The 61,042-nt window shown below is 37.2% G+C and overlaps 4 protein-coding genes and 1 long non-coding RNA gene across 5 annotated transcripts; 4 read left to right on the plus strand and 1 right to left on the minus strand.

Moving 5' to 3' along the window:
- Window positions 1-2,395: 2,395 nt before the first annotated feature.
- LOC137716910 (small ribosomal subunit protein uS17) lies at window positions 2,396-4,076 on the minus strand. Its single transcript, XM_068456262.2, has 6 exons — window positions 3,929-4,076; window positions 3,815-3,855; window positions 3,546-3,646; window positions 2,941-3,085; window positions 2,770-2,859; window positions 2,396-2,635 (listed from the first exon to the last, which is right to left on the minus strand). Exons 1-6 carry the CDS (start codon window positions 3,938-3,940, stop codon window positions 2,545-2,547), a joined length of 480 nt encoding a protein of 159 aa, XP_068312363.1. The 5' UTR covers window positions 3,941-4,076; the 3' UTR covers window positions 2,396-2,544.
- A 25,423-nt stretch (window positions 4,077-29,499) lies between these two features.
- Window positions 29,500-31,517, plus strand: LOC148695103 (uncharacterized). Its single transcript, XR_015965182.1, has 3 exons — window positions 29,500-29,675; window positions 30,989-31,043; window positions 31,212-31,517. It is a non-coding gene; the product is annotated as an uncharacterized LOC148695103 (long non-coding RNA).
- Window positions 31,518-35,836: 4,319 nt separating this feature from the next.
- LOC137717959 (uncharacterized) lies at window positions 35,837-36,937 on the plus strand. The gene has a single exon (XM_068457479.2). The coding sequence runs from the start codon at window positions 35,935-35,937 to the stop codon at window positions 36,613-36,615; it is 681 nt and encodes a 226-aa protein (XP_068313580.2). The 5' UTR covers window positions 35,837-35,934; the 3' UTR covers window positions 36,616-36,937.
- A 10,642-nt stretch (window positions 36,938-47,579) lies between these two features.
- On the plus strand, window positions 47,580-51,344 carry LOC137717972 (calcium uptake protein, mitochondrial). The gene is made up of 7 exons (XM_068457496.2): window positions 47,580-48,036; window positions 48,476-48,543; window positions 49,068-49,291; window positions 49,369-49,452; window positions 49,552-49,765; window positions 50,322-50,618; window positions 50,722-51,344. The coding sequence occupies exons 1-7, from the start codon at window positions 47,667-47,669 to the stop codon at window positions 50,887-50,889; spliced, it is 1,425 nt and encodes a 474-aa protein (XP_068313597.2). The 5' UTR covers window positions 47,580-47,666; the 3' UTR covers window positions 50,890-51,344.
- Window positions 51,345-57,025: 5,681 nt separating this feature from the next.
- On the plus strand, window positions 57,026-60,602 carry LOC137736049 (protein PHOX1). The gene is given in 5 exon segments (XM_088698112.1): window positions 57,026-58,842; window positions 58,844-58,939; window positions 58,941-59,398; window positions 59,508-59,746; window positions 60,386-60,602. Coding segments are annotated over 4 exon segments (1,971 nt in total). The 5' UTR covers window positions 57,026-57,574; the 3' UTR covers window positions 59,657-59,746; window positions 60,386-60,602.
- The last annotated feature ends 440 nt before the right edge of the window (window positions 60,603-61,042 follow it).

The raw sequence follows: 61,042 nt of genomic DNA on the forward strand, positions 1-61,042 counted from the left end.
CGAATGCATCGTCAATGCTTATGGTTTTCAAAGAACTTAATGACCTTTGATATGTCTTTCTATCATGCTTTTCATAGTTAGGGAACTTTATAAGGATTATTTTGGTTGCGATGCGTATTCCATCCAATTCAATAAGTTAAGGAAAATCTGAAAGTTAATTTGTGTTTTTCACGGTTAATTTGGGGCATTGTCATTCATAGTATAAAGGAATAAGAACTGGAAATTGGTTTGTATGCATATGTCATGTGTGGAGAATGACCCTCTAACTAGCCTTTCACCCTTTTTAATTCACCAAATTCGTTTTTATAAAGTGTTTTATGCAAAGTTTCTGTTTTAAGTTTTAATTTCGTCAAAAACAATCCCCGTTTCATTAAGTCTTGTTATTTGAGTCAAAATCTGTTTTCTTTTAGTCTTTTGAGTCAAGTTAAGTCTTATTTTCGTCAAAATCACTTGTTAGGTCCAGAATTGAGTCTTTTTTATTGTTTGTAGCTGTTTTGAGTCTATAGAGTCTAATTTAGTGTTTTTAAGTCTTATTTGTGTTAATTAGCATCCCTAGTTAATCCCTGGTCTAGAACAATCCCTACTTACATATATACTACAATTGTCAACATTAAGGTTTAATTTGTGTGTCAAGTTAATTTTCACATCAATAAACAGCACTACTTCGAGACCGACTGGTTATCTAAGTCTTGGTCAACAAGGATCTTCGAGTCCTTGTTGGAAGAGGTCATCTCATCAACCTTCTCAACGAAGTAAGGTGTTACCACGCTCAGCACATTGAAATCGAGTTTATTTTATGATTGGATATTCGCAAGTACATTTTAGAGTTCGGCATTCTGACGGCCGAATTACATTTACAATCAAGACACTTTCTCTTTTGAGTATTTATGTCTGTACAGTCTGGTACCAGTTCGACGTACTTATATTCTCACAAATATAATTACTGAGGCAGAACCCAGTGCCGATGATTCACGAACTTCGAAGAAACTAGCAGCCTTATTATCAGGCTTTAGAACCCAAAGGCCGAGACGGTGCCTTCCTCGACTGCAATCGCAAGACGCAAAAGTCACCAGCGTGCCCAACGCCACATCAACATTTATTATCCCCCGGCCAAGTTCGGGCGACAAGTTGGCACACCCATCATTCAACTGTAGGACGTAGTTGGCTTATTAATTACTCAGCATGCGCACCACATAGGTTAAGTAGTTTTTAGGGTCAACAAGTTACGCAGATTTCTTTTTGGTTGTTTAGTTCTTCTTTTGCTTGAGTAATATATGCATGTGAACGTGCAGGTATCGCCCATCGAAACTTACTCATTTCATGTATAAGATGGATCTCATATTGAAGTTGAATTTAAAGGAAAAGAGTTGCATATGCCGGCAGTATAAGAACAAGAGATCTGACAAGTAGGATGTTAATACCCCTTTCTTTGACTTTGGACAGGATAGGATGGGAGTCGAGTCATTTGTTTGGTGTAGACAAACCACCCAGGACTTGTGAACTTCCTTATTCTAGGGGGGGATAATACTAAAAGTCCCGAACCAAACTAAAAATGTCACAAAACCGAACCGAAAACATCCCAATCAAAATCCTGAACCGCTCAGTACTCAAAACCGAACCAATCCCAAAAAGTTTGGTACGGGATTCAAGATCACATATGCCTTTGTTCGTTAATCCTGAACTGAGCCACATTTTATAATATATATTTAATTGTAAATTAGGTTTAAGAATTATGTGGACCGTTGGATTGGTTGAGATTTAATCTCAAACATCCAATCTAACTTAAGGTTCAGTGTCTCTCTCTCTCTTACATTCTATCATTCAGCATTCTCAAACCCTCTCTTTCATCTCTCTTGAGTACTCTCTTTGTTCCCTCCGCCTTTTAACTCTCCTCCTTTCCCCCACCACCGACCAGTCAACCCCCTGCTCACATCACACAGAGAATCACAAATTTTCAGTAATTCTTCATTTTGATATGGAAAAATGATGGTGAACGATGACGAGAAGATGACAGAAGGCGTTGCTCCGACTAAACCCACACATCCTTCAATTGTATAACTTGTGTGCAAGGTTGGGTTACATAACCAATATATTTCACACAAAACCTATCCTAACCTATCCTGTCCACGACACATTTAACACCATCAAACAGAGAATTGGACTCGGCCCTTTTAATTGGATATAACCTATACCATCCACCCAACCAAACGGGGGCGTAAAGGATTAAAATTTCAATCATGTCTAATCCCTTCTGACCCCCTCTAAACAAATAACCACTGGCACCCGACACTAGACTAGCTAGTATATGTTTGAATGCACTAAATTGGCAGACCCACACATTCACAACAATATGAATATAAAATGAGAATATGGATAGCAAAATTCAAGATAATGGTTCAACAAAAACCTTAAACTCACCTTAGAATGATGAATATTTTAAAAGCAAATAAAATGCCAAAAAACAGTTCATCTGTCAAGAGTAGCTCAATCTAAATGTACTTCTTGCACAAAAGTAACACTAACATACTGCCCGAAATGGCAAAATCATATTCCAGTGAATGCCTTCTTCCCAGTTCCAGATGAACCGGCTGGAGTCACCTTCAACACATTAAACCTCACTGTCTTTGACAATGGCCTACAAAATTCGGACAGAATCACTGATTAAACAAAAATACAAATTGACTACTAATGGGTAAACAATCTAAAGCATTAAAAAACCAATCAGTAACAGTTTTACGAAATTAACGAGCAACATGAATAAAATCTAACCTGCACTGCCCAATGATGACATAATCTCCCTCTTTCACACGGAAGCAAGGTGAAACGTGAGCTGGGATGTTAGAGTGCCTTTTCTCGTACCTACAAATAAGTGAAAAATTAATTATCCTGTTGTTAAGAAACAGAAGAAAACTTCACTTTGTCATAGTAATTTGGCCTCACCTCTGGTACTTTTTAATATAATGCAGGTAGTTACGACGAACGATAATAGTCCTCGACATCTTGGCACTGTGGCAAGTACCAGAGAGAATACGACCCCTGATCGAGACATTGCCAGTGAATGGGCACTTCTTGTCAATGTATGTTCCTGCAGTTATACGCAAGCAGTTCTTTTATGTAAAAGATGACCACCAAACTTCAAATCACAAGTCATTGTACCATTTACAGTTAACAAAACCCCTTCAAGCGTTCTTCGCCTCCCCACATCACTCAATTCACTGCATCATTAAATGTACATGACAAATGCCAACAAGCAACAATAAATCTCAAAGCATTTCATGGCATCTCTAATTAATCATACAAGCAAATGAGCTGAGAGCCTGAGACGATATTACAATCAAATCAAAATACACGAAGTATCAAAGTTGTAAGATATTATTCATCATTTAGGTTTCCGAACTTTAATCTCAACCTAAAAAAGAATATAAATTTGAACCGATTACACGATTTCGATCAAACAGGGGTCCATGGATAACCCATATGCTTGACATTGCAAATATCTAATAAAATGAATAACAACCACCAGAAAAGTAAACATTAAAATATACCTTCGATAGCATCTCGGGGGGTCTTGAATCCCAACCCAACACTCTTCCAGAAGCGATTGCCTCCCTTTCCAGGCCTCTTTCCCTTCCCTGTCTTCTTTGAGCTGCAAAAATTCATAATTTCCATTTATTATACCTATTAATATTATGTTATTAAATAAATAAACAAACAAAATCATTTGATTTCAGCAGAAGCAAATGAACGAATACACGAACCAAATCCGATCTTAAAAAAGCTTGAATAATGTGAGATTTTGAAATCAATTGTTTACCTGAGGAAAACCTTAGGCTGCTTCAAGAAAGCCTTCTCGGTCTGCAACAAAAACAAGCACGAAACGATGAATTGAGAAAACGGAAAAGTTAGAGAGAGAGAGAGAGAGATCTACCTGTTCCGCCATTTTCGAGCTGGTTCGAGGAGAGTGGAGGAAGCCGACGCCTTAAGCAGAGAGTTAGTGAATGAGCAAAAACCCTAATCTATGCGGAACGGAAGTGGCGATGCTGGAGATGGATATATGTGGAAACCCTAATTGGTATATTGACCAAAATGTCCTTGGGTCCGTTTAAGAGAGATCTGCCCGAAGGTTAATTAGAAATCTTGGGCTTTCTAATCTTTTGATGAAAACTTGGGCCCTTTGGGCTCATGTAAGAAAGATAAGAGGAGGCAAGAACGTGTGAAGTGTGGACACATAATGCCACGTAATCAAATGAAATAGTAGGGTTTCTGGTTTTTTTTTTTTTTTTTTTTTTTTTGGTCAAACGATAGATTTTGTTAGATTAAATTTTAGATTAGTCACAAATGGGTTCAAACTCACGCCGTTATGTCAGGGCTTAACACTTTTCTACCATTGTGGTAAAGGGCCACTTGCAAGTTTTTTTTTTTCTTTTTTAAGTTACTCAAAAAAGTGGGAAAGTGGGAAAGTAGTTTTACATATACAATATCATATAAACCAATCATATTCTACCAACAGTCTCAATTGCAAAGAAAAATGATCACCGTATCCATTCAAAAAATAAACAAATAAGGAAGCTCTTCCAAGTTCCAAAGCCTTCCAAAACTTTCCTCCATAACCAATGCAATATCCTTCCTAATTGAACTAAGTATGCTTCTTAAAAAAACCCTAGGCTTAGTTTCAAATTTGGCAACAAAGTTTCACAGAAAAAAACATCATGGTCTAAACTATGTACTTTCCTTTTCAGTTTGATTGGACTCATTACATCCCAATTCACATAGCTTGTTATTCGTTGATGCATATGTGACTTACAATACAAAAACGACCATAATTCGCAAGCACGCTTTTGCATACGACATTGATATCATAGCCTATTGGTGGGCTTAACCCAGCTTAAAAATGATATCAAACTACTAAGCCCAGCCTCGTGTGTTGTGGAAATTTGAGGCCCAAACAATTTAGGCGGGAAAAAGAGAGCCAAAAACTGGAGGTTGCGGTCCTACGTGAATTTTAAGTCCCAGTTGTCAAATCTTGATATAGAAATTTTTCAGTTTGTCAGGAACACGGAACCAATATATTAAGTGTCATAATACAAGTACGTGGATATTTGAACTTCGCAGTGAATTAGGCAATCTTGTCTTCAAGTTCTAGAACCCAAGCCCAAGACGCTTTTCTTTCTCAGCCGTAATCGCTCAAGTGTAGAAGTTAGTAGCACATTCGGCACCATCGCCACCATATCTATTCTCCTCGCCCGACAAAGCTCAGTTGTGAGTTGTCAAGCCCGTATTCACAAGAAAGACGTAGTTAATTCATATTTACTTGGACTACGAGTCATGTATGCTTTGTAATTTTTAGGGTCAACAGAGTCTTAACCCCCCATTTTGGTTCTTACAGATGGCCCAATAAGAGGGATTGCAAGCATGAACTCGAACCGAGGCCTTGATGTGAAGAGAACGATCCTTACTAACTCAAACAACCCTCATTGACAATTTTATTACCTTTTTTACATAAATGTCATCAAATCCTAGTGTAATAAATAACTTGTAATTATAAATGTAGAGTATAAGGTTCCATGATAAATTTTAGAACTGTGATGCAACAACCATCTCTTATCTAAAGATTTTGTTCAGTTTTCCACTCTTGTATGAAACTACTTTTAAAATAGTTAAAAACTTTTAGATGGTTAAAATTGTGTTAACACTTTCACATGCTAAGTTTAATGTGCTTCTTCAAGATAAATGTATTTTAATTTCTAAGAACCATGTTAAATTTTGATAAAAATTTCAACATGCTTATGATAAAATTGTTTTTAAGACAAGCAATTTGACCAAAACTGCTTTCTAAAACAACGCATCTCGAACCTTAAATGATTGCTTTACGCTGATAAATGAATTTATTTGATGAATTTAATCTTTGAAAATGAATGTGACTAATTTATTGAATGATTTTTCCATGACTAACTTTTATTGAAGTTTTCCAACTACTATTAGAAAAAAACAAAATCAAGAGAATTGCATGATTTTTCCATGACTAACTTTTATTGAAGTTCTTCTAGTATTAGAAAAAACAAAATCAATATTGAGCATTCTCACCGTCACCTCGTAGTCTATATTTCAAGTGAATATATTCCCCGGCGCAAAACCAAAAGCGACAACGACATAGTGGTATTAATTGAGGATTAAATCATAAAAGTGTTATTTGACACACCTCCGACCCCAAATAACACAATCGTGATGTGTTGGGTGTTACTAAATTGACCACATGACTGATAGGAGCATATTTATGCTACTTAGTTATGTTGTTTCCTTGCATTTATGAAGTTAATTACTATTTATTTCAGTCTTTTAAGTTATTTTCGTATGTTTTTAGGTTCTAATGGCAAAAGGAGCAAGAAAGTGCATTTTGAGGCTATTTGGAGCATTTTTGGGCATGGATTGGATAGCTTAACCATGGAGCAAAGAGGATGGACGAAATTGAAGTCAAGAAGGGCTAGGAAAGGCTACAAATCTGGTGGAGGAAGTCCAAATGCAAAGAGGATAAGGAAGAAGCAAGAAACAAGGAACCTTATCCAACCTTATCCTATCCTATCTCCAACATTATCCTATTCTATCCTATCCAAATCAGGTTAGGACTTAAACCTAGCTAATTAGAGGGAACTAATTACACATTTAAACACCTAAGTCAGTTTTTAGGAACCTTATCCACTCAATTGCCGCAAGAACTCATTTCCTTGTAGGTTTAGGAATTGCAAATCCTTCTCCTACACAAATATCATGTATCCTTGGCCCTTTAGGTTTAGGAATCTGCCCTAAACCATCCCTTCTAGAAACCTTATCTCAACCCTATGCACATGCCGCACCAAAACCTTCTAGAATTCCTAAATCCTAGCCGAACTCCCTAATCCAATTCCCATTTGATTTCTGCCTTGAATTAACCCTTTTTCGATGGGATTGTGCAATCCTTTTCCTTCACTAAGTGTGCCTAATTAAAGCCTATATAAACAGCCCTATGCCTCACCATTCAAGCATCCACTCACACATTCATTCATTCATACTTTCATCCATCAAACACCACAATTCATTCTACAACACCCTAGTGCCGCAAGCAAGGAAGCAAGGAAAGGAGGAATTGTGCAACCTGCCATCCAAGGGAGTGCCGTGCATGCCATTGGAGTGTGGAGCGTTTTTCTTGGTTCTTTCTATCCTTAGACTTAGTTCAATGTTTAAATTTAATTATCTTTGTTTTGCGAACATGAGGAACTAACTTCTCTTTAGTTAGAGGAGAATTTGAAGCCATGATTATATGTTTTATATGAATTAATTACGTTCGGTTATTATTACTTAAGGCATGAATGTGATTTGCTTATCTAAGTTATTAAAACTGGGTTATGTATGTGGGTTGGGGGTTAACACTTAATTTGCATGCATAAACTTGATGCTAGAGTGTAGGAGGGTTTCACGTAATTGTTATTCACTTATACTCACAAGTAGTGGAGGTTGCTAGTCACAATCGCGTTAAGTAAATCCTTGGCATAAGTCTCATGTGTTTCATAGTGATGAATGCCTTGTCAACGCTTATAGTTTTCACAAAGCTTAATGACTTTTGATATGTATCTTTGTATGCATCTCATATAAAGAACTTGAAAAAGATAATTTGGTTGTAATGCGTTTTCATTCAATTCAATGAAATAAGGAAAACTTGAGAGTTAGTTGTGCGATGCAACTAATTTGGGGCGTTGTCATTCATAGTCTAAAGGAGTAATAACTGGACATTGGTTTGTATGCATATATCATGTGTGGAGAAGGACCCTCTAACTAGCCTTTTACCCATTTGTTTTACCTAAATTCGTTTTTATAAAGTGTTTTCTACAAAGTTTTGTTTTAAGTTTTATTTTCGTCAAAAACAATCCCCATGTTATTTAGTCTTCATATTTGAGTCAAAACTTGTTTTCCTTGAGTCTTTTGAGTCTAGTCAAGTCCTATTTTCGTCCAAAACCTTTATTGAGTCTAAAAGTGAGTCTTTTTGAGTCTTGGTTGCTGTTTTAAGTGTCTAAAGTTAGTTTTGAGTCCATAGAGTCTAGTTTAGTGTTTTTGAGTCTTATTTACATAGATTAGCATCCCTAGTTAATCCCCGGTCTAGAACGATCCCTACTTACATATCTACTACAATTGTCACAAATAGGATTTAATTTGTGTGTCAAGTTAATTTTCACATCAATGACCCTATCGAGAGATGACATTATGAGCTAAGGTAATAACGAAACCATAGTAAGATTATTATGATGTGAGAAAATTTGATCCAAAATGTTTTTTAATAATAGAATAAAAGTTGCTACAAAGTCTCCTAATCAACCTCCCCAGTTAAAGACAGAAGTGTAGGGATAAGATTTCATTATTATCACGTCACATTAGAGCAGTTAGAAGTTTTACACAATAGTAAACATATAAAAGTGAAATGCTATGCATAATCGAAAGAATGATCATGCAGTTATTACAAACTAGAATAAACTACAGTAAAGGAATCATCACCCAAAGTCCAGAGGATAAATGTCTCACTACCAAGCTCACTCGACACCTTCGGGGTTCTTCTTATTCTCACTACGTCCTGAGGGATCGAAAAACAAAGCGTAAGTGAATCAAATTTATCTAGTTAAAATCATTCGAATATAATAACTCTCATTTTGAAACCACATATATGGTAAAAACTACATACATATAATATACTACCATAATAGCGAACACGTTCATATCAAAGAAAGTAATAACAATCACAAAATCAAGTAAATCAAATGTATAGCAAGAAGGTGAAGTGGCGTCGACCTGATCGATGACTAGTGTCTACTAGTGTTTCTAGCCTCTACTAGAAAATAAGTACTTGTAAATAACCTACGGCCATAGCTAGCATTACGATATGTATGATGACCATGTGGTGAAAATAAATCACTAATGGACTCAAGATATCAACGTAATTTAACTAGATATAAGTTTCCTTAATAACTAAGAATACTATTCATATGGATTGACATATAATAATAATTTAAAAACTTTAGTTTTGAAGGGATCCACTCACAGGAAAGCAAAGCGCCCTTCCTCAATAGGCTTTGTGCCTAAATTCTTTTTAAAAGTGATGACACGATTGAGATTATTGAACATACTTGGTTCTTCAGAAAACTGATGCACTTCCCAGCTGTAAGCTTCAACGGCCACCCACACAGCAGCCATATCCATGTGCTTTGAAAGTTTTTCAACAAATTTCCACATTATTTGCAGCTCCAACATGTGGAGGCGATAGAGAATCAGTCTTGGACTTGGATGAAAGACAGCAACCTAATCATGATTAGTGGAATTAAAATATATGTTTGTAGGAGAAGAACCACTTTCAGATGCAAATTCCTTCCCTCAATGTTGATTTGACCAAATCAGCAATTGACAATTATAATATAATTAACTTTGATTATTAGGGTGCATTTTTGTTCACCGCCTTCAAGTGATGGTAATGTTTACCACCATATCTATTATCATTAAATGAGTTTAAATTTTAAGACTTGTGTATATCCACTACAAAAATTTTGAAATTTAAACTTATTTAACAGTGATAAATAGGAAACGGAGGGCGATAAGCAAATATTCTGGATTATTAGGGCTTTTTTTCTTAGAGCAATTATTGATACAACAAGGTTATTGTTTTAGTTCCTTTTTTCCACAATTAATATTAGAGAAATGCTAAGGGAATTCTTTCAAAAGTGAGACTCTCTATGGATTTTCTGTTACCTCATATTTTTAGCACAATCTCTAATATCAGAAAGTTAGCAATCAATTTTGGTGTCTCAAGGCTTCACCAAAAACTTTTGGACAAAAACACCCCTAAAACAAAAAAAATCTACAACTCGCTAAAAATAATGCAATCAAAATAGCAGTGATAATTTTGTCAAAAAAAAATTGAAAACAAAATAGAATTAAAATGTTTTCTAATACTGGCACCAAAATTGACGTTAAAATGTGAGGTGACAGAAGTCCATGAACAGTCCCTTAGGCCATCTTCAATCCTTGGGTTAAAACCTAAAAATATTTACATAGAAAATTTAAGTTTTAACCCATTTTTTACTCCAACCCTTATGGGTTAAAATTTTTAGTCCGAGATTACTAAGAAATGAATTTAGGATAATATTTTCCTTAAGACATACTCCAACTGTTGGAGTAAAACTCAAATTTTAAGTTCTAAACTTACTCCAACTTCCTTTAACTGTTAGGGCAAATATGAGTTTTAACCTAAAACTCATTTCTAGGTAGATTTAGCCCAGGATTCCCCTCGGGTTATTGGGCTGACCCACCATATATGTGTACTTTTTTCTTTTTCTATTTATTAAATCCAATGGCTAAAATCTAATATGATCAAATCCAACGATAAAGAAAAAGATCTAACAGTTCAAATTTAAATCCAACGGTTAAAATAATTTTAAAAAAAAATCTTTCATGTGTTTATATTCTTTCATATTGTTCCATGAGTTTTATGGTGTCGGTTTAGTGATTTTTCAATATTTATCGGAATCTAAATATTTTTAGGTAAAAATGTTCATAAAATTAAATTATGATAGTCTACATAATTTTTTTTTCTTTTTTTTAAAAAAACTTTAAGAATCCTAAATTCATTCTTTAATGATCTCAGACTAAAAATTTAACCTAGAAGGGTTGGACCAGGAAACATGTTTCTAGGTTAAAATCTCAATTTTCTAGGTTAAAAATTTAAGGTTTTAATTCAAGGTTGGAGATGGTCTAAAGTAACTTTTTAAAAAATAAAAATTAAGTAGACTATTCTAATTTAATTTATGAACATTTTAACTTAAAAATATTTAAATTTCAATAAATATTGAAAAATCACTAAATCGACACCATGAAACTCGTGAAACACTATGAAAGAATACGAAACACATGATTTTGTTTTTAATTATTTTAGCCGTTGGATTTAAATTTGGACTGTTAGATTTTTTTTTTTTTTTTTTTTTTTTTACCATTGGATTTGATAATATTAGACCTTAGCCATTGGATTCAATGAATTTATAAATATAAAACTAAAAAAATACACATATATGGTGGGCGGATACTAACCCAAGGGGAATTTTGGCCTAAATTTATGCCAGAAATGAGTTTTGGGTTCACATTCATATTTGGCCTAAGGGTTGGAGTGGGTTTACAACCTAAAATTTGAGTTTTACTCCAAGAGTTGGAGTAGGTCTTACCGCTTCTTTTTATATTATGTATCTTTTGCTTAAAGGTGAGTTTTTGAGTAGAATGATTTGCCATGATTTGTTTTCAAGGTGCATTGCGTAAGCGTGCAAGATACATTGCACTCGATACATTGCACTCCTGTGATGAAATAATGCCAAATAAGTTATCCATCTTCAAATGAAGCAATGAGATGTTGTTGTTCAGAATCAGAGTCTTCAACTTCCAATAATGTAACACCCCACATCACCCAAGGGAGTGGATCCTGTAAGCCTTATATGTATATTTTCATCTTTACCTAGCACGAGGCCTTTTGGGAACTCACTGGCTTCGGGTTCCATTGGAACTTCAAAGTTAAGCGAGTTAGGGGCGAGAGCAATCCCAAGATGGGTGACCCCTTGGAAGTTACTCGTGAGTTCCCAGAAACAAAACCGTGAGGGCATGGTTGGGGCCCAAAGCGGACAATATCGTACTACGGTGGAATTGAGCCCAGGATTATGTGTCATTTACTCTAAACATTTACTCTCGTGCTTATATGCTAGTCTAGTGTAAATTAGTTAGTAGGTTTTTGTTTATCCATATTTTCATATCACGTTCACTTCCGCACAGCGCACATGGCTAAGTCATCCTCTCGTGATAGCCAGCATGCCTCGATTGGAGTCAGGGTGTATCAGTTTGGTATCAGAGCTAATCCCTGCCTGGAAGTGTGCCGACGTATATCACGTTCACTTCCGCACAGCGCACATGGCTAAGTCATCCTCTCGTGATAGCCAGCATGCCTCGATTGGAGTCAGGGTGTATCAGTTTGGTATCAGAGCTAATCCCTGCCTGGAAGTGTGCCGACGAGGACGTCGGGCCCCTAAGGGGGGTGGATTGTAACATCCCACATCGCCCAGGAGAATGGATCATGTAAGCCTTATATGTATATTCCCATGTCTACCTAGGATAAGGCCTTTTGGGAGCTCACTGGCTTTGGGTTCCATCAGAACTCTGAAGTTAAGCGAGTTCGCGCGAGAGCAATCCCAGGATGGGTGACCCAATGGGAAGTTCTCTTGTGAGTTCCCAGAAACAAAACCGTGAAGGCATGGTCGAGGCCTAAAGCGGACAATATTATGCTACAGTGGAGTTGAGCCCGGGATGTGGTGGGGGCCCAGATCGGGATGTGACAAATAAACCTTAGATCTTCCTTGAATGTAGTGAATAAGTGCTTAGAGGAGTTGAGAGTTTCAAATTCGGAATGCATAGGTGAAAGTCTGACACACTATCCATTAATATATCAAACCACCTGCTTGACTTTACATTGCTTACTTTGCTTTTGGAGATTTACTTTAGTTGCAAAATGGTTGGCTTTCTTTATTTTGGGATGTTACTTTTCAGCAGTTTTTGCACTAATTGTTACATGCTATGGTTGCCTTCATTCAATTCCATGTCCTTCAAATTTGAAACATGGAGTGTGGGCTTCTCCCTTTATATTATAAGTCATTGTCACTTATAAAATCAAATATTAACACGAATTTAACCTTGCTGGTGTTTGAATTAAGTAGTCACAATAATACAAGGATTGTTGCCTCGAAGGTACTTCTTTTCTTAATATTGAAAAACATTCAAAGTTAAAATCTCATTTATACATATTGGTTGTGAGGAAAACGGAGCATCTATTTGGGCATGAAATAAAGGTTGGGTTGAGAAAGGTTAACCCGATTTGAGAAACCATAATTCTTGGCCCAGTAGTGATTCCTTATGCCAGTAGGCTTTCAGCCCCCAAGAGCACTATTTTGACTAAGTCCTTGTTAGAGTATAACTATTAAAGTATGATGCTCAGGCGTGGCTCGGTCGAGTTTAAGTGAGCTAAAATTGCCAAGAATCAAGATGGGTTCTAAGAAGATGCAAACCATTATAGGGATTAGAACTCATTCATGATTAGATGAGGATGAATTAAGTGCATAAAGGGACTAGTGAAATCGAGTACTAGACGGAATCTTCTGCAAATAAAAATTTAACTTTGCACATTAGACTAGTCAAATGAGCTAGTCAACTAGTTACAAGTTAGCCAATGATAAATAGTGTAGTTGCAGAAGCAAAACCTAACTGGCCAATAGGTTCAACTAATCAGAGTCTACCCATATTAGTTTCACGACAATAATCCATATGCTTAAACACATTTACATATCAGTTCATTATGCAAACAACAATGACAAAGCAATTATAAATTAAAGCATGCTAGAATGACTAGTGAAGCTTACCAGTCAACTAAGTACAGATTCATATAAGTTAAGCAAACGCAAATCTACAAATCAAACGTAGTTCACTACAAGTTATCCTAGTCAACGACAATTCAGTTCATTGCTCATAATATACAGTGTAAACTTTGAAATCAACTGTACTAACTAGTCAAATGTACTAGTCAACTAAGTACAAATTGTTAAGAGCCCACAAGCATATAAACCAAGCAAACTTATAAAGCTAAAACATGATAGTGAGATCTAAAACATGATAATGAGATCTACAACGTTTATCTCTAGCAATGGTTATTTGGTCATAAAGAATGCTATGTATAATATTGAACACAAGGAAGTTTTTTGGCCGGAAAAACCCACCCCTGGGTTAAAAAACCGGGGACTCTCCACTGAGTCCAATCCACTAGTATAATCGAGGTTTATACAAAGACCACACAAGCTCAAGTCTTAGATCTCTATCTACAGAGCAACTTTACCTTTGTGCAACCTTGACTTACACGAGATGGATTCCTTCATTCTTCATGAAGTGGCAGCACCTTATGAGCTCTGCTAGTCCTCGAGCAAAACAGAAAAACAAAACAAAACGAAACGAAACAAAACAAACCAAAGACAATCTTAAACTTTCCAACGTTTGCCTCAGGGATTTCCAATGCACATGACATGTTAAAAATCATCATTCCCATAGATTTTAGTCATCTTCACACTTAAGTACATTCTTAATCATAGTCACCACATACTAGTTCACAATTAAGCATTTAAAACCATGTTTTGAATGTAGTAACATGCCTTAGAGAATTTGCTCAATTCCTTACAAGATATGCACTCAATTTTCACTCAGATTTTCTAACTACACACCCTAATCTAGTTACATGTGAGAAGATTGATGTAAACATGAAAACGAACACTCACATATATGTATCTCAAAGGAAGCAATTTCTGGAGTTAATAAGCATGTTTAGGTATGATCTCATGAATGGAATGCTCCTACTTAGATGCGAGAACCAGTGACACCATATGCTCATACCAAGTTCAAACTCCACAAATTGAAACACATAACACTCAAGATTGAAGTCACAGGTTGTAATGGGGCTTGGGGTGTGTGGATAACAAAGAAGGGATATGGAAAACAAAGGTTCTTAAAGAAATAGTGAGCAAAGCACTTGAATCAACTTAGAATTCACTTTTGAATGAAAACTCAACTTTTGAACAAAAAGGGAGAACAAGCTCTTTTCCTTTCTTTCTTTCTTTTCTTTTCTGTTTTTCTTTTTCATATGTTTTTCACAATTTTTTTTTTCTTTTCTTTTGAATCTCAAAACATACATATAAACTTAAGAACAAACTTTCCCTCCCCCACACTCATTTTCTTGCATAATGTAACTCAAAAGGAATTCATTTAAGTCATGCTCACTATCTTTTAAGAATAAGGGTGTGGACTGTCCTAAACTAGGCTAGGTGAGGATAATGTGGGTTAACAAAGAATAAAGGCTAAACAAAGCTCAACGGGGTTAAAACTTACAACATATACGAAATATGGGAAGTAAGGCTATTTGGCTATGGTGGCAACTACACAACTTCATCTTGATATATGTTATTCAATTCAATGTCATGCTTTGAATGAAACGGATATAAGTTCTAGCATTTAGTTCTATCATGATACAATTGCATTCTATGTAGCAACCAAGCAAGGAATAATGAGATCATGCAACAACTTTAGAAAACAAAGAATCACAGATTATAACTCTCCAAAGAAGGTAATGGCTCGAGTCTCACAGGGTTGTAACGTTTGTTTGAGTTCCTTCCTTCAAGCATGTTACAAAAACGAATTTTTCTTTTATGATTGCATGTGAAGTCATACATTATAACCATAACCAAGCATATACCAAGAGTAAATCAAACTTTTCTCTATGTTTATAACTCTTTTTAACAGTCATGCAATTACAAACCAAATCCTTATCATTGTGTTGGAAGGTACCCTAAGACACAAACACACAAAAACAACTCAAAACACTCTTTTTAGGCTTTTCAAAACATGTTTTTCAAATTTTTATGTGATTTTCGGAGTTATAAAAACAAAACATACTAAAACACTTTAAAACAACTTAAAAACACCTTAAAACAGCAAGGAACAACATTTGAAGTTATGGGTGATAAAATCCCACGAATTTGCATCAAATATACTTAGTTACCCCCCCCCCCCCAACACTTAAATCAAACATTGTCCTCAATGTTTTAAGCATAGATTTACACAAAACATAAGTAAACACACAAACATCATTTAGACATACTAAACATGGCAGAATGTAACTAACAAAGAGAAGAGTTTAGGGACGCAAATCTGGAATTGGAGTGCTTTCTCGGTCTTCCTTTGTTGAATATGGGTTGATCTTGGTGATTCCACAGGCTTAATCTTGAACTGGTTTCCTCCCATCGTTGATTTTCCACAGGCTTAATCTTGAACTGGGCTGGAGGATTCTTTTGTTCTCCCCCGGAGGTCTGAGCTTACTCCTTTTATCTGTTTCTTTGTTCAATCTCTCCAATTCGTATTGAAGAGGGTTAGAGGATAACTCAGCATATGCAGTTGTTGCTTGTCTCCACATGCTTCAATGTATCATTTTCACTTGCCTTACTTGCTCCCCTTTGCAGAAGTGGTCCCTTCTCTGGAAGTGTATCAACCGTTGAAGATGACTACTCGAGAGCAACGCTAGGTAAGCAACCAGGGAATAGATTCCAGGCAGTCGGTTCCAGATCGGAAGACTGACTCCAAGTGCCGGCTGATTGTTTCTTTCACTTTGCCATGCGAGTAAGAACAAGGACAAAGAAAAAGACAGGGAAAGAGCATGATATGAGATACTTTTGCTTTTGACCTTGATGATATAAGATACCTTTGCTTTTGAAGAAGCGGTGAATGAATCAGCACATGTATTTGTTGTGCTTGTCTCCACATGCTTCGATCCACCGTTTCCTCCTGGGTCATCTGTACTCCAGGCATCTGGTATCTTCTTTGGGGAAGAAGAAAAAATTGAGTATTTCGAGAGGCTTTGCTGGGAGTGCGCCCTCAGAGGTGAGGAAGAGTTGGGCATTTTCTTCAGGTCTGCCTTGCCATAAAAGATGAAGGTCGACATATATAGGGATTTCCCAATAGCAAGTGGTGGTACTGTTCTTTTACCATTGTCGATAAAAATTTTAATCCAACAAATCCGGCTTTTTGAAAAAGAGTGCTGACTCTTCGATTTCTGAACGAACGCCTCTTTGATTTCTGAGTTAGCGCCTCTTTGATTTCTGAACAAACGCCTCTTCGATTTCTGAACAAATGCCTCTTCGATTTCTGAACGGCAAGGAGTAGTGCGGATGCGGCTCTGTCAGAGATCTTTTGACAAAGTTGCACGCATTTTCTGAAAAGCAGAGAAAGCGTCGCCGAACTTCACGCTTGTCGGCAAAAGTGTGTAGTTGCGATGATGACCTCCACGTGTTTTCAACTTTGTCAGAGATCTTTTGACAAAGTTGAACGCGTTTTCTGAAAAGCCGAGAAAGCGTCGCCGAACTTTACGCAGGAAATTCCGGTTTTTTTAATCGCTGGTCGTGTCGCCTTGGCTTTTTATAGAGGTATCGATCACCTCCAACATGCACACTTTGAAGATTGCCCATTCTTGAAAATCGTCTCCGGCCCTTTGAGATTTTACTCCATCCAACCCTTCTCTTTGAACACCTTTGAAAAATGGCTAACCCATCTAACATCTGCTTAGATTTGAGTCTCAGCAGTGATCCGGTTGCGCCCCGTCAAAGTAATGTATGGCGCCCTTCTTTCTTATCTTCTAATGGCCCTCTTACAGGTGAAGACTCCATGATGACGGATGCAACAACAGCTACGATAGTATCTAGGAACCTCCTCACTCCTAAAGATAGTAGGCTGCTTTCAGGACGGTCCGATGAGTTGGCCGTTCAAGAGTCCCTCGCTCTCAGTGTTCAGTGTGCAGGCTCTGTGTCCAACATGGGCCAACGCCTACTTGCACGCTCCCGTCAGGTTGAATCGTTGATGGCAGAGGTGGAAAGTCTTAAGCAAGAGATCAAACAGCTTAAGTATGAGAATAGAAGTTTGCACGTGCTTGCAAATAACTATTCGACGGGCATGAAGAGGAAGCTTGATGAGTTGCAAGAATCTGAAGGTCGAATTCAAAGTGACCATCAAAGGCTTGCGGCTTATCTCTAGAGGCACCTTTTTCCTGGGTCATCTAGCATTCCACCAAGTATCGAGGCCTCGAATGATCCATCTTCGATGCCTCCCGCTCCAATGCCTCCCGCTCCGATGCCTCGTAGTGGGGCTTCACGTAAACATCCTTTATGAAGGCTCCATCATTCTGCCATTTTTTTTTTTTTTTTGAATCAAACGGCATGGAATTTATCTTTGAATGGAAGGTGATACTTGAAATGATCCGGTAATAGTTTAAATTCAAGATTGGGTGCCTGAATCATCAACAACATGTTAGTATAAAAGAAAATTGAAATTGGAGGAGGTGGCTTACTTATGTGCTCCAATAAGAACTCAAGGATAAACACATCTTCTTTGAACATTTCAGGAACTTTGCCCTTGGACAGATTATGTGTGAGGATTGTTCCTTGTCCTGTGTCATAAAATTCAACTTCTTTGGGGTTGTTTATCTCAAGAACGTCCTCTTTGATGAATTCATGATATTCCTTACTTTTCACCTTTGGAAGGGCTTCCAAGGTGTTTTTTTCACTTTCTTCTTCCTTGGAATTCATGAACCTGCAAGGAATAGGGATATTAGGTGGAATGGGGTTAGAACTAATTAAATTTGGAACAACCTTACTTGAATTAGATGGCGTAAGAGCAATAGGTGCCTCCGGCAAAGGTGTTTCCACCCTTGCCGTGGGTTGGGTGTATTCCTCTTCCTCAAATTGCAATCTTTCATCTTCCTTGTGATTTGATTTTGATGGTTGAGGGTCCGTTCCAACCTCCTTGTCACTTCTCAAGATGATTTCCTTGGCAGTTTCAAATCCTCCTTTCGGATTTGCAATGGTTGAACTAGGGAGTTTGCCTTGGTCTCGAAATTGTCCTACGAACTCCGCTATCTGCCCAATTTGCTTTTCCAAGTGGTCCAACCTTTTGTCTTGATTTTTCCTCTCTTTGTTTTGAGTTTGGACTCCCTGTGTCAAAGTAGTAAGTAATTGAAAAATCTTATCATTATCACTTGAATTACCTACATTGCTTTGGGCAGGTTGTGGTGGCTGCATAGGCATTGAATAGAACTCCTCATATGGCGGCCAATATCCTCCTTGTTGAGCCTCCTTGACTTGATTTTGTGAGCCCTGCACCAAACAAATTAATTCATTAAGCTTTTGATTATAATCTATTGACGAACTTGAGTTTGGTTGGGCATATTGAATATGAGGTTGTGGTGGCTGCATAGGTCTTGAATAGAACTCCTCATATGGCTGCCAATATCCTTCTTGTTGAATATGTTGAGGTTCCCACCACATAGAGTTTGAATGATCACTCCAATCCGAATTGTAAGTATTGGAAAACACGTCGTTCCTTGATTGAAGATCAAATGTACCAACGCTTTGCATTTGGGACCTTTCCATGAGCCGTGACAAAAGAGAAGCATTATCAAGTGCCATGTTGTGCTTCTCTAGTACTTGAATTCAACAAACAAAACACAAATCAAAAACTAAAACTAAAATACATAACAGAAACGAACAATCCAAGGGATTAGCAAATTTGCTAATCCCCGGCAACGGCGCCAAAATTTGATGCGGGAATTATACGCACACAAATTAAAGCCTCTTTTTGTCAAATTGTAGTAAGTATGTAAGTAGGGATCGTTCTTAACCGGGAATTAGGAGGGATTGCAAATCACTTGGAAACTGACTCAAAAACGTAAAATAAAGTTTAAAACACTAAACTAGACTCAAAGAATGCGAAACTAAACGCTTAAAACACTAAAACAAACCAAAAGACTCAAACATCACCCAAAACACTCAAAACTGCCTTAAAAACACTTTATGGGCAGTTTTGAGCACTTTGGTGAATTTGGACGAATTTGTGTAATAAATTGAATCAAAACACTTATAAACACAAACTAAGACACTTTCTAACTAAATTGGACACTAAAGAAAAGGGGGATTAAGGTTTTGACGAAATTAAATTAAATGGACAGATTGTAATTTAAAGGCAGAATGTAAATATGAATATGATGAAAATATGGATGAATGCTAGCTAAGGGGTTCATCTCCACACATGTTATACTTGCATATAAAACGATTTCCAATTGCTTTTCAATAAACCATGAATTCTCAACGCCCCAGATTAACCGTGAAATGCACTAATTAACCCTCAGATTTTCCTAACATTATTGAATTGGATGATTGCATACGACAACCCAAAGCATTCCCCACAAGTTCCCTATATGAACTGCATAATAGAGATACAAGCAAGAATCATTAAGTTCTTTGAAAACCATAAGCATTGACGAAGCACTCGTTACTATGAACTGCATGAAACTTATGCCAAGAATTTACTTAACGCAATTGAGATCATCAACTTTTACTACTTGTGAATATAAGTTTGTAACGATTAGGTGAAACTCACTTATATTCTAGCGTCATATTCATGCATGAAAATTAAGCGTGCACTCTCAATAAACATACATAAATAAGTGTAATTCACATAGATAAGTAAATTGAATTCACAACTTATGAAACGCAATTAGAAGTAATCAAATCATATTGCAAGCATAAACATGTATTTCGAATCCCCCCCTAGCCAAGGGGGGGTTTTAGTTCCTCATACGTACAAAACAAAGAGAATTGAAATTAAACATTGAAATCAAAGGAAAAGAAACACCTAAACATTCCAACAACTCAAACTTGAATTGTATGAACGTTTAGGCCCTCTTCTCTTCCTCTTTGTTGCTGCACAAGGTCTAAGGTGAGTTTTGGGGATTATGGATGATGTAGAATGATAGGTTTTGTGTATGAATGGATGGGGAGTGGTGGAATGGCTGAATGGATTGATGGGGAAGGCACGGCACAAAGTGGATTGTGTGAATGGTGTGTGTATGAATGGATGAATTTCTGAATGAATCAATCCCCTTTGTGGCTGCAATGGATGTTTATTTATAGGTGAAAAAGAGGGAATATGACAGCTAGGAGGTTGGTGGAAAGCTGGAAATGCAAAGGGGAATGCATGTGGCTGCAAGGTGTGAATGATTATGGGTGCATGTGGCTGATTTATGAAGGGAATGCATGTGCAAAACAGCTAGGAAAAGTTGTGGAAAGCTGGAAATGGGATGGGAGTGCACGGCATGGGTAGGAATGGGTGAATGTGCATGTGGCTGATTTATTTGAAGATGCATGTGCAATGACAGCTAGGTTGAATGATTAAAGGGTGCATGTAGGTTGGAAATGCATGTGGATTAGCTGGAATGAAGGGAGTAATGCACGGCAAAGGGTGAATGGGTGATGGGATGCATGGTTTTGGGAGAGAATGGGAGTGCATGTGGCTGCAATGGATTAAAGGATGGGAGTGCATGTGGATTAGGTTGGAAAGGTGTGTGGAATGGCTGGAATGTGTGGTGATGTGCACGGTTTTGGTGTGGAGGAAGAATGATGGCAGATTGTGTGGGTGATATGTGAATGTGACTTTGTGACATAGAATAGGAAATAGGTACTTCCCTTGCACGGCAAGAAAGTGATGTGTGATGTGTGCCACGGCAATGGTTGGAATGTGGTGCAATGATGAATGATTTAAAGAATGGGAAAGCATGTAGCTGCAAGCTAGGGTGAATGATGATGAATGTGAACTCTTTGTTCTTCATTTTCATTTCTTCATCTCTTTATTTATTCCTAGCCTCATTTGGTCTTCAATTTCGTCCATCTACTTGGCTTTAAGCATATGCAATCCATTTAATGCCCCAAACTACTCCAAAATGCACTTTCTTGCTCCTTTAGCCCTTTGGACCTACAAACACACGAAAATAGCTTAAAGGACTAAAATAACTAAAGAAACACAACGTAAATGCACGAGAACAAGACATTTAAGTCGCATGAATATGCTCCTATCAAGCTCTTCACCTTGTGGCACCGAAATAGTGTTGTCTTTAGTCTTCACAAGATGGCAGCTCCTTCTGAACTCTTCACCTTATGGCATCGAGACCAACACACAAACTATGTGTATGATGATATGACAATCATATGCAAATCTGGATTCGATGTCTAGTCAGTTTCACTAGTCAAACACTTGAAAGATGAAACTAATGAGAATCAAAAATAGGTTAGTTCACATAATGGCTTTATAAAACTCTCAAAAACTTTTCCAATCTTAAACCTCAACAACAAATGAACCCTAGAATTGCTTTATAAAGAAGGCTGAGTTTCAGATAAAGAGATGGGATGAAAAGCCACGTGTTATGTGTAAAATCAATCTGGAAAAATCTAGGGCTAAAAATCTATTTTCAAAAAAAAAAAAATGTTAGATGGCCCATGTGAGCTGTCTTAATTTGCATACCTAAACAGCTGGATAACAGAGGAAATTAAGAGCTGAACCACATTCATTATAAAGACACTCATCTCGTTTGAGTACATTTGCCCCTACAGCTTGATAGCGATTTGTCGCACTTATATCCTCACAAATATAGAGTTGAACCCGATGTACAAGATCCTGAACTTTGCAGTGGATTAAGCAACCTTATCTCTAGGTTCTAGAACCCTAGGGCGATAGGTGTTCCTTCCACGTCCCTAGTCACTCAGGTATAGAAGTCAACGCATTCGACACCACCACAACCACATTTATTTCCACTCGCCCGATCAAACTTGGTTGCGAGTTGGCATGCTCGCATTCACCAAAAAAAAAAAAAAAAAAAAAAAAAAAAACGTAGTTAGCTCAATAATTAGTCGGCCCGTGCACCAGTAGAAATATCATTCTACATTGTCCCACATTGGTCACCACCAAAAGGCTCACTCACTTTATAAGGATTTGTCCTTATTAGAAAGTAATTGGAATGACAAGCCTTAGAAAGTAAACTTGGGCTCAACCTTGAGTTTGGATTTTGGGGTGTGATAATTAATTAATAATTAATATATAATTAATTATCCAAAGATGGGCCTTAGGCCTTGGGGCTCATGCTCTAATAATTAAATTCAATAATTAATTTAATTAATTTCAGATTTAATTAATCTTTGTATTTTTTCAAACAGACTAATCTTTTCAAATGAAATTTGAGAGCGTATGAAAAAGTCTGAGAAAAAAATGGAGCAACACACCCTTTGTGTTGAATAGTTGCCTCCCAAAAACATGTCTATTGCAAACAGACATATGATCACTATAAATACATGCATCTGCATATTATTCAACTCACTGAAAATCATCAATCCACACATACAAAGCATACTGAGAGTATTACAAAGAAATTCGCCAGAAATCTAGTTTTCCAGTGCTAGAATCTCGACTTAGATCGTTGAATCATGGTGACGCAGACGTCCATCGAACTACAAGCACAGAGTAGGGACGAAATTTTGTTTCAAGGACATTGCGGTACACAAGCCTCGATCTTCTATTTATCTGCTTAAATATTATTTCATTTTGTTTATACAGTGTAAAATATTTATTCGCATTTATTATTAACATATATAAATTTATCACATGACACACCTCGACCGAAGTTGAGGAATGCTGGTCATCACCCGAAGGTGATCTAACCAAATAAGAATGTGAAGCATGAAAATAAGGGTAAATTTAAACCAAAACTAACATTTATTTAATCTAAGGTAGAGAGTGCGCAGTAGTGGGAAGAACCCATAAAACACACATGTTCAGAGCATAGATGACATAAAAGTGTGCAGTTGAAACTAGTTAAAGTGCTTAATACACAACCGGGAAAAGTCCCTACATTATTTATGGATATGTTAGAACCGTCGCAGATTCCTCGTAATGCCACAGAGAATTTAGCTATCTAAGTCTTGGAGGGGCGAAAAACAGAAGGGTGAATGGGCAAAAACAAAGGTTTATAAAACACATTTGTTTTCTAAACATACTAACCCCTTGCCGTAAAACATGTATAGTTTCCATAAAATCATATTACGTATAAGTATGAAATTAAATGCAAATCAACAGTAGATCCAGAAATACACTAAATCACAATATCTCAACAATAGCAAAATAAAATCAAGTGCTCATCAATCTATGCTAACACACAAGTTCATGCAGAGGGAATCTGACATGGGTGTAATCATAATATACGCTCTAGTACTACAATCACGTGAAGACTGGCGCTAGGCGCATTACATACAAGTCGAAGTTGCCTATTGCAACATGTATGACAGGACCGGCACCTACAATGGATCCAAGGTGAGCATGCGGTGCGATGTGAACAAACATGTGAAGCTTGGCCCTGGCCTGGGCAAGTACTACACTGGTGCAAGCATGCATGATGATGAGCAAGTATAATGTGTGTGTGTGTGTGTGTGTGTGTGTGTGTGTGTGTGTGTATCTCACTAAATAATGCCTTTTTAAATAAAACATGGCATATAAGGTGTAAAATCAATCCAAAAGCATATGTGGAAACTATCAAGTTTAAATATATATATATATATATATATATATATATATATATATATATATAAATACATACATACACACGAAAACAAATGCCCACTTACTGATATGTCGATGGATCGTAGCCTTCTAGCCTTGTTTGTTGTCGTACGTCCTTGAGGTAATTCTCACCTATATGTGAAATAACTAAAACTAATTAATTAAATAGGACATATACTAAAAGGTTAGGAAAATCCCCCATAGTTTGCTCAAACAGAGGGTTTAAATATACGAAAACATTCTACACGACGTCACGGACCCGTACACATCAAGCATATGTCGGCCGGTGGTCAGACGCGCCCTCACACACCACCAGGTCGTGGCCACATGCGCACTCACGCGCCTGACAAAACTGACAGATGACTAAGGAATATTCTGTTAAATGCTAACAGGGTCAGAATATTTTGTTAAAGTTAACGGAATATTCGGTCTTCTTCTCCTATGGACCTCCATCACTGTCTGGTTCACCGGAAACTAGGAAAAGTCGTCGGTTTTTTGGAAAATTTTTCAAACCTTCATATCTTCTTCATTTCTCAACCATTTTTGACAAAAGTTATATGGAAATGAAACTGGGGAAGAGGAGAACAAGATTATACCTCTTAAAAATCCAAAACGGTAGACGCAAATGGATCAAAATAGACTCGATAGCCTTGGACCTAAACTCAACTTCTCAAACTCGTGGGTTTACTCATCAGCTCCACTTCAAAACTAGGCTAATGGCCTCGGGGAGTTGCCTAGATGCTTCCAAAACTCCCAAAATCTTGTAACTCGAACTGAAAAAAGTCGGGGAAAACTCCACCCAAGTTGAAGCTCCAAGGTGCTTCAAGTTGGACACTCAAAACTTGTCCATTTCGTGGTCGGTTCATACGGATGTGCTCGTGGGGATGTGGGGAACACGATGGTGGTGGTTTAAAAGTCGATCTGTGAGGTTTGACGTTGGTGTGTGTGTGTGTTACAAAAGGAAGATAGTCACGGGCAAGGGAGAGAAAAGGAGAAGATGAGAGAGAGAGAAAAAGAAAAAGCTTTTTGATTGGCTGCGAAGAAGAGAGAGTGAGTGATGTCTGATTGGGTGAGAAGAAATGGGAAAGTGATTGATTGGTTGGTGAGGGTGAATAAGCCACGGGACAAATTTTAAAGAAAAAAATGGATAAGATGACACACCCTGACCGAAATCAAAGCGTGCTGGCCGTCACATGAGGGTGACGTAGCCATGTGCACAGTGCGGAGAGTGAGCAAAAACAAAGCTTTTCAAAATCATTTCATTAACAAAAGTTCTAACCCCTCGCCGTAAAACCTGTATAGTTTCCCAGAAAATAGAATATACACATATATCGAAAACATGTTTAGAAATATGCCATGTCGAATGCCTCCACATAAAATGTAAGCAACCCAGGTAATGTCAATCAATGCAAGTAACATGTCAGCCGGAGTCACCTAACGTGGCCTATATGGCTGAATCTAGAGCTCAAATCCCCAACTCACTAACTATACCTGCACACGAGTCGGAACCACCTAAAGTGGTCTGTACGACAGGACTGGGTGTAAATAAATACGCTCAAGTGCTACGATCACGTGAAGACTGGGCGAATAATCGCGGGTCACCTACGAGTCGGAACCACCTATAGTGGTTTATACGACAGGACTGTGCACCTAACTTGGATCCAAGATGAGCGTATGGTGCGGGAGGTGAACATCACGTGAAGGACTGTGCCCTACTCTAGGTGGGAGCACTAACACCGGGGATGCAGGTTATGAGCTCTCTATGCATCTCACATAACCACTAATTCACAATCAGAAACCATAAACTTACCTGGCACTTACCTGTGCGTCCGCAGCACCAATCACAAATATATGCAACTACTAATGCATAATTAAATAGGCAAACGCTAAGCATGACATTTAAAACATATAAACATTCCATTTCATTTTCTGGGAAAAACCACAAGTATATAGGTATACACGGAAAACCAAAAGCCCACTCACTGATATGTGGAAGGGTCGTAACCCCCTTGCCTCGAGTGACTGCGCTCGTCCTTAGGATAGGTCTCACCTATATGCAAAACAACTACAAAAACATCAATTTAAAGCACATAACCAAAACTAGGTAATAACTTCTTATACAATGCTCAAATGGGGTGTGTGAGTACACCAATGTGATCTACTCAACCTCATGAACATCCCCATATTTTTAAAATAATTTTCCGAGGCTCCCACGCGCCCCCACGCGCAGCCACGTGCCAATCACATTGACGGCGTCAGTTAACGCCGTTAGGAATATTCCGTTAAACCCTAACAGATTCCGTTAAAACTAACCTGATGCCGTTAAGAATATTCTATTAACTTAACGGAATATTCCATTGTCTTCTCCAGTGAGTCTGGTCGGCCCCAGCCGTCAGCATCACCGTCTGCAACTCGAATTCTCGCACGGAAACTGAAAAATTTTCAAAACTTCATATCTTCTTCATTTCCCAACCAAATTCCATGAAATTGGTACCAAAATGAAGCTTACAACAAGTAGAACAAAACCTTACCACTTTGGAAACCTAAAACCAATGGAAACTTGCTGGAAAAACCCACGATATTCTGGCCAAACCTGCAACTCACGATCCCGACGTCCAATTTCTTCCAACGAACCACCCCGAGCTTCCTAAAGACCTCGCTAAGCTTCCTATAAGCTTCAAATTCCCAGACAAACAACATTTCATATGTGCATAAACAGTGACCAAATCGGAGATTCCTGGTTCGTCGTGAAATCGAAGGATTCCTTACCTGAAATTGGTATGGTTAAACTCGTATGGTCCTCACGAACTCAAAGGTATTAATTTCCACTTTGATCAATGATGTTTGCAAGGGATTTGGGTCTTGTCCGTACAAAGGAAGAAGAAGAGAGAGAGAGAAAGAGAGAAAGAGTGTGTGTTCGAGACAGAGAATGTACACGGGGGAAGGAGATGAGGATGAGAGTGTGTGATCCAGATGCAGCCAGCCAAACAACAAAACAACCACCCAAAATGACAAATACCCACCAAGGGCAAAATCGTCATTTCACACCTACAGTACGAATAATTTGGGATAGGCTATCACATAGGATTTGTACAATTTCAGATTAAAAAAAATCTGTCCCCTTATCAGAAACATTAGTTTCCTACACTGAAAAATTAATGCACACGTGTACGAATTTACCCGTTGTTAACGCACTTTAATTAAACGTAACTTTTTCATTACAAGTCCGTTTTAGGTCTAACTTGCACTCACACGTCTGTAACAACGAGTACTATTTAATTACGATACGAAAAAAATAATTTAAAGCTGAAAAACTACATCCACATTAGGTTCCACTTTTGCCAAAAAGGCCATAAACGTCAATTTACACACCCGGGAAGAAAATTACATAAAAAATTAAGGACGGGTCATCACATCACAGATTGTTAATAAATCTACAATTTCTTTCTTCTTCCTCAATCAAAATGGCTACTAACAATTTGACAATTGAGTTGAGTATTTATTAATTCAATTAAATTGCAAGATGTAGATGTTATGGACGACAACTATGTTGTGATGGTGATAATGATGTAGCAAATGAAATGGTACAAAATTTTCTTCGCTTGTAGCAATTTCTTAATACGATTGGAATCGACTTGAGAGCCATATGACCCTACGAGTGTGCCAAAGGGCAAAGTGAGAACCAAGGCATACCCATTGACATGTTCAAAAAATGCACAAACAAAATTAGAGTCAATAATTGGCTTAAGGGTGGTGCTATCCACATGTCAAATGGACAAAAATTAGTAAAGGTGTGTGGGAAGTAAAAAAGAGTGTGTAAATAGCACTACTTTTCGCTTAATTGACTACTTGTGGTACAAGTTACGACTAAAGTCAATATATTCTCAATTTAATAGGCATTTGATTAAATCTGTGTATCATAATTACTAAAGACGGACGTTCTAACTGCACTATTTGTGTAACTATATTACAATTATGATACCATTGGTGCAACATTTTTAATCTTTAAGCTAACTGCACAATCTACCACTGTATTTTGGATCCTCAATTTTCAAACATGGACATTCTAACTTATTCGAGCATCTCCCTTAGGAGAGGTCAAACAGCTTATATCATCAATAATTGTAAAACAAAAATAGAATGTTTGTTTAAATTTGACAACTTCCTTAAAGATGCTCTTAAAAAATGTTTAATTATTATGGAACTCTAAGACACAAATAACTAAGAATCAAGGATCAGCCTAGCAAAATTCAAGTCATATAATGATGTTATTCATATTATGAACTATTTGTTCAAATATGACCAATGTTGGTTGCTTAAAAATTAGAACATGATTGCAGCCATCGTGGTCATGAGTGTAACCTTATTGGTTAGAGCAGATGAGTTATTCTTTTTAAGTTTAATTCGAATCCCCATTTTTTAGTTTAATTTCAGATGAAATATTACTTAAACAAAAATACAACATGATTAAAAAATTCATGCTTAAAAACCATCATGGGGTGACCTAGTGGTTGGGGACGGGGGTAGCCTTGGTCAAATTCTAATTTTGCAAAAATGTCAAGGCTCCTTTTCCAAGTAGGTTGATGGATCGCACGCCCAGCCTTGCTTCATACTCCTTGAGTATATCTTTTATCATATTTTGAGTCTTCCTTGCTCTTTCCCAAAGAGGAAGTTCTGCCAAAACAAAAGAAGAAGAGGTTTACTAGAAGGCACTATAAGGACGGAGTTGGATACCGCTTCTCCAGAGCCCTTTTTGATTCACTAAAACCCCCGTCATCAAGAGGAAAGGAAATTATTTTCTTGTATCGTCACAACCTCTTTTTAGCGCTCGGAGAGCTAAGTAGCTGAAGATGCTAGAATGGAGAAGCTGGTATGACTGCTTAAGCAACAGATTTCATGATTAAGCAAGCCAACTAATTGAGGTTGAATTCCAAGCTCGTATTTCACACGGCATGTCCTAGGTTCGAATTATGCTATTAGTGAATCGTACGATAATGGCCAGGAAGAGGCCAAAATGTCTTTGTGAATCTTTCTAACCCTTGAAAAAAAGGACTTCCGTAGCGAAATTACTAGCTAATCCTATTTTGAAAAAAAAAAACAAAAAAAGTCATGCTTAAAAGAAAAAGGCTGCTTTCTCTTTAGGGGTGGGCATAAAAACCCCCAAATCGTAAAACCGCATCGAATCGTATGAAAAAAAAAACCTTGTTGACTAGAAAAGTTAACTTTGAGTCAAAAACCGAACTGGTCCTTTTAAACCGGTTCCGGTTTTGAAGGACCAAGAACCGGCTAGAACCGAACCAAACGGTTTTATTAATAATAAATAAATAAATTATATATACACACATGTCATGGTATGATAGGTTGAAAAATTGGTTTCAACAAATTCCAAAGCATTGGATCCCATCCCAATTAGGGTTCACTCTCACTCACCTCACCCTCACCTCATCTCACCTCACTCACACGCACGGCCTCACTCAAACCCCATTCCTGATTCCTAATTCCCCCATTTCACATAGCCAACCGGCGACCACCCACTCACGACCTCTCATCCAAAATATCAGTGATTCAGCCCACAACCTCAACTGCAATGGCCCTCATCACTTCGTCCTCCATCGGTACGTCCTCACTCCTTGGTATTTTTTCTATCTATTCTCATATTTGAGATTAGGAATATGGTTGAGTTCCACTAGTTGTCTATTCTCTTTTAACTGCACCATATATGTCCATTTGCAAAACAGGGTTCCTTGCTAGTGTCTAATTTATGTCCATTTAGATTTTGTTTCTTCAAACAATAGCTCTGCTACAAATGCTCTCATAGGTTCTTTGCTTCTCTTAAATGATCTATTGGCATTCATTATACGGAGTAGATTTAGTTGTCCATCTTTTTATACTTGAAAAAAAAATTGAGAAAAATAGAAAAAAATAAGGAAAAGCGGTCAACTACTACCAGATAATTAACCAGTTCACAATTCTCTTGAAAATGTTTTTAACTTTTAGAGCACCAAGAGGGTGATTTACTCTTCCTGTCGTAGAGTATTGAGTAGCAATTGGATTTAAAATTAAAATTGGATGCAGGATGGGGCAAGGATGTGATCTTGTGATGAATTTTGACCCCCTCCCCCTCATCTCTCTTCCCTTGCCCCCCATATTTTATAGTTTTACTTAGTGTTAAGTGTTTATACTATCAGATTCGATAAATGATATTTTCGCATTTAGTCACTTTCTAATTCTTAGGTTTCAATCTAATCATTATGTCCACCCAGAGGCATATCACCCACTTGTATCCTCTACACTAAACATAAAAAATCTCAACACCTTTGGATTCACTCGCATGGTTTACTTAATGGACCACTAGACTGAGGTACCAAAGCTGTCAAAATCTTGTTTTTTTATTTTTTATTTTAATTCTCCTTGTTTTGTTACCATACACTTCAATATGATTCCAGAACTAATTCATTTGTTCTTATATATTTGAAGATGTATTAAAATTACAATCTAGTGGAACTGTTTGAAAATGATAACCATGATGAAGGAGTTAAAATAAAAGGAAAACTAACGAAAAGTTCAAAAAAACTTCTCTTTTAATGAAAAGCCTTTTTTAAAGGTATAGTGAATAGTACCAGGAAAAAGTATAAATGTGGTTTTTCGTTAAAAGTGAACCGTACTGAGTGTGTTTTGTTAAAACTCTCTAAAATAAATGGATGTTACAAGACAGTGTATTTGTTCTTTTTCATTATAGTTTTGGTGGTTCTTCTCTTCTATGTTGCAAAAAGGGTATATCTCACCGTACATGCTTAAAATACTTGGTGAAATTGCAAGGATGTGCATTTCTGGGTCATCTGTGCATATGCATTTTGCATATATACATATACATCTTATGTATACTATTCTAAAGCTGATTGCTTTTTTTTGCTCTGTCAAATTTTAGCGGCTCCAAAGGTAATAGATTTGAAGATAGTTGGTGTCTAAGGGAGAACAATAAGGTTACTGAAATCTTCCTGTTTAGAGTAATTATTCCTCAATTGCTTTGCTGAGATATTGTCTTCTTTGCCTCCTCTTGCCTCCTCTTGGAATCTGAGTGTAGTTAATTGATGAGATCTCATTCTAATCACTCGATGTGTCTTTTTTGGCCTGTACATTGAATGATGCAGGGGTAGAAAAATAAACCTGAGCCGAAAAATTTGTGGCTGGAGCCATTAGTTCCTTCTGTTTCTTGGAAACCTTGTGCCGACCAATGGGTTAGATTATCAGGTGCAACGGATGGAGAGAACTGAAGGTATGTAGTTGTCTGTTCTTATTCCAATAGATGGATGGAGAGAACTGAAGGTATATGTGTTTTATGCAAACATAATATGTGTTGTTGAATTGGGGCCACTGACCAAAGACATTTGTCTTAAAAAGGATATATGTTGTATGCAACTTTATAGAATCAGTTTTAGAAGATGTATTTGAATGCATGATATTTGGTGTTCAAATAATTTAGTATTCGGAATCGTAAACCGACTAGAACCGAATCGGAACCGGTGTAGACAATATTGTATGATTCTAGTAATAAATTTAAACGAAACCGCACCAAACCGAACCATTGATATTTTAAGGTTCTGATTTAATAATAGAATCGCACCGAATCACACCGTGCCCATCCCTATTTCTCTTTGTTCTAGAACCCAAGCACACAACCCAATTAAGAATCATCTTCGTCGACTTTGTAGCTTACAGCTTGCCTATGCTCCTAGGCAATGATTAAAAATAAACTTTGCTTTAATCATTTTTTGTCATCGACAGCTGTCACATTTCAATAAGAAATATATTCTATAATATTTTAATATGTCATTATGATGGCCTGAATATTATTTATTTAGTCTGTAATAAGCTACACAACGTTATCTATGAAGTGCACTACGTGACAATATAAAGATACATGTACCAAGTTAATTAGTCTATGCACAAAATCTATTTTAAAATTATTTTTTCCACCTCACTTGATCAACATTTTACAAATGCCAACTGATCTATTTAGTATTAGTGCAATATGGTCCTTTGGAAGGAGGTAGAATTGTAGATAACCTTTTCTAAGATTTCAAATGGATATAATAAACTCCATTTTTCATACCAAATAATAATCAAAATAGTTAATTCTGCAGCAAAAGATAAAATTATAGTCAATTTCTTGATCTTTCTCACATTTAATCAAAGTTTTTTTTTTTCTTTTAACAAATGATATCATCTACACTAAACGGGAGGGGGGCTTAGCCTCATAATAGGCTAGCAATAATGTGGTTCAAACTCACATTTAGCAAGAATCGAAGACCTCTCACTCACAAGTGAAGAGAAATACTACTAAACCGTAATATTAAATGGCTTCTTTAATCAAAATATTAAGCTTTGACGCTTTTCTTTCAATACATATGTTTTTTTTTCATGTAAGTGGTATTTCATTTAAATAGTTAAACTAATCTAAATTATTTTGAACGCGAATGTATAGAAGCATTAATTCGCTCAAGCCACTACGCTTGGGCCTGCGTAATCATACATGGGGTGAGGGAATTACAAGTCTCAAAGGATTGAGGTTAAGTTAGTAAGAGATGCATCACAAAAGATTGATGTGGGGAGAAGAAATCTCCTAATATGAACATTACAAAGACATGTGAAATGTATTTGTAAATCTTACTCGCGTGACCTCAATCCCTTAAAATTTAGAAATCCTCATCCAAACATAGTATAAATTGTAAATTGGGCATTGAAGATCAACTCCACATGTAATCGCCAAACTTGTGAGTGGGTTAAAAATAGTTAGAAGAAAATTTTGAGATATCATATGAATTTATACAATTTTTTCAATTTGTCATATGGACTAAAATTTTAAGCGATTTGTCATATCAACTTTCCAAATTCATTAATTTATCATCTCACCAAAACTCCGTTAAGTTTTCCATCCAAAATAAGTCATGACTTATGTTTAGGGTTATTTTGGACATTTCAACACCTCATTACTCCATTAATCTCATGGTTAATTTGTCATATAATCCTAACTCCGTTAAGTTTTCCTTGAAAACTGTAGAATTTGAAGGAAATCTATTGAAAATGTAGTGAACTTTAAGCAATATTTTCTCATTACTTAGTACCTTTGATTTTGAACATGACCACGTAGCAATGAAGTGAAAGAGATGGGCATGATTGTCCAAGTTTTTGTTATGGACATAATTGACCATGTTGAATTTTCAAAGCTTGCAATTATCCACAACTTCATGTTAGTAAGTCTAATGTTCTTTTTAGTAGTCAAGATAAGCTTTTCAATGAACACAACATGTATTTTCACCAGCCAAAGTTTAAGGATTTGAACTAAGGAGAAGCAACGAACTTGTGAAATGGAGGCCAAGTATACGAAAATATCTTGAACACAAGTCATGTGCCATGTGCAAGGCACGCAACTTATTTTGTATGAAAAACTTAATGGTGTTAGGGTGAGATAATAAATTAATAATTTTAAAAAGTTAATATGATCAATTGTTTAAAATTTTAATTCATATAACAATTTAAAAAAATGTGAATAAGTTCATATGACATTTCAAGTAATTTTCCGAATAGTTAGCTGAAAAACGAGGTCCCCAAGGCTTAGCTAGGGTTTTGGATATGAGCGAGGCAGTGAACTCAAAATCATCAACATCATCACCAAACCTTATCACCTTAGAGTGCTACCTTTCCTTGTTATTCAACTGCTAATGCCTATTCCGTATGTTTTGTGATCAATGATTTTAATTGACAATTGTGCAAAGCAATGTTTTACCTTATCACCTTTGAGAGTTAACCTCTTTTTTTTTTTTTTTTTTTTTTTTGAATTTAGCTTTTATAATTTTAAATTAAAAAGTGGATTTTTATTTTCTATGCACGTGGCATTCTATCATTAGCATGTGGCCCTACATGAATCCCATATCAACAATTTAACAAAAACTTTAACGAAGTTGGATGAAAGAACAAAACTAATATTTGGGTCAATACATAGAGCGTGATAGTTATGAGTTGAAACATAAATGATTAAAATGAATTAAGATGAGTTAGAATCAATTTCTTGAAGATGTTTATCAAGGTGTTTTAGAATCGGAGTATTGATTTCATATAAGCTGCTACTAACCCACATGAATCGTAATGAAAAAAAAATTAATTCCTATTATTTTATGTGTTAAAGGGCGCACAACCAGTTGGTTTTAGAGTTTGTAGAAGTTTTATACATATTTTATTTTGTTTTAATTCTTTTACCTATATATCCACCGATGTCATTGATATATCTATGAATATGAACTACAAGTATATCTACCGATATCGATATTTTAATTCATATTTTTCCCATAATATGCCACTTTAAGTAAAAAGGCATAAAAATATGTACACCCAATTGCATCTAAATTCTCTCCAACCTACGTTTTGGTTCACCCAAACATATATAGGATTCATAACTTTATTTTTTTTATATTTCTTTCTCGATTCTTTGAGTGATTCTGAAGATTTGCATTTTTGCTAGACAAAGATACGAACAACAAAATAATGGATGAAGATTTTCACTATTTTGAGCAACCAAGTGCCCACTCACCTAATAAAATGAATTTCAACCTAAAAGGACCAACTCCCATCATTATTATCCCGAACCACCCTGCCCCATTTGTAGTTACCATTTTTTTCGGGAGGGATTTAGTTGTTCCGAAAACACGATTTGATTCTTATTTTAATTGTCTATTTACTTGTATTATGACATTTACATTATATTTGGATGAATGAAATAAATTTGAAATTTTGATAAAAGTCCAAAAGTTTTAAATTGACATGCACCAATTCCCTTACTATTTTTTTAACAAACGATGTTATCTACACTAAGAGGAAGGGATAGGCTTAACTTTACAATGAGCTAGTAATAATGTGATTCAAATTCACCTTTGGTGAGAATCGAACATAAGATATTTCACTTACAAATGAAGAGGAATTTAAAATTTAAAATTTTCGAGTGGAAAAAAACTTGGAATTTGGAAGCTCCAATTCTCAAGTTTAAATTCTAAATATTATGACACTTACATTAAGTTTGATGATATTCTTCTTTACTTGAAAGTGAGAGGTTTTAAGTTCGAATATTATAGATGGCGAATTTGATACTCAATTAGGTTGCTCATATATGACTTAGCTGAACTTTCCTTTCTCTTACTGTAAAAACATATCGATGTACTAAAAAAAAAAAAAAAAAAAAGTAAAAAAACAATAATCCTAGGGACCTAGGAGAATAAAGACCAAAAGTCTGGGGTCAGTTAAGGTATTACACGCACAACGAACCAATGGCAAGCCGTAATAAAATGATGATTACTGGGCTTCCCGTACTTTCAAACTTGAGCGTTTTTCCAAAGAATTTATAGGTGGCAGGCTCTGCAGCGGCTCCAGTAAATGCCGTTGGACAAGCAGCTCCAACTTCGTTCTCATCGGCCAGTCCCCATCACTCCAGCCGTTGGATAAGATTCCCAACGTCAGAAAAACCAGGGATTTTTCGTATGATCGTCACACGGGATGATACATCATGTATCGCTATATAAATAATATGATATATGTATTGAAAAGTTAATAACTTAAAAAAAAAAATTTCATCACTTACATAAAAACATTTGGTGTACTCCGTCACAACTATAAATTTATCAAAAAAGCACCGATCCCGCAAACTCTGATTCCCAATAATACCCCCAGATATCCTCTCAATTACCACCCGCCCATCCCTGAACCTATAAAACCGGCCCTTGAGACTCGACGGGTTTGCCAAATCCAACGCCCTAGGGGCCCTTAAGGGAAAAAAAGCCCTCTCTCTCTTCTCTCATCACTTACTTTCTCTCTCCGCACTCTCCGATGGCGACCGCATCTTCCTCATCGAGGGCGAGAATCCGGGCCAACAAAAGCGGCCCTGTGCCCCGGTCGCTTTCGCCTTCCGAAAGGTTCTACACCGCTTCTAATGGCGGGATCTCATCGTCGGCGTCAGGTTTCGCTTCTTCGACGAGCTCAAGCTTCTCGTCGCCGGCGTCAGCTTTCTTCCACCACCACCAGGACAACCACTACTACAATCAGCAGATCAACCACCACCACCATCACAGATCCGCTTCTCCGACGCGTGTCAACCTATATACCTCCTCCTCTCCGTCTCCGTCCGTCCGGTTCTCCATCGACCACCGTTCGATCTCTCCCAACCACCATTCGAATCGATCCATCGCCGTCTCCAAGAAAACTGGACCGATTTCGATGCCGAAGAAGACCTGTATGTGCTCGCCGACGTCGCATCCGGGATCATTTCGCTGCAGCCTCCACAAGAACCAGGGAGGGAGTCAAAACACCGGATCTTTCCCGTCGAACAGGTTGAATATGCGCAGGTCTGCTATGACGAACTCGCTGGTACGAATCAGTGGAGTCGAAGGCGAGTGGGTGAAGCGAGCCTTGACCGCCCTGATTCGCCCTTGTGCGCACCAGCAGAGGCGGAGAGCCGGGTTCCAGCCACGGCCCAGCAGACTCTCTGCTATGTCCACCGCCCACTACTAGCGGTGGCGGGTTACGATTCACGACGAATTTTGGTTTACAGAGTGATAGAACGGACACAGGTTGGTTGGTTATTTTCCGGTCATTTCTCTCTTTTTCCGATCTTTGAACCCGGCTAGTCGAACTCGGAGCCGCACATCGCAGCCGCTTTTGATCCTATCCGACCAGATCCGATGGCACAGCTGAGTCGATTCAACCAACTTGGACGAGTTATGAAGCGGAGGCGCCGAGTCAAGCCGGCGAGTTTTACACTTAGAACTCCATATTTGTACAGTTGAATGATAATCATGTGCTATGGATAATTGGAAGGACAGTTGTCGGACAATCTAATCTAATCTAATCCCCAATTAAGCCCCCAATTAAAATGTGATTAAGGACCCATTAATTAGCAGCTCAATTCATTAGTGGCACAGCAGTTGAGTTCAATCCCTTTGTGTTTGCAGCATTTGGGGTGTTCCGTTATGTGTGCCGTCTCCGTCTGTCACTGTTCCGTGCGTTCCGTTCAGTGCGTGTTCGTCGTTGTTGGCGTTGTCCGTTACGTGCGTTCAGTTCGTTCGGTCCGTCGTATTGGTTTACCAGGTCGCGTTTGGTTTCGTTCAAGGTATATTCTTTTGAATTATTTGATTATTTATTGGTTAATTTATTTTTCTGACTTTGTTCCTGGTTGGTTTTACTGCAGGTGTGAAGGTAGCGACTAAGAATCTTGTGGAATTTTTGTGTTTTATTAAGAAAAAAAAAAAAAAGGAGATAACGGTTGACAAGTTACTGTTTTCTACTTCTTTCGGATCTGGAGAGAGGTTATAGAAATTTCACTTATCAGTCGTTATAGCCAAGAAGATTCATCAGGTCGGAACATCGTATATTTTTGTAGAATTTTGAAAATTTGAAAAGATGACGTTTGGAACTGAATTTTGGAGTTTCGTGCCTCCCCTTCGGCCAAGTGAACCTTCAACAAGACTCTTGACTTGGAACCGATGTATTTTATGACTAAATTTGAAAAAAAAAAAAAAAAAATTCTCCTTTCAATTAAAATAAAAGATTAAAAAATTGAAGTAAAACAAGAAATTTATTGTATTAAGGAATGAAAAATTAAAGGTCTTCTATATAAAAAAATTAATTGGATTAAGGAATTAAAATTAAAGGTTAATGTTTAAAAGTTTTTGAAGGAGGAATGAAATTGAAGGTTAATGTTTAAAAGTTTTTGTAAAAAAAGAAATTAATTCTTTCTCAAGAAACAAAAAAATGAAATTAATTGGAATGAGGATGAAAATAGAAGGTTAATGTTTAAGGTTTATCTATATAAAAAAGAAATTAATTGGATTAAGGTATGGAAATTTACACTCGAAATATAATATTCATTTATTGTTGTAGGTGGGCAAACGGGCATTGGCGGGGAAAGCGGAAGCAGAAACGAAAGAAAAAGCCAAAGAGCATGACCTGGCCACATTTATATATTCCTTTACGTTGAATCTGGCGCCAAGCCTGATGGGTGCCGTGAGGCCCATTTAAAAATAAATAGAAGGATTATAAAAGTGCGTTGTTGTATCAGACTATTTCAGATTGAATTAGTTTCCAGAACTAAGTTGGATTGTCTTACACTAAACTAAACTGGACTAACTTAATGAAGCGTTTGGTGCAGTTTTGGACTAAAAAGCAGGATAATTTTAAAAAAAAACCCATGATATATTACAAAATATTTTATTTTTTTCAACTTCAATTTCAACCAAATATTAATGTTATTCCTGTTAAACATTTCATCTTCCCCATGTTCAAAATATGTTGTTGTCACTCAAATGCCGTATTTAATCCAACCTCCCTTCTTCTTTTGGCAATTGCCATCGAAATTCTTGAGATTTCAGAACCAACAATTGATAATTTGTTTTACATTTAAACAAAAATCCATCCATAACAAAGCAACCATTCACAATTTTTCCCCCAAAAAAATCAAATTTACACAAAAGAATCAATGTGGGTTTTGCGAATAAGGAAATATACCAACAAGAACAAATAATACAAAAGCCATACATCAGATCTAGCAAAAATATATAGTAAGTTTTGTGAATAAGGAAATATACCAACAAGAACAAATAATACAAAAGCCATACATCAGATCTAGCAAAAACATATACATTTATATATGTGTGCGTGTATGGATATGTGTGTTTGTGTGTGTGTATACATATATACAAACCCAGAAAATGGTGCTTTTTATAATTTCAACTTAAATTAGAAAGAACCACCATTGCAAACACCATTAAACCAAACAAAACATATTCAAAAATCTGAAATTCATATTATATTACCAAAAAAATAAGCAAATTGGAGGAAGATTGAGGATGTATGGCATTACATCTTTCCATTTGAAAACATCAGTTTTTCGTGCCCATATGGACTTCGCGTCCTGTAAGAACAACCCAAGTTCATATTATCATGCTTTGCTAGGTCACAATCAAACGTAATGAGAGAAGCTTACCTGGTGCAGCCATGGTGGTTGTTAATCATACACAAAAGCTCTGAAGAAGACATGGTTAGTTGCACAAGGAATCCTTCTACTCACTCAAGACCTTTATATTCTTATGGTGATATAACCCTGTGTTGAAGAATGTCTTCTTGGTGAGTAGGGAACTCCTAAATGTATGGAAACAATGGCTGCCAACTCCCATCTATCGTGGGTGAGTTGGTCATTGTCCCGCTGTATCAAGTTCAATGGAAAAAGGTTAGTAAAAGGCAGTGCATCCCAAACACTTCAAATATGTTTCCTAAATTATAGGACGTTAGTTTTCCATGTATCAAACTCTTATTGAAGTTGTATTATCCACATGTAATTCCACCTTTATCACAAGTAGTTAAGTCCATATAGGATTCTTACATTCTCCTACATGGACGCTAACTAGTTGTGGTTTTGAAATTTCATGTACTACATAACTTCATTCCTTAGTGATCACTTGAGTTCTACATAACTATCATCTCATCCACATTGACCAGTAATCATTTGGAGTTCGAATCTCAGGAAATAATGCATACAATAGTGTTGCATTCACCCTGAAACCACAATCGACAAATTCATACCGAATAATGCTAATGATGGCATGCATTTATACACATTCTAATCATGGTTCTTGATGCATACCCCATTTCATTCCCATTTATCCAGTTTACCTTTATTGATTGAAAGTGGTTTGCCATCTTCAATCACTAGATTCCTTTTCCATTTCCCTGCATAATAAAGCTCAATCAAATGTTCTTTGGAACAAAGATCAGACATTTTATTGCAAGTCATAAATTAAAACCTAATACATTCAACAATGACAAACTTAAAGCAAGTAAATTGAGCAAAAGTAAAACATATATCAGATTGTTACTCCCACACTTCAACGGAACCCAAGTTGTCATGCACTCTAGAACCATAAGTATTTAAACGCAAACTGTATGATGTTTCCTTATACCATAAATGGATTTATAGTGCCTTTATTTAATCATACAAAACCCAGGTTTCTTCATGTATCGTCTTTGGACAGACACACCTCGAACAACAGATTTCAATCTGCTATCAATCATCTTTATGAATCAAAGATATAATAATGATGAAGTATCACAACATTATCAAGCACTGAAATTGATTAATGCGTACAATACATTCATTGCATTTAGTTGACAGAATAAGAAACATGATTCAACAAGAGCAACAGGAACACAAATACTTATGCATGTCAGAATGTCGATCTCACTCCCATATTTCCACTATTTGATACGTAACCTTATTGTATAACAACCATGTAAAAGATTAAGAAAACAACCAAGATTTCAAGTCTTTGGACAAGACAACAGTCAACTTAATTTTCTTAAAAAAGTTATACCCTGAAAACATCTCAAACCATTTATACATTCCTCTCACATGAAACAACATCAAAATATGATACAAACATATTCGATCCTTTATCAAACTCCAATGAGTTTGCCTAAAGCTTCTAGTGAAGCCTCAATTCTGCCTTATGCAGATAATCTAGTTATTCAATGAATAACCATGACATGCAATTTTATGTAACACCTTGGGGCAAGAGACATAAAATATCAGTTATGCAATCTTAATCATGCATCCTTACTTGTCTAGCTATTTCACAAAAAAATTCAAGTTACAACTCAAATCATGTCTTTGGACAAGGGAACAAAGTCGGCTTAAAACTTTCATAAAACACTATACACTGTATTACAGTTCAAGCCATTCACTATTTCTCTCTTTTGAAAGATTGGTCTCATGTAATGAACTGTCATCACAAAATTCAATTAAGATCCCTTGAACAAAATTCCTTAATAATTCCCACTTTGGTGAAGATTTATTTAAACATTTGTTCAAGTATAGAGATTATTAGTGTTGATATCCTGCATAAAACTTTAGCATTTCAATTTGATTGTAGAAATCATCCAAACGTCGAATGAAAAATCAATTTTCTACACAAGTAAAATCTAATTATAGATTATTTTCACATGTATCAGGTTCAACCTTGCAACTTACCAGCCATATTCAAGTTCAACATCAATCCCAATTTCCACTCGAGTTCAAACTGAAATGAAAAGGTTTTGATGTGTTTACGTAATTGCTTAGCAATTAAATCATGCTCACATTTCATATGCACAATAAAATATATTGCTTTACCACATCAATGCTAGAGTGAGATTCAGAATATGTGTATACAATTACTTTTAGACATATTAGAATAAGACAACAAAAACTTACTAAGCTACCAATGGCTATTGCCAATACATATTTAGATATCAATATGTATTATAGTGCAGTCAAGAAGACATTACATGTATGCAAAGAGTGCAACATCAAACAACACAGATTTATGTTACAACTTTAGGCAAAAAACATAAACTGTCAAATATGCATTATGCATGATACAAATACCAAAACAAATTTAAAGCTCTGTTTACAAGCTCCCACTGATCAGAGTGCTCCACCTTTTGTTTAGCTTCAATGGAATGCTTATAACACCAAGCTCATTCGGTATGAATCTTTCATCAGTCCACAATATTTCAATATACTACATGCATATATTCGTACATATACACAATAACTGAAATAAAACTTCAACCATTAACATGGTAAAATTCACGAGCACATAAGTCCATGCTTTATTTAAAGCATAAGGGAAATAAAATGAAAGACCAACCCTTACTTTCATATAGTAGCTGAGTGAAATGATTCAACCACATCCATGTTTGCAGCATGATTCTTGAATACCCCTATTGCCAGACTCGTCAACCAAGCTCATCAACTTTTGGCTTCATCAACTCAATACACTTTTTACTCCCACATAAGAGCACCAACTCCAAGACACAATTCATGGAAGCAGCCCACAGGTACAAGGCAGTTGAAGAATTCACATGTTGGTAATAGCAAGCCAGCTTTGATCACTCAAAGCTCCATCCATCCATCTTGTAACGGTATGTGATTGCATACGCAAATGGAGGTTTGAAATAGTCGAGAAATACCTGGCCAGTTCAAGACAGCAATGCCCTTCAACCAATGGCCAGTGTTCAACTAACCACTTTGCAAACGCAAATATCCCAGAAAAACAGAGAACTCACAAACATTAATCGAAGAATTATAGTGCCCAGGATCAAAATATAATCAACGACAATAGTAATTCAAAGAATCGAATTTGTTTAACATTCCACCAGATACAATGTTCAAATTCACAAATCAAACCACTCAAAATATTCCCTCCTAAGCTTAATAATAAATGGACTCCAAAATCCAGAATGATCAGATCAACTTTGGAGCTTTTATCGAAAGCAGTTGAAGCTCGATGATTTCTCTCAGTAACAATTCTAATCAATGCTATACTTTATATGTGTTCTCCTAGTAAAGACCATAATCAAAATCTCAAATAAACATTGATATAAGATCACCCCCTTGAAAGAACCAGTTCAAAATTTAATGAAGATTCTAAGACAATGATTCCATATTAACGTCACACAGACAAATGTACCGTGGTAGTGACTTCAACTCAAAAAACATGAAATTCACTTTCGACTCGAAAAAGGTTTATCAATTATGAGAACCACAACTCCAAGATTGAAATAAAATCAACACTTGCCACCATAAGCCCAGAAATCATCATAAACCCTCAAAAGGGTTTATAGAAAAGAATGGGGCAAATAGCATACATGTAGGTATGTTCTCAGCCATATATTACGTAAATTAGCAGTGATAAATCTCAAGGTTGAGGATACGTTTTATATCACGGTATGTTGTTCGAAGAAGAGTTCTTTTTAGAGAAAAATTGAGGTCCTGTTACAAGTTTATGCATATTGGTTGCAACATGAATGTCAAATAGATATCAAGAAACTGATTTCAATCAGATACCAAATTTCAAATAGATACCAATCATCGTTTGTGAAACTGAAGGAACCATGACTACCAATTCTAGAAGGACAAAAGCGCAATGCTTACGGTGGTCCAATCTCCAAACCATATATTCCTTTTCATGCAGTGAATAAAACTTGGCAGCAACATATGGCATTAGAACAATTAATCATGCTATAGAAAAACTGCATCAATCATCATACGAATTTTATACGTGCATAAAGCATTAGGATTTCTTATTAATTCATCGGACCTAGGGCTTACTAACATGGCTCTGATACCAAATGTAAGAACAACCCAAGTTCATATTATCATGCTTTGCTAGGTCACGATCAAACGTAATGAGAGAAGCTTACCTGGTGCAACCATGGTGGTTGTTAATCGTACACAAGAGCTCTGAAGAAGACATGGTTAGTTGCACAAGGAATCTTTCTACTCACGCATGACCTTTATATTCTTATGGTGATAGAACCCTGTGTCGAAGAATGTCTTCTTGGTGAGCAGGGAACTCCTACATGTATAGAAACAACGACTGCCAACTCCCATCTATCGTGGGTGAGTTGGTCATTGTCCCATTGTATCAAGTTCAGTGGAAAAAGGGTTAATGGAAGGCAGTTGCATCCCAAACATTTCTAATGTGTTTCCTGAATTATAGGACATTAGTTTTCCATGTATCAAACTCTTATTGAAGTTGTATTATCTACATGTAATTCCACCTTTACCAGAAGTAGTTAAGTCCATATAGGATTCTTAGACGGCCAACATCATTTGAATTCAGCCTCCTTCTGAGCAAGCTGACGCGGCGCTATGGTGGTGGTAGCCATCGTCGAGACTTAGACTGAGAGAGCGGGAGATGACCTTGGGAAAATGAGTGGGGTGGCGTCGGCATCGATCTGGGCATTGGATCGAATTGACCTATGGGTGGGTGCTAATCCGATTTTGGGATTTAGGGGTGGGTGGTAATGAAATAGAGCAGGGAGAGAGAAGAAGATCCATGCAGGGAAGGAGTGGAGGATTGGCTTAGTATTTCCACTGCAGTCTAGACCTTCACTTTACAAGTGAAGGTCTTAAGTTTGATTCTAACTATGGCGAAGTTGAATCACATTATTATGGCAACCCCATTGTAAGGCTGAGTCTACTCTCCCACCTCTTAGTGTAGATACTATCGTTAATTAAATAAAATCTCACTTTATACTCTAAATTTTCTATAATTAAAAAGAAAAATACACTAGTGAGGAGTGCAACATTTTATTTTTGCAATACTAGTAATAAGTCGATAAGAAAAAACCAGAAACAAAAATAAAAGAAAAGGCTAGAAGGAAGAGTAATGCTAGGTTGATTTAATATTGTAGACTAAATTTGCACATTATGTGATGTATCACTAATAAAAATTTAGCACATTAATTAATATTTAAGTAATAATTCAATTATTAACAATCACGTCATATTGTTTATATAATACAATTATTAATACTAGGGAGACCAAATTCTTAAATCAAATTCTCAAATCAAATGTTGTATCACCAATAAGAAATAAGCACGTTAATCAACACTTAATTATTAATTTAATCATCAACATTTACATAATTTAGTTTATAAAATTTAGTTTAAAAATTTGATCTTTATAGCATTATCTTTTAAATAAATACTTCCTAGCATTACTCTAAAAAGAAATGACTGGGCCATGACATGCCCACCATTGAAATCTGACGGACTTTTTGGAGAAGTATCTCCAAAGTTGAAATTTTAATTTGAGGTAGTTGGTTGGCAGGTCCATTATTATTGACATAAAATTGCTTGTGTGTGGAAGGTGGCATACACCATCTCTTGAGGTCTAAAGTTAATAACAACGAACAAGTATACTGATTCGGCTATGGATAATGATGATAATAAGTTACAACAACAATAAAAAAAACTTAAAATAGTTGAACAAACGAAATGAAACGTAGAAATAGAATTGACATATACACGACATGCAGTTTGCGTGCCTCTGGACTGAATTACCATCTCTAGGAGGTTAGGGTAAGGAAGAATCTACGATACATAACAACACACACACACACACACACACACACACTAAGTATGAAATTTACAAGGTTATAAAAAACGTTAGGCGCTAGTCGGGCGGTGAGTTGGGGTCTAGCGCCTAGGCGGCTAGGCGGGGTCTAGACAGGCGCCCAGGCGGATTAGGCGGATTTAACTAATTCCATTATATTTCATGTAAATAAGTGTATGTTTATACTTAAAATATATATAATTTCATCATAACTACAAAATAGAATGACACATATATTATGAAATATTGGAACATAATGAAAATATGGGGAACAAGCATATAATGTGTGCTCATTTAAGTATTCGACAAGTCTCTTACAATTTATTGAAAAAAAATAAAATGCAAAATGAAAGTTATCTATTTTCTGCCTAAGTGAGTCAATGCTTAGGCGGGTTTGGCCGGGTGCCTAGGTAGGTCTGGGAGGGTGCCTAGGCGGTCTAGGCGGGCGCCTCAGTAGGTCTGCGGGCTCTTTCTTAATTTTCAAACGCCTAGGCATTAATCGGGGCGGTGACCAAGCGCCTAGCACCTAGGCAGAGATTTTTAGAATAGTAGAAATTTGTATGATAAGTGATGGGTATAGCTAGGGAGGAAAAATGGGGCAGAATCTTATTTTGGGGTCATAAGGCTTCATTAAAAAAATTAGACACAAAAGCTCTTATAACAAAAAAAAAAATAAAAAAAATAAAATAAAATCCAAAACTAGCCGAAAATAATAGAAACAAATTCGCAGGGTAATATATATATATATATATATATATATTTGTTTTTTGAATAAACATAAATAGAAAAAAGAGGAAATTAAAAAAAAATACTAGAAGTAATTTTCTTCCCACGTTCCAAACTTGTGGTTCTAGTTTCGTAAAACTGCTGCAGAAGCATAATTGTCACTCCACTCGCATTAATTCATCACAGACTTTATCCTATGATCTTTAGATCACTGAACAAAAGTCGAAAGTACAAAGTTGGAGGCAAAGATCAATCTCAAAGGCCCTCCAGTTTCCCTCTTCCCCTCTCTAGATTATTTCATTTATGTAATAATTTCTATAGAATTCATAGACTTTTTACATAAATTTGGTGGTGTGGTAGTGGTGGTGTCGAATGCGCTCTTGACTTCAGTACTTGAGTGATCACGGCCGATGAAGGAATGCATCTCAACCTTGGGTCCTAGAACCTGAAGGCGAGGTTGCTAGATCACTGCGAAGTTTAATAATTGGTTCGGCTTTCATCTGTGCCGACCACGAGGTAACCTGGTAACACCTCACTTTGCCGAAAATCTAATGAGAGGATCTTGTCTAGGCGAAAGAGCTAAAAACTCTCCGTCAACTGAGACTTCGATATTAGATAACCAAACAATCAGAAGAAGTATTTTTACTCCAAACCGAAGATGCTCCTAAATTGCTTGATTTTTCGGTTTCAGTGTTGTTAATCCAAACTGAAGATGTCGCTGATGGTCAATATAGTGTTGTTAATCCAAACAAAAGATGTGTTGACAAAAAGGGTGAGGATAATTAGCAATCTCTCAGGTTTGAGAAAGTGTAATACCCCGTATGTTAATATATATATATTATGTGTGCATAATTATTTTTATTTTAAATGTAATGATTTTATTGGTTCTCTTTTATATGTACAAAAACTCATATTTTTGGCATGTAAGTTAGTAGGGATTCTTTCACTACAAAAATATATTTTTAAGCCTAGCTCGTGAATAGTTCTTATTCATGCGTTGGGGCATGACATAAAGGTTCGCATAGAGCAAGGTTTTGAGCAGAACATTTGTTTGTTGAGCTAAGTTGAAGGTCTTTCTCCACGTTGCCAATGCTTCTGTATTTATAGTATAAATTTCTTGGTGCCCAAGCCTACTGAGTGTTATAATTATAATAATATTCCAATTCCTTGGCATATCCTCTGAACATACTTGAAATTATTTTTGGCCGAAACTCCATCAACAAGCCTCGCCGTCAACTCAAACTAGGATTATGAACCTAGTCCTTTTATACAATTAATTCAAACTCCATCCAAAAGTCAATCTTGATTCTCAAGCACTAGTAAGATAATTGCCAATAACCGATTAGATAATAATATCTAAAAAAGGTTATTAAATATCATCATGACCTTCTATTAATCTGATGGCTCCAAACCTATGAGTTGAATGCAAAATCAGGTACATACACTAATTTTTTAATAAAGAAATAATAGTATTTTCAATTCGGCTAAATTGTAATAATAGTCCATAAATTTTACTCCTAGTTTAATTTTCATGACCTCAAATTATAGGTGCTCTAGTCCACGAATTTTTTCACAAAACTTCACCAACTTTTTTTTTCTTAAGTTGGGAAGCAAAGTAAAAATTTCATCCAAAAACAACCAAGAATTTAAAAGAAGTTGAATTGGCTTTATCTCGAGCCCAAGTCTTGTAAAATATTTGGGCTATTCACCAAAAAATAAAAAAGCAAGGTTCAATCAAATTTGGGCCTTATCAGGCCCATACTTTCCCGCCCCCGATTTTAATCTAAAAAATCCAACGGCTTAGATCCCCTTATCATCATTTCCTTCTCCAACTAACTTTCACAACGTCGTCGTCTCCGTCTTCCCTCTCTCTGCACAACATTTCGCGCAAAATTTCCCATGTCCCGCTTACCTTCCCTAACTCGACCCACATCGTTCATCCACCAACGCCTCCCAATCCGCCACCTTTCCGCTTCAACACAACCGTCGTCGCCGTCGCCGCTCTCTCTGATCGGCGCCTCGAACGTCGAGTCAAACCCTCCCCAAACCCCCTTCGATGGCTCGTTCCTCAAATGGATCTCCGGCTTCGCGGTGGGCTCGGGAGTAGGGCTTCTCTACTGGTCCTCCCCCGATTCCGATTTCTTCAAAACATCGTCGTTCGCTGACTGGTCAACGGCGGAGTCGGGATTGGCGGTTGAGGATCGGCCGTCGCGGTCATTGTTTCGGAAGTTGTCGTTGCCCGAAGGTGCCCCTGGGTTCATCTTCGGAGGTAAGTGGAGTGGCTTCTGATTATTTCGAACATTTCAATTTTGTTATTTATCTTTTGATAATTCTTTTAATGAATTTAGGGTATTCAATTAGGATTTTCAGTGATTTTCTGAAATTCAACCTGTATGAATCCGGGTGTATTCAATTAGAATTTTAAAGAAGTTTATAACATTCTAGGTGTATTCAATTAGAAATTGATTTTAAATAATTTGAAAAAGTTGAGGAATTAGAGGGAATTAGAGAGATTTTGTAGTGTATTTTAAGCATCCACAAATCTCACCTCTTCCCGTGGGATTTTGAGGGAATTGAATCAAAAGTTTCTATGAAATCTCCACAAATCAATTAAACTCTGCGAAAATCCATGGATTTATAAATCCATTAAAATCTCTAAAATTCGCAATTGAATACACCCCTGTAATTTGTAAATTGGGTTATTGCAGATGCTTATAGGAGAAAGATTTTCTTCAACTATGAGAAACGCATAAGGTTGCGGAGTCCGCCGGAGAAGGTACTCAGTATTAATTTGGTATTACAACATAATTAATTACTGATTATCTGTTAGTTCATTTTTTATATAAGCCTAATTTGGAATTTTTATCATTGCACAGTAAGTGTTTTTTGTTTTTGTTATTGTCAAAATATAGATTTGTAACAAAATCAATGGCTCAACACCTTTTCACCACTGTAGTAAATGGCGACTTGCCATTGCACAGTAATTTAAGTAAGCCTCGAAAATAAGTGATAGTATTGAAGGAGTTTCGAGAGGAAGGTGAAAAAAAAAATGTAAGTTTAGTTGATAATGTTGGATGGCGTAGATGTCATGGCTCGGGGATAGTGACCACCATAGGAATTATCACGTTTAGTTGTATCCTTGTGTTGTAGCATCTCTCCGTCTCTCTGTTTTTCCAAAACTGTTATCTTTCTCCTTGGAACAATAATGTGCTTGAAAACTCGAGTTAAACTTTTCTTAAGGAGAATTATCTCATGATATAATTTCCTGTTGACGGATGACCTTTGTTGTATTACTTGAAGGTTTTTGAGTACTTTGCGTCTTCTAGTATGCCAGATGGAGAGTTACTTATGAGACCGGGAGATCTTATGAGGGCAATTGTTCCCGTCTTCCCTCCATCTGAGTCCAACCTTGTTAGAGATGGATATTTGAGAGGGGAAAGGAATCCTGGTGATTTGCGCTGTTCTCCTTCTGAATTTTTCATGCTTTTTGATGTAAACAATGATGGACATATTTCTTTTAAAGAGTGAGTTTACTTTTACAGGTTATGAGGTAAACAATGTTGGATCTTTTTTCTCCCTCTAACAATGATCTTTGTCACAGGTATATTTTCTTTGTAACACTACTAAGCATCCCAGAATCAAGTTTCTCTGTCGCTTTTAAAATGTTTGACCTCGATGATAGTGGGTTAGTACTCGCACAAATTTCAAGCTAATTTTCCTAATTGTCCTTCCTTATTTCCACTATGGTTGTGAATCTGATCCGACTCTATATATCGATACGTAGACAAATTGACAAGGAAGAGTTCAAGAAAGTGATGGCTTTGATGCGAGTCTGCAATAGACAGGGAGCTTACCACAGGGATGGACTTCGAACTGGGCTAAAAGTCAATGGTTCTGTAGAAGATGGAGGACTTCTGGAGTACTTTTTCGGTAAAGAGGGGAAGGATTCCCTTGAAATTGATAAATTTGTCAAATTTTTGAGAGATTTACAGGATGAAGTAAGTCCCCGATCCTTTTCATTGAATTTTATAATATTTGATTTGTGTTGAACTTTCCTAGATGGTACTTATTGCATAAAATTGGCATTATACTTTCAGACATGACAGACCTGATATACGTTTTCTGGTGTGCATTTGTTATCCAAATTTGGGTAAAACAATTTACAAAAAGAAAGGGGGGTTTACTGAGTAAATTACGGGGACTAAATAGGAGCACTCAAATTATATTTGTAAGGGCTAATATACATGTAGAAGAATACAAATGGAATTCTTCTGGTCTAGGGTTTCTTGTTTGATTCTTCGGCCTGACCTTATATTACAACACTACGAGATTTTTGGAACTTACTTCGCCGTACTCATTTGGTTGATGATGCTACCCCGTTTTATAGTAAAAAAAGTAAACTTTTAGTGAGGAGTGCAGAGGCAGACAGTTGAATATCATTTTCAATTCAGTCAAACCACAATGCATGCTTGATTACGGAATGCTTGGAATGTATTTTCCCTTAGAAACTTGTTCTTATTTTCACTGTATCGGACTTTTTAAATGCCTTTGTAGATGGTGAGGTTGGAGTTTTCCCACTATGATTATAAATTGCGAGGAACCATATTGGCAAAGGACTTTGCTTTGTCCATGGTTGCTTCTGCCGACATGTGTCATCTAAGCAATTTGCTTGATCGGGTTGAGGAATTGAGCAATAAACCACATCTTAGAGATGTGCGCATCACATTTGAGGAGTTCAAAAACTTTGCCGATCTTCGTAAAAAACTGCAGCCTTTTTCTTTGGCCCTTTTCAGCTATGGCAAAGCCAATGGCATGCTAACACGAGAAGATTTCCAACGTGCTGCTTCTCATGTAAGACGCTGATCTTTGTTTATTTCTCTGATTTCCATAGCAACAGATCAAATCCAAATTATTTATTGTAATATTGTTGATTGAATGATGCGTACAATTTCAGGTATGCGGTGTATCTCTCACCGATAAAGTAGTGGATATTGTATTCCAATTGTTCGATTTTAACCAAGATGGAAATTTAAGCTTAGATGAGTTTGTTAGAGTTTTACAGCGACGGGGAATGGACGTTGCTCAACAGGTGGAGACAGGAATCATGATTCATGACTCTTGAACCTGGCTGCCTGGAACTGTCGGTAGGATGATACCAGTTTGATAGCTCAAGGGGGCTCAATCCTCTTGTATTTCGTAAAGCATAAACTGTAAGTAGCTAAGATTAAATCATAGCTCTGACGGCGACAAGCATCAACTATTGTTGTGCTTATTTTGATAGAAACTTGTTTCTCACATGTTGTATACACCTCTATCTCTCTAATCATGCGACGAGAGTAATAAAGAGAGAAGGAGCATACAACATGTTAAGCGCAAGTTATTTCCGCAACCCTGGCCCCTGTTTAATGTAAAGTTCGAAGTTTCATTTTTGTGTGTAACGTGTATTTAGATAAAATACTTCCTTTGTTGTGTAGCTTGCTTGCTGTCCCACAAAGGAAACTGAAAAGTTGTGAATTTTTGTTATGATTCAGACACAGATTGCTTCTATTAATGTCGTTTTGTTTGATTTTTAAGAAAGCTATGAACGTTGCGTTTTGTTTCAACCAATTATTGCAAACTCTCGATTCTATTCTAGTCCCTACTCTAAATCTACATGTGGAGAAATTCTTGGGTCTGGCAGATGAGACGCGTAATTCTACCCGCCATGCTCCAAGAACAGCAGGACCGTATTTATTTGGTCCAACTGACCCCAAGCCGATCCCACTCGGACGAGTCTGATGCCCTCTACCGGCCTCCGCACACAAGAACCATCCTGCATGTGAGCTGCTAGTACATGTAGGTCAACATTGCCACCGGTATTATTACTTGCATTATCTGAACCATCCCCACTGGTATGTAATATCTAAATTTACCAAACACACAATCATGAGGATGACATTGCTATTAGAACGAGGACACGTCAGTCGTACACGTGTGTGTGAATGTACTCTCTCTATTGATCCATAATGGGTTCCGCATGTAGTCATCCATGCCTAAGGCATTGAACGTCCTATTTACCAAAACAACGTTACATTTGAACAAATTAAAAATTATTATTATCACTTCAAAATAATCGTTAACAAACCAAGCATTGTAGACATTTTAGTTAAATTGCGAGGGACTTGTAAGTGAGTTGATTGATGTTCTGTTTTACATCCAATGTTAGATTTGGATTCCCACTTATAAATAAAAGAGGAAAGTTTCTAAAAAGAAAAGAAAGGGAAATGTGCACGTGGGGATTGAATGTGAACCGACTCTTTCTTGTACTGGAAATTGAATATGCTCTGGAATACAAGTGGAGGGAGGCTATTACTGACTCTTTAAAATGAATTACAGGTGGATAATTGAATGTTTGTCCCTTAGCTCCAACAGCTAAGCTCGCTCAGACGCGTGGGATATACACCATTTTCTCTCAACCACATAAATTTTATTCGATTAGAATAGAACCGTTTATATCAGAGGCCAAAGTATTAAACAATTACTTTGGCTCAACACAATCCCATCTATGAAGGCCACCCCCCCTCGAAACAAAGGGACCCACTAGATATGTTGCCTTGTTACAAACATGTGGAGCAAAAAAAAAAAAATTGGGTAAATTATAAAAAACTACCTTAACTATTGGTCTGACGACACTTTCATTCCTCATCTTTTAAAAATGACAATGTCATACCCCATCTTACGAATTTGTGCTAATGTCAAACCTCCGTCAGTTTTTCTGTTACTTTTTCTGTTAAATGCTGGCGTGGCCAGAGACGGAACCCACTCACTAATCCAACTGGATTAATAAATAATAAAATATATTTTTAATAATTAAATATTAAAAAATTATGGGATCCACCTCTACAAACCCTTCCTCACCCTGCCCCCAACCTTCCTCCACCACTCCCTCTCTCTCTCTTCTCTTTCTCTGGACAACCTTTCTCCACCACCCCCTCTCTCTCATCTCACCACCAAAACCAGTCTCCTCCAACGTTCCTCCATTGACGACAACTACAATTTCTTCCCCCATCCCCTCTCTCTCTCTAAAATCGCCTCCCCGACTCACATGTCAATTTCGTTAAGGACCTTCGTGAGCACCACCCCAAAAACCCTCGCCTGCAATCTGAAACCGTTTGTAGGGTTTGTATGGACGACAATGATGAGGAGGCTTGAGCTCACAATGTCGATCACAAGTGTCTTGAGATTTCAAAATTGGGGAAAACAGAGAAAATGAGACGGATTAGGATATGCAGGTACATCAGTCGATCATCCCCTCTTCAATGCATTTTCGGTGACCTGCCAACGGGGACCAGCGAAGTGGCAGCGGTCGAAGAGAAGGATGATGATGGCGGTGAAGACGAAGAAGAACAACACGAGGCAATCGAAGAAACGACAGAGAGCTGGCTCTGCATAGACGCCATTGGAGAGAGGGAAACCCTATGGATAGAGCTGAAAAAGGAGAAAAGTACTGGTTTTGAATAGTCTGATACTATAGTGAGAGAAGATGAGACATGTGGGTGGTTGAAAGGTGCGATGAAAGCTCGCGTGTGTTTGAGATCAGAATTGGGACAGCTGGTTGTGTGGGAAGTTGAGGATCGCTTTGGCACCCCGGAGCTTGAACGATGCTCGATCGTAAGCCTTGGCTGCTTCAATCACCATGTCGAAGGTCCCCAACCAAACCTGTGAGCCTCTGTGGTTCGGATCCAAAATCTTCGCCGCGTACTTGCCCCACGGTCTTTGTCGGGCCCCTCGGTAGTGCTTATTCTTCTTTTCGTTCGAACTCATTTTCTGAACCGCCGTCGGCTTCACGGCAGCCTGGTCTGAGTTAGTGAACTGGATCCACTTAGTTTTGTTGGGAAGCGAGATTGTGAGTGTGGGCTTTCTGACCGGGTTGGCGGGTTTAGTTTGCAGTGAAGGCGGGGAAAAGTGGGTATGGGGAGAAGATTTTGGAGTGGGTGGGGAAGGGGTCGGGGATTGCAGGGAAGGGGAAGGATAAGGGATCTGGGTTACGGGGAAGGGAAAAGGGTCGGGGAAGATGGGCATTTGGTTTTTTTTTTTTTTTTTTTTTTTTTTTTTTTAAGGGTAAATTATTATTTTTAATATTTTATTAATTTGTTAATAGAAAGTGGGATCCGAATCAAGCCACGTCAACACTTAACTGAGAAATTCACGGCCAAGCTAATGAAAGGTATAACATTGGACCAAATTCTAAAGATATGGTATGACATTGTCAATTTTAAAAGATGAGGTATGATAGTGTCATGACACCAATAGTTGAGGTAGTTTTTTGTCATTTATCCAAAAAAATTTCTACTAGCCTCATTTGCTTTTGCAAACTCTGTACGTCAAATAAGAGACTTTCAAGCGAAACATCAGGTTGAATAACATCGTTGATCATGCCCACACCACATTTAGAATCTGATTCCACCTGAACTTCTAAAAAAATTTCTCTTCACAAACCAAAAGAGCTGCCCTTACCGCTTCAGCCTCTGCCATTATACTTGATTTGCATAGAAAGTTACTAAAGCCACCAACTCCTTCGAAGATGCTTGCAAAATCCCTAGCCACCCATCCAAACAAAAATGCTATTATTACCATCTAATTGTACCATTTTTTTTTTTTTTTTGCCACTTAGTACTACGGTCTAGTGGTATTCCTCTTTACTTGTAAGTGAGAGGTCTTATGTTTAATTCTTGCTAGAGGCGAATTTGAACCACATTATTGATAGCCCATTGTGAGGCTAAACCCACCCCCTCCCCTTTAATGTAGATAATATTGTTTATTCAAAAAAAGAAAAAATTGTACTATTTTTCTAATAGAGACAGAACCCAGATGTAATGGTGGACAGTGGTGAAGTCAGAAATTGACGCGGGGGGGGGGGGGGGGGGGAGGGTAAAAGAGTGCAAGGTTCAAAAGAATAGCAACAACCAAATCCTTTTATATAGTAATGTCTTCCATAATTTATCAATACAAACAAATTACAATTGTTGACAATGAGGTTTCATATCATAAAAACGCTGCATAATAGGTTAATTATCAATAAAAGCAAATACATATTTCTCAATGTAAACAAGCATGTAATTACTCAACCATTGATCTCCCATTTTGTTGCGCAATGGTGTTTTCATAATCTTCATAGCAGAAAAAGCTTTCTCCACCGAAGTGGTTGTAACCGGTAATACCAAAGCCAATGTAAGAAGCTTATACACTAAAATATAGCTTGCACATCTCCCGGTCTTCACCAACTCCTTTGCAAGATCACCAATTCCTCTCAATGATGAAAACTCACTATGCATCCTCATATCGTGAATGTAATTATCAAGTTGAATTGGAAGATTAATGAGGTATTGTTTGGACCTAAATTTACGCTATCGGCCCATACAATCAAGGCCGTTAGATGAGTAAAGTTCTAGACCGTTGGATGATAAAGTGGTTGAGATAATTTTCAATTATTATTAAGGAATAATATTGTGGTTTTAATCATAATATTATCTCTTAATATATATTGGATTATCTAAGCCTAATATTGGCTATATCCAGCGGATCGTTTAAAGATAAAGGGAGAAGCAAATCATATTTCCAGCAGAAGTACATTTCAAATGGGTTTGAGATGTTTGGTACGACCCACGAGTCATGATCACCAAAATGGCCTGCACTTTTGGAATTTGAGGGATTTTTTTTTACGGTGCCTTTTTTATGGTCAAGACCTATTGGAATGAATGCCTAAAGGATAGGCTTGCATGCTACTTATCTGCATGCTTTGGTTCCAGTGCCATGAAGCTTATCAAATTGGCTGATGCATGCTAATTGTTTGCATAAAGTAAAGAGATAATGATGATATCTAAAAGATAGGTTGTTGCTTACCTTGAGAAGTCTTTGACCTAGACTCTAGCTGATGAGTTTGAATTAAAATCAAATTCTACACAAGTGAAGCCGCACCACACATCTGCTTCTATAAATACAAGGCTGCGAACACCATTCAGAGGACCTCCAATTCAACACACAACTGCCCTGCGCAAAACCTCTCAAAACATCTTGAGATTTTTTTTTATTTTCTTTTTCTCGCCAACACATCTTCAGTTTGGATAAACAGCACTGTGAAGGCAACCGGCGAACATCTTCAATTTGGATAAACAGCACTGTTGCCGTAGAATCAGCCGTTCTCGAAGCACCTTCAGTTTGGATAAACAGCACTGCATCGAGGCCGGCTGGTTATCTATCCAAGTCTCGGTCGAGAAGGATTTTCGAATCCTTATTGGCAGAGGTCATCTCATTAGCCTTCTGGGAAAAGTGAGGTGTTATAAGGTTACTACATTCGGCACCATAAGAGCCGAATTTGATATTGAACTTCGCAAAATTAGTAGCCTTGTCTTCAGGCTATAGAACCCAGAGACCAAGAGTGTTCCTTCCTCGGTTGCAATCGCAAGATAGAGAAGTCAACGACGCGCTCAACGCGACATCAACAAATTTTACTCCTCGGCCAAGCTCGGCCGACGAGTTGGCACGCCCCGCATTCAACCGAAGGACGTAGTTAGCTTATTAGTTACTCGGCCTGCGCGCCACGTAGGTTTTGTAATTTTTAGAGTCAACAGGTATATACGATCAAAATTTTGAGGATAAAGTTGGGCTAGACGAACAATTTTTGCTTTGTCAAAAGATGCAAAATTATTCATTGGACTCAAACATGCCATACAAATAAGCAATTCGGTGTTTACCTCATTGAAGTGATCATTTAATTCCTTTAATTGCATATCAAGGACTTGAAAATAGAGGTTCACACGATAGAAATGGAAGTTTGTGAGTCTTGGAGCTTTACGCCTTGATTTTTCGGGTACAAAACGCAAATCCTTCATGTTAGGAACAACAATATCATACTCTTGACAAAACTTTTGTACATCATCAAGCAAGTCCCCAAAGTCATCGTCTCTCAAAGATTTTAGTCTTTGCTTGCATACTTCCACTAACTCTATCGCATTCACAATATCTTAATTTTTCTTTTGTAATGCTTGTGATAACTCATTTGTACTTCCCAATATGAGTCTCATAAAAAAAAGGTGAAACACAAAATCAAAAGTTTGCATGTCATTGAATAACTTACTTCACCGAAATTGTCTTGGTTGGTATCATCTTTAATCCATTCAAGCACCTCAACCACGGCTTCAAACATGACAATAATACTAACTATAGTACCATAATGTGAGTTCCAACGTGTATCACAAGGGCGCATGAGACTACTCTCTTGATTTAGCATCCACCAGTTGCTGATTTGGAGCTTTTAGAACAGCAGCCAGGTTTTAATTAGTGACATTTTTCTTATTTTTTTTCTTCTTCTTTATTTTGCGGTTAATTTCTGGAATTAGAAATTGGGGTCTCGGTGTTTAGTTTATGGAATTTTGATTTGGAATTTGTGTGTGAAATTTAGTAAAGCTTCAATTTTTGGTAATTTTTTATTATATATTTTTCTCTGTAATTTGTTACAGTTGGTTTTGGTGTGTTGGGATTTATCAGATACAAAATTATTGATTTTGTTATTTAATTACTGTGGAAAGTAGTATATGTTCCTTGTTTTATGTGTTGGTGAAAGGGTTTTTACTTTATGGTAAGGTAAACTTCAGAGCTTTGTAAAAGCTCTGTTTTGGGGCTTTTTTTCTTTTTGGGTTTTGTGAATTGTTATTGGGAAGAAGAAAGATCATGAGGTTGAGAAGCCAGGTAATGCTGGCAGTAAGCACAGCAAGTCCTCGGATCGAAACTCGAAAGCCTTTGATGAAGACACTGCAATCTTCATCAACATGTCCCATGAACTCAAAGAAGAAGGTAACAAGCTCTATCAGAAGCACGATCACGAAGGCGCGATGTTGAAGTATGAAAAGGCCCTCAAACTCCTTGCACAGAATCATTTTGAAGTTGCTCATTTGCATAGCAGCATGGCTGCGTGTTATATACAAATGGGTATTGGGGAATATCCTCAAGCTATCAACGAAAGTAATTTAGCATTAGCGGTATCGCCAAAGTACAGTAAAGCGTTGTTAAAAAGAGCGTTTTGTTATGAAGCTTTGGCATTGAGAGATGTTAATTCTGTGCTGAGTACGGAACCGAATAATCTTAGTGCGTTGGAGATTCTAGCTAGCGTGAAGAGGGTGATGAATGAAAAGGGTATTGTTTTTTATGAGAAAGAGATTGGTATTGCTAATGTACAGCAGCCTGCTGCTGCTCATTTTCGTAAGGTGGTGAAGGAGAAGTTAAAGAAGAAGAGTAAGAAAATTGAGCAGAAGATGGAGGATAAGTTTGTTGTGGAAGAGAAGGTGAGTTCTGATAAGGATAAAGAAGTGGTTATGAAGATCGTTGAGGAAGATAAAGTGGTTATGAGGCATGTTGAAGAAGAGAAACTGGTTACGAAACATGTTGAGGAAGAAAAAGTAGTTGCAAAGCCAGTCAAGCTGGTGTTTGGAGAGGACATTAGGTGGGCTCAATTACCAGCGAATTGTAGCATGCGTTTGGCGAGGGAGATAGTTAGTGATCGATTTCCTGGCTTGAAGGGTGTTCTTGTGAAGTATAAAGATCAAGAGGGTGATTTGGTTACAATCACCACTACAGATGAGTTGAGGATAGCTGACTCATCAAGTGATATGCACGGCTCACTTAGATTATTCATAGCAGAAGTCAGTCCTGATTAAGAACCAATTTACGAGGGATTGAGTGATGAGGAGGTGACTCAGGTGAGTACGGACAACGGAAAACCAAGTCGTATTGTAGAGAATGGGGATAATGAAAAAGATAAAGAAGTGGAAAAACGGTATACATCCGTCGAGGATTGGGTTATCCAGTTTGCACGATTGTTCAAGAACCATGTTGGGTTTGATTCTGATTAGTACTTGGATCTTCATGAGCTCGGTGTGAAGATATACTCAGAGGCAATGGAGGAAGCTGTAACCCTTGAGGACGCTCAAGAACTTTTTTACATTGCTGCAGATAAGTTCCAAGAAATGGTGGCTTTGGCATTGTTTAATTGGGGAAATGTCCACATGTCTAAGGCAAGGAAGCGAGTTTCCTTTCCTGAACATTATTGAACTGATCAAGTCTGGCTACGGCTGGTCAAATAAAGAGTACAAGAAGGCAGAGGGTAGGTACGAAGAGGCTGTGAAAACAAGAATGAGCTAGAAACAGAGCAAAGCTTTGTTGGTACTATGCTATGGGAAGCAAGAATGAGCTAGAAACAGAGCCTTCTTCGGAGGTGCATCAGCTTTATAACAAGGCTGAGGACAGCATGGACAGGGGCATGCTGATGTGGGAGGAGATGGAAGAGCGGCGTCTAAATGGACTCTCCAAAGAAGAAAAATATAACACCCAATTGCAGAAATTGGGTTTGGATGGCCTAATTCAAGAGGTATCTGCTGATGAAGCTGCAGAACATGCTGCAAATATGAAGTCATAGATATACCTCTTGTGGGGAACCTTGCTGTATGAGCGCTCCGTTGTGGAATATAAGCTAGGGCTACCTACTTGGGAGGAATGTTTAGAAGTTTCTGTTGAAAAGTTTGAACTTTGTGGAGCTTCTCCAACAGATATTGCTGTGATGATAAAGAACCACTGTTCCAATGAAACTGCACTGGAAGGTGAGTAGCACGTGTTAATGCAATTTTTTATTTTTTATTTTTTTTACGGCTATTAGAATTTAGAGCTGTTATAGTTTGAGACATATGATCAATTTTTATTCATATGCAGGTTTAGGGTTCAAAATTGATGAGATAATACAGTCGTGGAATGAAATTTATGATGCTCAAAGGTGGCAATTTGGTGTTCCCTCTTTCCGGCTTGAGCCATTGTTGCGTCGGCGAGTTCCAAAACTTCATTCTATCTTGGAGCATGCTTGAAATTTTTGTTGATAGTTGGTATCCTTTTGAGGCTGCACAAATGCCTCAGGTTGCCTTAATTCAACTTTTGCAGATTGCATGGTTGCTCAGGTAACTTGTCCTTTTTAATTAGAGCATGTCAAAATTGTCTTTGTTATCATCTGGAAGATTGATTTGATTACAATTTGAATAGCTGAATTCTGATGGGATCAATATGGAATTTGGAGAGTGCAAAATACGTAGAAAACCCATTATTTAACGGAAAACATGTTTTTGAACCAGTCTCATTAAACTTAATTGCAGTAGTCGTGGTCTGGCTTGTCAAGTACCTTAGGGCCTGTTTGATAACTTCTCGCTATTAGTTTTAGTTTTCATTTTTGTGTTAGAGAGAGATTGAAATACATGGGAAAGATGTGTATAGCGAAAGATGTAAATGGAAACTTAAAATCAAAAAGTTTTAAAACTTTCAAGATTTTGTTTTGTTCATGTTTTTTCTTCCACTTTCTCTCACTACCCTTTTACATCTCTCCTTTTTCCCATATACTTTCCTCATATCTCAAGCACGAAAAGGGAAAACTAAACACTAAACACAAATGATTATCAAACGGGCCCTTACTTTACGAATCATTAAATGGTTGGTTTTTATTATCATTTCATAATTCTTCGAATCGTCATGCTCAGTGCACATACGAGTATGACTGGACTGAACGAAACATAATCTCTCTGTTTTTTTCTTTCTGGTGATTGCAGGTCTTTTTATTTTCTTTTCTGTCAGTGGACTGTTCGTTCACCTTCTTGTTTGCTACGGGGGCAAACTGAAAGTTTGCGTTGGTTTTGAATTCGAGTGCGTTGGGTCGCAAAGGCGCCGATCTCATTTGTTTCGATTGTTGTAAGCTTCTTGGGATATAGGGTATATGATTGATTCGATTGGTTCATTGAAAAGAATAAGCAAAATGGGAAGTTGGTAGTGTCATATTTGCAAGTTGCAATTCTTGTATACTTGCAAGGTTTTGTGATTGTTATACAATAGCAGTGAAATCTTTTATTATTTTACCTCTCTATTTATCCATATTTATTCTCGTGGGAGTACAAGAGATACGAAAATTTTACTATGTTCTTGCGCATGACATGCACCAGAGGAATAAGGGCATGGATGTGCGGCCAAGGATGCAATGGCCAAGTATTCCGGTGCATGTGATGCTCCTTGTGCATAGAAGGAAAACCCACGCTTTAGTACCAGTCCACCTAAGGAATAATCGACAGTAAAAAAAACTTTGGGTGTATTTTGGTAGCCAGCATTGTATTTCGTTGGCCTACGCAATCACGCGATGAGAAATATAAATTTAAAAGTTTTGGCCCTTATTTGATTCAGCCTCATGTGAGTTCTACCTATATCTCTTGTATTGT

The sequence above is a fragment of the Pyrus communis genome, chromosome 8 (assembly GCF_041283825.1).
Source record: "Pyrus communis isolate YQ-2024b chromosome 8, ASM4128382v1, whole genome shotgun sequence".
Taxonomy (NCBI): domain Eukaryota; kingdom Viridiplantae; phylum Streptophyta; class Magnoliopsida; order Rosales; family Rosaceae; genus Pyrus; species Pyrus communis.

Bases quoted from the DNA above. Each gene is read 5' to 3' on its own strand.
- LOC137716910 (XM_068456262.2), bottom strand. The intron at 3,086-3,545 runs GTATATTTTAAT...GTATAACTGCAG, and splicing joins CCCCCGAGATGCTATCGAAG to GAACATACATTGACAAGAAG. The intron at 2,860-2,940 runs GTGAGGCCAAAT...ACTTATTTGTAG, and splicing joins TATATTAAAAAGTACCAGAG to GTACGAGAAAAGGCACTCTA.
- LOC137717959 (XM_068457479.2), top strand. From the start codon at position 35,935: ATGGCGACCGCATCTTCCTCATCGAGGGCGAGAATCCGGGCCAACAAA.
- LOC137717972 (XM_068457496.2), top strand. From the start codon at position 47,667: ATGTCCCGCTTACCTTCCCTAACTCGACCCACATCGTTCATCCACCAA. The intron at 49,453-49,551 runs GTTAGTACTCGC...ATCGATACGTAG, and splicing joins TTTGACCTCGATGATAGTGG to ACAAATTGACAAGGAAGAGT. The intron at 49,766-50,321 runs GTAAGTCCCCGA...ATGCCTTTGTAG, and splicing joins TGAGAGATTTACAGGATGAA to ATGGTGAGGTTGGAGTTTTC.